General features: G+C 42.7%; 2 protein-coding genes across 4 annotated transcripts; one reads left to right on the top strand and one right to left on the bottom strand.

The window, feature by feature from the left end:
* Positions 1 to 11494: 11494 nt before the first annotated feature.
* Positions 11495 to 36527, top strand: ppp4r1 (protein phosphatase 4, regulatory subunit 1). Of its 3 annotated transcripts, none has more exons than XM_060922379.1 (20): positions 11495 to 11651; positions 11879 to 11923; positions 14285 to 14369; positions 14635 to 14741; positions 15391 to 15533; positions 15902 to 16048; positions 16134 to 16241; positions 16376 to 16441; positions 17682 to 17840; positions 18151 to 18281; positions 19520 to 20217; positions 29018 to 29160; positions 29305 to 29397; positions 29613 to 29798; positions 31987 to 32148; positions 32344 to 32444; positions 32553 to 32673; positions 32889 to 33017; positions 34984 to 35125; positions 35398 to 36527. In XM_060922379.1, the coding sequence occupies exons 1-20, from the start codon at positions 11645 to 11647 to the stop codon at positions 35559 to 35561; spliced, it is 2937 nt and encodes a 978-aa protein (XP_060778362.1). In that variant the 5' UTR covers positions 11495 to 11644; the 3' UTR covers positions 35562 to 36527. The 3 variants fall into 3 exon arrangements, with proteins under 3 accessions (XP_060778362.1, XP_060778361.1, XP_060778363.1); XM_060922378.1 differs by having other exon boundaries at positions 14234 to 14369; XM_060922380.1 differs by lacking the exons at positions 11495 to 11651; positions 11879 to 11923 and having other exon boundaries at positions 14290 to 14369; positions 14589 to 14741.
* Positions 36528 to 41013: 4486 nt separating this feature from the next.
* twsg1b (twisted gastrulation BMP signaling modulator 1b) lies at positions 41014 to 61828 on the bottom strand. Its single transcript, XM_060922393.1, has 5 exons — positions 61660 to 61828; positions 57758 to 57918; positions 44335 to 44434; positions 43768 to 44031; positions 41014 to 41554 (listed from the first exon to the last, which is right to left on the bottom strand). Exons 2-5 carry the CDS (start codon positions 57881 to 57883, stop codon positions 41373 to 41375), a joined length of 672 nt encoding a protein of 223 aa, XP_060778376.1. The 5' UTR covers positions 57884 to 57918; positions 61660 to 61828; the 3' UTR covers positions 41014 to 41372.
* Between the last annotated feature and the right edge of the window lie 4717 nt (positions 61829 to 66545).

The following is a 66545-nucleotide window of genomic DNA, read 5'->3' as shown; positions in this document are numbered from 1 at the left end:
ACGGGGTCCAAAATTCAAATTGATTCAAACTGGTTCTTGTACCAGTTTTTAAGTGAAGGACAAGTTAAAGAACAGATTTCAGGTAATTTTTTGACATATGTGTATGGTAGTTTTGTGTAAATCTGCTATAAGATGGGAGAAACAAATGAAGTGATTCTCGGAGAGGACTTTTTTTTTTGACAATTCCATAGTGTGGTGGCACGGTGGTGTAGTGGTTAGCGCTGTTGCCTCACAGCAAGAAGGTCCTGGGTTCGAGGGCCTTTCTGTGCGGAGTTTGCATGTTCTCCCCGTGTCCGCGTGGGTTTCCTCCGGGTGCTCCGGTTTCCCCCACAGTCCAAAGACATGCAGGTTAGGTTAACTGGTGACTCTAAATTGAGCGTAGGTGTGAATGTGAGTGTGAATGGTTGTCTGTGTCTATGTGTCAGCCCTGTGATGACCTGGCGACTTGTCCAGGGTGTACCCCGCCTTTTGCCCGTAGTCAGCTGGGATAGGCTCCAGCTTGCCTGCGACCCTGTAGAACAGGATAAGCGGCTACAGATAATGGATGGAGGGATATACATACAGGACACTTTTTCGATGGAATAAAAACGTGTTCTATTCCCTTCTAGCGGGTTTCATTAATTTGGTTTGATAGCATGCAATATTGTTAGCATATTGCTTATCCTACATGTATTACGTCATTCTACCCAGTGGAGAATGAATATGGTTTACAATATTGCATGGTTGTCAAGACAACATGACGTCACACGTCAGAGCTGATGCGAATATCCAGTGAGAAAGTTTTCTGCTACGCATGCACAAAAGCATTTCTCTGTTCGCCGGTGGCGCCCGCAGTAAACTGTTACAGTGAATTGAAAATGCCATAATATACGTATTACACAGAAAACTTCCGCGCTCGCAAGCCACTGTGATAATTTGTAAACAAACATGGCTGCCAGGTTTGCTGCATTAAATATGGAAGATTTTGAGAGAATTTTGAAAGAGAAAGATGCGTTGAACACCCAAAAGGCTACCAAAACTTGATTAGCTATTCTTACACCCTTGTTCTTAACTTTTTGTAAAATCTATAACTGTTCCATCAAATGTGTATGTATGTATAATAATAATAATAATAATAATAATAATAATAATAATATTGGCTGGCGGGTGGCACGGTGGTGTAGTGGTTAGCGCTGTCGCCTCACAGCAAGAAGGTCTGGGTTCGAGCCCCGTGGCCGGCGAGGGCCTTTCTGTGCGGAGTTTGCATGTTCTCCCCGTGTCCACGTGGGTTTCCTCCGGGTGCTCCGGTTTCCCCCACAGTCCAAAGACATGCAGGTTAGGTTAACTGGTGACTCTAAATTGACCGTAGGTGTGAATGTGAGTGTGAATGGTTGTCTGTGTCTATGTGTCAGCCCTGTGATGACCTGGCGACTTGTCCAGGGTGTACCCCGCCTTTCGCCCGTAGTCAGCTGGGATAGGCTCCAGCTTGCCTGCGACCCTGTCGAACAGGATAAAGCGTCTAGAGATAATGAGATGAGATGAGATGAATATTGCCTGGCTTTTTTATGGTATATCAGATATATTCCATTCAGCTAGCATGATATTGAACTCGTCTTCGACTTGTTGAATATCATGCTAGCTGAATGGAATATATCTGATATACCACTCAATGGCAGCCAATATTATTTAATTAAAACAGCATATTATTTTGTAATTACTGTGTAAATATGTAACTATCATTTTATTACGCTAATGCAAACGTCACATGTTAACCTGCCATTACAAGATACATTTGCAAATGAAAAACATAGTGTGTATGTCTGTATGTATTTATTTAATTCTTCATTTCCTCTGCCATATCATTTCAATATGCATGCCTCCTTATTCCCAGCTGTTGGTTGACATCAGACTTTACTTGGCTTGCTCCAACACTGTTTCCCTGAATAGTCTATGTTGGTACATTAATGGTGGTATGCACATGATATCAAAATCATAACAAGTGTTGCCAGGCAAAGTAAACCTCGCCCAATAGCACTTATGATGAATATGAAGGAAGATATCGCGAAAAAAAATAGGTACCCTATGGCTACATGTGGCTACTGCTTATCAATAAAATTGTTTTCTGATACCATGTCCATACAGTAAATATAGCATATATATTTACTCTATGAGGCAGTAGTCACAAAAATGAAGCATAATCCAAAAATGAACAATTTAAAAATCACAGAAGTAAAATATACCAAGTGTCTGTACTTTATATGATTCTACTCTTACCTCCTACAGTTTTCGAAACTGAAACCTCTGAACCGAGGCTGGCATACACACACTGTCGTCATGACCCAAACTCTTATTTCCCGGAAATGGCCCGGCGCTAGAGCTCAGTGGAATGCACTTTCCCTCTGTAATAAGCATAAACATGTCTGAAAGCGATTTCTTTAGTCCATTTATTTTGAATGGTGAACCGAATTGTATACACTCACCGGCCATTTTAATCGGAATATGTGCAGTGTGCGATTGTTACACTCCTACAGCATGATGATGTGGTGGCTAGCGCCTCTATATGAGGCAGTAGCCACAACAAAAAGAATTTTGACCTTTTTGGTGACCTTGACCGGATGACCCTCAAAACGTTGGAGGTTCTATTTGGGCATCAAAGATGGCGGCACGGTGGTGTAGTGGTTAGCATGGTCGCCTCACAGCAAGAAGGTTCTGGGTTCGAACCCAGCGGCTGACGAGGGCCTTTCTGTTTGGAGTTTGCATGTTCTCCCCGTGTCTGCGTGGGTTTCCTCCGGGTGCTCCGGTTTCCCCCACAGTCCAAAGACATGCGGTTAGGTTAATATGGGACGGCCTTGGGTTGAGGTGCCCTTGAGCGAGGCACCTAACTCCCGACTGCTCCCCAGGCACTGTTAGCAGGGCTGCCCACTGCTCTAGGTATGTGTGTGTGCATGTGTGTTCACTGCTTCAGATGGTTTAAATGCAGAGAGGAAATTTCACAAGTGTGTGATGAATAAAGTTGTGCTTTCTTTCTTTCTATCCTGAAAGTTTCATGAAGATTGATCCAGCCGTTTTCCTGTAATATCGTTAACCAAAAAAACAAAGAAACCTGACTGAAAACAATACCTCGCCCCGCTTACTCTGTAGCGGGCAAGGTAATTATATGAATTGAAAATTCATAGTGGGTTTCATAAACTAAACTACACTTGTCATGTACCGTTTACTAATAACTTTTCACACATTCACACCTTAGTATTTTTCACCTTACTTTATGGATTTTCAGATTACCAATTCACATGCAGAGCTTTTGATGCTGAACTTTTGTTTCAACCTGGCCCTCACACCTCTCTGGAGCAGTCCACCTGCATTTCTCCACTTGAAATATTGATGATACATAGATGTTTTAGGAAGCATCTTTGATCTCTAGGATAGTTATGTACATTACAGATTAACCACTGATTCCTAAATTTATCCTAAATTTATCCTAAAAATCATAAGTATGAAAAAATGTGTGATTTTGCAATTGTAGCATAAACATTTCAAGACAGGGCGGCACGGTGGTGTAGTGGTTAGCACTGTCATCTCACAGCAAGAAGGTCCTGGGTTTGAGCCCAGTGGCCGGCGAGGGCCTTTGTGTGTGGAGTCTGCATGTTCTCCCTGTGCCTGCGTGGGTTTCCTCTGGGTGCTCCGGTTTCCCCCACAGTCCAAAGACATGCAGGTTAGGTTAACTGGTGACTCTAAATTGACCGTAGGTGTGAATGTGAGTGTGAATGGTTGTCTGTGTCTATGTGTCAGCCCTGTGATGACCTGGCGACTTGTCCAGGGTGTACCCTGCCTCTCACCTGTAGTCAGCTGGGATAGGCTCCAGCTTGCCTGCGACCCTGTAGGACAGGATAAAGCGGCTAGAGATAATGGATGGATGGACATTGCAAGACATAAATTAGGAGTTGTACTCACAAAAAGCTGGTTACAGTCAATAACAGATTTATTATTACAGATTTGAAATTCATACAAATACTCATCATTTACCGATGATAACTTTGGTAAAATAATTTCAAAGTCCATATCTGATTATAAAGTAATTTTAAAATCTGCAAAAATAATGCAGAAATAATTTTAAATACAAAATGGAAACAGAAGTTTTTCTATAATTTAGTTGATGATATAAAAGTTTGGAAATAAAAACTGCAGACATAAAAACCCACAATATCTTCTGTTATATTGGCTTTGGGTAGCAAATTGATGATCTTGGTTTCATCTTGCACTTGCTGCGACATTAAAACGAAAAAAGAAATTTAAAACTTCAAAGCAGCTGGTGGCAAAGTTGGAGGTGGCGGAGTTGAGGATGTTAAGGTTTGCGATGGGAGTGACTAGGTTGGACAGGATAAGGAACGAGCACATCAGAGAGACAGCACATGTGGAGAGCTTGGGAATTAAGCTAAGAGAGATGAGACTGAGATGGTATGGGCACATCCTGGGAAGAGATGCAGAGCATGTTGGAAGGAGAATGTTGAGGATGGAGCTGCCAGGCACACGAAAACGAAGAAGGCCAAAGAGGAGATACATGGATGTGGTGAGAGAGGACATGAAAGTGGCAGGTGTGGTAGAGAAGGATGAGGGAGCCAGGGAGCAATGGAGACGAAAGATCCGCTGTCGCGACCCCTAATCAGGAGCAGCCAAAAGAAGAAGAAGAAGGAAAAAGCAGCTGGTGGATAACAGAACCAGAGAGTTTCCCTGTGTATGTATATTTCACTGAGTACTCAGCATGGGTAGTCCATGTGGCGTTAAATCTTTCTTGTTTACTTTTTAAGTAATTAATAATATTTAAATTATTATACTTAATAATACACAAATAATATCTCATATAACAATTATTTTCCACTTCTGTAGAATCACCATGCCCAAAAGGTGAGATGAGAATTGTTACTGAAAATAACTGTTTTAGACCATTCTCAACTCTTGTCTTGATTGCAATGCTTGAATGTGAAAAAGGCACCCCCTCATAAAGAAACAAACAAACAGATAAATAAATAAAGGACAAATTAATTAATGACTAATATAAAACAGTATAATCATGCATTATCACAACATTCTTGCAAGTGTGATATTCCTGCGTATAAAACTTTTTCATTTGTTAATCTACATCCATTCCTGCATTTCAGACCTGTAAAACATTCCAAAAAAGTTGGGATGGGATAAGTTAAAGCTAGTAATGAGGTAAAACGATTAAATAATGATGTGATTTGAAACAGGCGATTGTAATTTTGGCTTGGTACAAAAGCAGTATCTATATCTAGAAGAAGAAACCTTTATTTGTCACATGCACACTTTCAAGCACAGTGAAATTCATCCTCTGCATTTAACCCATCTGAAGCAGTGAACACACGCACACAGAGCAGCGGGCGGCCACACTAGAGCGCCCGGGGAGCAGTCAGGGGTCAGGTACCTTGCTCAAGGGCACGTCAGCCCAAGGCTGCACCACGTTAACCTAACTGCATGTCTTTGGACTGTGGGGGAAACCGGAGCACCCAGAGGAAACCCACACAGACACGGGGAGAGCATGCAAACTCCACACAGAAAGGCCCTCGCCGGCCGCTGGGCTCGAACCCAGACCCTTCTTGCTGTAAGGCGACCGTGCTAACCACTACACCACCGTGTTCCCTATGTAGGAAAGGCCTAGTAATTGAGGAGTAAAGATAGGCAGAGGATCTCCAATTTGTCTATAAATGCATGAGAAAATGACTGAAATGTTTAAAAAGAAAGAGAGATGTGAAGGGATTTGGATATCTCACCCTATATGGTGTATAAAATATAACAATTGAAGGAATCTGGAGGAATCAGAATCAGAATCATGCCTAAGATGATTTTCTGTCATGATAGACAATAAAGTTTTTCTGATTCTGATTCTGATATGGAGTTACATCCACATGCCAGTTAAAAATTTACTTTGCAAAAGAGAAGCCTTATATTAACTGTGTCCAGAAGCAACGTTGACTTCTCTGGGCTCAGAGGCATCTCTGATAGGCCATCACACAGTGGAAACTTGTATTGTGATCAGACAAATCAGTATTCCAGGTTTTGTTTTGTTGTAAGAAATGGATGCCATGTACTCCAGACGAAAGACAAAAAGGACTATCCGGACTGTTACCAGCAACAACTCCAAAAGATTCAAGATTCAAGAGAACGTTGTTATCAATATGTCCATATACAAAGGTATAGTGTGTTGAAATACCGTTTCTCTCAGGCTCCGCATGGTGCATTTGTAGAGGAATAGAAGATTAAAAAATAAGGTATATAGATAACTCTATCTATAGCAATCTCAATAACATTTAGCTACATCATAAGTGACAAGACAAAGACAGGTGCAAAGTGGCATTGTGCGTTTGTGTGCAAATGTTCATTTTAGTGCAAAAATAAGAGTTCAAGTGTTCAAGTTTTACCAGGATATTACATAAGACAAGACCGGTGTAAAGTGAGCATTGTGCATGTGTGTGCAAATGGGTAGTGTAGTGCAAATGGATGAGAAATGATGAGAAGTTGTTGGTTCAGTTTGAACTGTCAATTCTTGGGGGATAATAGTGAGTTGAGGACTCTGACTGACTGGCAGTGACAGTTCAGATGCTTCCATACCTTCTGCCAGACAGCAGGAGGAAGAATAGTGCATGTGATGGGTGGGACCTGTCCTGCACTATGCTGTTTGCACAACGGACAATGTGCTTCTTATAGAGTTGGGAGATGGGTGGGCGAGGGACCCCAATGATCCTTTCTGCTGTCCTCACTATCAACTGCAGGGACTTTTGTTCAGCGACGTTGCGATTCCTGAAACAGACAGTGATGTAACAGCAGAGAACACTCTCAGTGGTCCCTCGGTAGCAGGATGCGAGGATGGGAGGAGGGAGGCTGGCCTTCTTCAGCTTTCACAGAAGTGTAGATGCTGTTTTGCTTTCTTGGTGATGGCGGTGGTGTTCAGGGTCCAGGACAGGTTGTCTTCCATGTGCACTCCCAGGAACTTCACATTGCTGACTGTTTCAACAGTAGAGCTGTTGATGTGCAGTAGGGAGTGAGCAGCAGGATTCTTTCCAGGGTCTGTCATGAAAGCCAGGGTCTGTCGTCGTATGGGGGTTGTGCCCATGCCCTTGGCAAAGGGAACTTACACTTCTGTGATGGCAACATTAATGCAGAAGAATATATTGAGATTTTGGAGCAACATATGCTGCCTTCAAGACGACACCTTTTCCAGGGATATTTCAACAAAACAATGCAAAACCACATTCTACACACATTACAAATTTACAAATGCATGGCTGTGGAAGAAGGTGTGTGTGTGTGTGTGTGTGTGTGTGGCGGCAGCTACAATTATGGACAGTCCATAATTATCGACATCTCAGATTTACCAATAAAAAACAATTTTACAAAGGTGAGTTTCAGTTACAACAGTTATTATTGGTTAATTAATCAACCAGGAGACCCGCCTCACTCTTTGATCTTGTCGTCTGATGACACAGCTTGTTACCTGAGATGGAATTTTTTTAGCACGATTAGCAATTTGAGGAAAACCCAGACATTATCATCGTAGGTAAACATGGTGGAAAGATCATGGACATGTTTTTACTTATCAAATTCACCGATATTTCATGATATTCTTGTCAAAACCTACTTTGTTTCTTACTCTTTCATTTGACCGTCACCATTTTGTATCTAAACGCATGTTTGAGAATTCACATGAGGTGTCGATAATAGTGATCACTTTCACCCAGTGTCCACCATTATCGACACCCTGTGGAGTAAATGTCACTTAATAACTGTTCTGTATCGATCTTTGTGTAACATTGTTGAAGTAAATGAAGTACTTTCAAAGTGCTGTGATTTTATAATATTTTCTTTCTGATTCATAACAGAATGGAATGTTTATAGAGTATTTGGAATCCTATTGCAATGAATAGAATTCAACCAGAATTAAATTCCCAGCATATAAAAAATTACATGCTTGAAATATTCAGATTTTTCTATTCCATTCAGAAAACTGCAAAAAAAAATTTTGTTGTAAATATCTACCACATATTACAATATCAGTAGACATTTTATATTTTGGTTTGAGGAATGACATGTGATCTTTGACCTGGATTGTCATGCGGTTACAATGTCAGTTGCCTGATGACATTTTTTGGTAAACTAGAAATTAATACAAACAATTATGAATGATTAACAAAATGTGATCTATGAAAATACTTAGAAAGTGGGTAGAAAGTGGAACAAAAAGATTTTCTGACACCGGTTAAACATTATCAGTTTATTTGTTTACAAACATTAGAATTGCTTCCTCATTTACGTAAGAACCAACATCGATATATTTATATAAAATATATTTTGCACTAAATATAAGTCTATGTAAAACAAATTTTAAATAAAAACTATGTTTTGTTCACTTAGTACCACATACTGTTTTTTTAAAGTAAATAATCATCTGGATGTCAATAATTGTCGATAATTGTAGAACAGTGTCAATAATTGTGGAATGGTGTCACGTAATCTGATACTCCTCTAAATAATCAGGAGTCAACTAATTTTTTTCCAATGGAAGTTTGAGTAATTATTCATGCAAAATTTATGTATTGAAAGTCTTCTCTACTTTTGCAATGGCCAAAAGATCGTTAAGATGTCGATAATTGTACCCGCCACGCACTCTCTCGTTTTATATATATATAATATTAGGGTGGCACAGTGGTGTAGTTGTTAGCACTGTTGCCTCACAGCAAGGTCTTGAGTTCAAGCCCAGTGGCTGATGGGGGCCTTTCTGTGTGGACTTTGCATGTTCTCCCTGTGTCCGCATGGGTTTCCTCCAGGTGCTCCGGTTTCCCCCACAGTCCAAAGACATGCAGGTTAGGTTAACTGGTGGCTCTAAATTGATTGTAGGTGTGAATGTGAGTGTGAATGGTTGTTTGTCTCTATGTGTCAGCCCTGTGATGACTTGGTGACTTGTCCCTGCCTCTCACCCATAGTCAGCTGGGATAGGCTCCAGCTTGCCTGCGACCCTGCACAGGATAAGCGGTTACGGATAGATGGATATTATTATTATTATTCAGGTTAGGTTAATTGGTGGCCCTAAATTGACCGTAGGTGTGAATGTGAGTATGAATGGTTGTTTGTTTCTATGTGTCAGCCCTGCGATGATCTGGTGACTTGTCCAGGGTGTACCCCGCCTCTCGCCCATAGTCGGCTGGAATAGGCTCTAGCTTGCCTGCGACCCTGTATATGGATGTGTGTGTGTATATATATCTCATCTCATCATCTCTAGCCGCTTTATCCTGTTCTACAGGGTCGCAGGCAAGCTGGAGCCTATCCCAGCTGACTGCGGGCAAAAGGCAGGGTACACCCTGGATGAGTCGCCAGGTCATCACAGGGCTGACACATAGACACAGACAACCATTCACACCTACGGTCAATTTAGAGTCACCAGTTAACCTAACCTGCATGTCTTTGGACTGTGCGGGAAACCGGAGCACCCAGAGGAAACCCACGCGGACACGGGGAGAACATGCAAACTCCACACAGAAAGGCCCTTGTCGGCCACGGGGCTCGAACCCGGACCTTCTTGCTGTGGGGCGACATATATATCTCATATATACTCATATATATATGAGTTAGGTCCATAAATATTTGGACAGAGACAACGTTTTTCTAATTTTGGTTCTGTACATTACCACAATGAATTTTGAACAAAACAATTCAGATGCAGTTGAAGTTCAGACTTTCAGCTTTAATTCAGTGGGTTGAACAAAATGATTGCATAAAAATGTGAGGAACTAAAGCATTTTTTAAACACAATCCCTTCATTTCAGGGGCTCAAAAGTAATTGGACAAATTAAATAATTGTAAATAAAATGTTCATTTCTAATACTTGGTTGAAAACCCTTTGTTGGCAATGACTGCCTGAAGTCTTGAACTCATGGACATCACCAGACGCTGTGTTTCCTCCTTTTTAATGCTCTGCCAGGCCTTTACTTCAGTGGTTTTCAGTTGCTGTTTGTTTGTGGGCCTTTCTGTCTGAAGTTTAGTCTTTAACAAGTGAAATGCATGCTCAATTGGGTTGAGATCAGGTGAATGATTTGGCCATTCAAGAATATTCCACTTCTTTGCTTTAATAAACTCCTGGGTTGCTTTGCCTTTATGTTCTGGGTCATTGTCCATCTGTATTATGAAACGCCGACCAATCAGTCTGGCTGCATTTGGCTGGATTTGAGCACACAGTATGTCTCTGAATACCTCAGAATTCATCCGGGTGCTTCTGTCCTGTGTCACATCATCAATAAACACTAGTGACCCAGTGCCACTGGCAGCCATGCATGCCCAAGCCATCACACTGCCTCCGCCGTGTTTTACAGATGATGTGGTATGCTTTGGATCATGAGCTGTACCATGCCTTTGCCATACTTTTTTCTTTCCATCATTCTGGTAGAGGTTGATCTTGGTTTCATCTGTCCAAAGAATGTTCTTGCAGAACTGTGCTGGCTTTTTTTAGATGTTTTTTAGCAAAGTCCAATCTAGCCTTTTTATTCTTGAGGCTTATGAGTGGCTTGCACCGTGCAGTGAACCCTGTGTATTTACTTTCATGCAGTCTTCTCTTTATGGTAGATTTGGATATTGATATGCCTACTTCCTGGAGAGTGTTGTTCACTTGGTTGGCTGTTGTGAAGGGGTTTCTCTTCACCATGGAAATTATTCTGCAATCATCCACCACTGTTGTCGTCTGTGGGCGTCCAGGTCTTTTTGCATTGATGAGTTCACCAGTGCTTTCTTTCTTTCTCAGGATGTACCAAACTGTAGATTTTGCCACTCCTAATATTGTAGCAATTTCTTGGATGGTTATTTTTCTGTTTTCGCAGCTTAAGGATGGCTTGTTTCACCTGCATGGAGAGCTCCTTTGACCGCATGTTTTCTTCACAGCAAAATCTTCTAAATGCAAGCACCACACCTCAAATCAACTCCAGGCCTTTTTGAGAATGACATAACGAAGGAATTGCCCACACCTGCCCATGAAATAGCCTTTGAGTCAATTGTCCAATTACTTTTGGTCCCTTTAAAAACAGGGTGGCACATGTTAAGGAGCTGAAACTCCTAAACCCTTCATCCAATTTTAATGTGGATACCCTCAAATGAAAGCTGAAAGTCTGGATTTGATGTCCATGTCCATTATATAACTATAACTCGAATATGTTTCAGTAAACAGGTAAAAAACCAAAATTTGTGTCAGTGTCCAAATATATATGGACCTAACTGTATATATAGACAGATACAGAGATTCATTTATTTATAGAATAATCAACGAAATCAAATGAAAAAATACATACACAATTATGAGGTTTATATTTAATAATTAACTTTTTTGACAGATGTAGTCCACATTCTGCCGAAAGTGCAATTTTGCCATCACCAGCGTTCGCCCGTGTGTGCGCATGCGCGGTGCACCTCACGAGGGGGCACCCAGATCCACGCATGCGCAGTGCACCTCGGCGACGAGGCGAAGTTACGGGTAGTGACAGGGCTCAGTGTGATCTCAGTGCCGAGCTCTGTTCCGTTCTCCTGCATAGTTTAGCTTTAGCTTAGCTTTCCCCCTCCAGTTGTTGTCGCCTCATCGGCACAGACCACTTTTAAATGTAGGACCAGGGACAAGATGGCGGGTATGTTAGCAGTCCACTTGAGTTACAGCACGAAACTAAAAGAGTTGTGCTTTAAACCCAGTTTTTGGTCGTTGCTTTTGATTACCTTAATGTTAGCTAGCTAACTGTCTTAATATATCTGAGAGAAAACACATCATGCTAGCCTGGCTAATCTGAGCTAGCTAGCGAAGTTTAGGTGTAGCTCGGTGATGGTCACGACTGAACTCGTTTTCATGTGTTTGTCACAGATATTTCACTGCTTCAGGAAGAGTCTCAAGAGGAGATAGACGGATGTAAGTATTGTGGTGTGTATTTAAATGTGAAATGCTGCTCTTTTTCATCTTCGGCGCGCACACACACTTGTCATTCTGCAGTATCCGGGCTAAACGTTCCCCAAAGCAGTCTGGCTGTGCGGGTTAGCGAGGAGACTCACCGGGTAAACTTTGCTCCTCACAGAGGCCTACGGTAACGTTTAGTACTCAGCGGCAGTGGATTTTAACCCAGTGTTTTCAGTTTATTTGAACGAAATAGCTTAATAATGTAAAGATTAGCATAAATGTTTTGTCACAAACAAGCAAGGAATTCCAGCTTCGGCAAAACGGAAATAGATGACTGGCTTCTCCGACTTCCAGCAGTTGAGTAGGACGTTTAGTATCCTATCATGTCCAAGCATTTGGGCTTGTACAGTCATGTCCAGGGTTCGCCTCTTACCCCCAGATGCTTCTATATGTTGTACTAGTTGTATTCAAGCTGGTTCCACCGGTTCCAGTACTGGAGACCCGGAGTGATTTTGGATATCTGATGATTTTTCCTTCCTCCAGCACACCTGCTGAGTTCAGTCAACTGTCTTTGAGCAGGTAAATTCTAAAACCTGTTCAGAAATCAGGTGATCCAGAACTACCTAGGAACTGACCCTGACTACTGTAAAACTCAGCTAGCTGTCAGTGAGCGATATGAAGATCTGACAACCTATCTGACAGAAACATCGGAGAGGAATCTGTGGTTGGTAGAAGAGAGCAACTGGACTTTCTTGAAGACGTTTCGCCTCTCATCTGAAAGGCTTACTCAGTTCTGTCTGACTAAATGTTTCTACGCACTTTGGGATGAGATCCCTTCGACTGGTGCGGGAGTATGAGAGGACTTCCAGAAAACTGGCAGACATCTGAGCCCATGTTTACATTAGACCGTATCAGCGGATCATCAGATTAACGTTTTTAAAACGATTAGTGTGCACACAGCAACGCCAGTACACGATTTGCGTGCACACAGCAACACTAATACACGGATACGCTCGGCTCCGCAGGCATCCTGCGCTCCAAATCACTCCGCCCTGAACAGCGAGTGCCCTCTGGAGGGTGCGCACTCTGGCCCTGCGCAGCTCACAGAGCGCGCGAGTGAAGTGCACGAGCCACGATTCGGGACTGAGCCGCTGTGTGTGTGATCTCAGCGCACATCACTTACCACTTGCAAGTGGAAGGATGGCAAGCCTAAAGACAATCATAACTACACAATGGGCAGTATTTGCATCAGTATTTGCAGTATTTTCATACTTTTATACTCCTTTAATGAAAGGTGATACAAGGCAGAAGTCCGCGCCGTTTTTCAGCAGTCGCGTCACATGACCAACGCCAGCGAATCAGGAAGGTGGATGTCACAGTGACGTTGTCCAATGACGACGTCAGCTAGAGCTCAGCACAGCGTATCCGCGTATCTCAATGTTTACACAGCACCGGACCAGACACGATCTGGATTGAATACGTGGACCCTGGCGGATTCCCGTTTCCCTCCCGGCGTTTCCAGGCGGTTTAATGTAAACGGACAGTGCATCCGCGAAGAAAACGAGACAGATACGGTCTAATGTAAACTTGGCCTTAGCCAGAGAGGATCGTTCATTTTTGTCAACCTGGAACTACCATCACTGAATGGGGGGGGTCTAAGACATCTTTTATCAGCCACCTACAATGCACCCATCAGCATTCGGATTCTATGATGATCCATGAGAGGATAAATACTTGATACTCCCTATTAGTCAGACAGAACTGAGGAAGCCTTTCAGATGAGAGGTGAAACGTCTTCAAGCAAGTCCAGTTGCTCTCTTCTACCAACCACAGATTACTATGTACCTGGATGACTGAGTATCTTCACAGATAGGAGAGGAATGTGCTGCACAACCTACCTGCTTTATCAGATCTTTCTAACTCATAAATGCTGCGCTGTGTCCTGACGAGGTACCTAGTTTGTGTGTGGTAGGACAGGTTAAAATTTACTTCCATAAAACCAACCCTGCCGCTCCTTTCTTGATAGAAATAAGTGCTCGGAAAAGGCCTCAGCGACGAGTGGGCTGTTTGTAAACTTGTACATGGAGCTCTGTCTCGTGTCTGCATGGCTAACTTCATTGACTGTTGTTTTGCCTATTATATGCACAGTCTGACTCTACTGTACTATCATATTTGCATAATATATATTTAAAAAAAATCAAGCGGCGTGTCTCGTCTTTCAGTGTGTTCTGGTCACTCTTCTTTAATGGGTAATGGTCTTCATCACTACCGGAATGTGTGCTGGGTGGTGGGTTCTGGTCTTAATATTCCCAATGTCTCTAATAGTTGGTGTGGATGACTACAGCTCAGAGTCTGACGTCATTATTATACCTTCAGCCTTGGATTTTGTATCGCAAGATGAGATGCTGACACCCCTGGGGAGGCTGGATAAATACGTCACAAGCGAAAACATATTTAACAGGTACTAAAATGTAGATTGTATTCGATTTATAATAGTATTGGCTCTCATTAGTATGCCCATTCACGAGGTTTGTTTCAAACTAACAATTGGAGGTGTATTCAGTAGTTTTTCTGTTGAGAGGAGAAAGAGCAGGGTGTCTCTCTTAATATTTGAATGTCTAGCATACCGAAGGATGTTTTGTAATTGTCTTTGCATTAATTTTGGCATTTTGTTTTCCAGAGATGCTTGCCATAGCGCACACCTCTCATTAGTATTTTATTCACAGACAGATGGTGGCTCGCAGTTTGCTGGATACACTCAAAGCAGTTAGTGAGGATGAGAGGGATTGTATTGCAGTCCTTGAGAGAGTCAGCAGACTTGCAGAGGACTCGGGTAAATTTCGTGGTTTTTTTTTTTTTCTCTCTCTTTCCCCGTTTGCTTTTCAGCATTTGAAATGAACACTCTCTCTCATTGTTTTGTGTTAAAACTATGTGTACCTTTCTAGAAAGGTGATGTTATATTTAGAGTAGAACGCTGTCTCAGGTTCAGCGTGTTACAAAGAAATCCTTTCCCTTTAGCACCCATTAATGTTTGATGGGACTGGTGTGACTTATTAAAGTGTTTGTTCCAGGCTGCTACCTTACAAGGCAAAATCTAAAGGCTTTGCACACCTAACTAGCTCGCTAACGGCTATGTCCTAGAGACTTGTAGGTGTTTTTGCTGTACAGTGCAGGGAAAGGTGATCAAGCTACTCAGATTTTGAAGGTTCCTGGTTTAAGAAAAAAAAAAAATGGCCGGCTGTGTTATGCATGTCTTGCTTAAGTTTTTGTGAATGTCCTTATTCAACACAACCAAAGCTGAAGAATGAGAAATACAACGAAAAATTTGTTCTGCTGCAAAGTTACCATTTGCCAAATGAGAAGATGCCATTGTGTCTCTGAAACATGACACGCTTTATCATTGTGGTCATTTGGTTAGTGGTCTTGTTTAATCCAGATTGTGTTAATATAACAGGCTGTGTGTGTGTGTGTTGTTTTTAAAGAGCCTACAGTTCGAGCCGAGCTTATGGAGCAAATTCCTCATATTGCCATTTTCTGCCAAGAAAACCGACCTTCCATTCCCTTCGCATTTTCAAAGTATTTGCTGCCCATTGTAGTGAGATATTTAGCTGATCAGAACAACCTGGTAAGTGTGTATGTGTTTAAACCTGCATCTTTTGTTTATATTCTGTTATATGCACTTACCGGTACGTAGGGTTAAAGTAGGGTGTTTCAGAAATCCTTTAACCAGAGATTGAAAGAAGCATTTCATTCTTTACGTTTCAGAATGCTGGATTAGACCACTGCATCAGTAAATAAATGTTTAGCTCTTTCTCATGTTGACTTTATTTATTTTTTTTATTAATTATACCCATGCTTGCTCATATTAAGGACTCCCACATCTGGGGGTCAGGAGGTGTAGTGTATTGCTAGTATATCACCATACATAGTGTAAGTGTGACGACCATTTTTCACCTCAGTATTGTGTTTCCTTTTGCTTCCACCGTCTAACAGGTTAGGAAGACAAGCCAGGCAGCCCTTCTGATGCTTCTGGAGCAGGAGCTGATAGAGCGGGCAGACATTGAGAATCTTGTCTGTCCTGTTCTTGTCGATCTCACCGCCCCAGACAGCAATGATGATGTCAAGACTGAAGCTATGGCAGTGAGTTTTTCAATGGATAACTTGACATTCTGACCCTATGACTTGTTTTCAGCATTTTTGTTTTAACCCTAATGTTTAAAAACAGATTATTTGCAAAATGGCACCCATGGTGGGGAAGGATATTACAGAGCGCCTCTTCCTTCCACGCTTCTGTGAGATGTGCTGTGACTGCAGGATGTTCCATGTACGCAAGGTAGGCATCTCGGATTGGCCCTTTCACAAATCTAATTGCAGTGAAGAACAGTTTTGATTTGCTGTTCAAGACTGTCGTGGATATAGAAGTGGGTGTATTGTGACTTCATGCTGTAATTTTTCTTCACTTGATAGGTGTGTGCAGCAAATTTTGGTGAGATCTGCACTGTTGTTGGCGGAGAAACAACAGAAGAATTGCTGGTATGGACGCCTTATTTGCACTTGAGGTTTTAAAATGATTGCATGGGTTTACACAGAGCTATCTCTCTGGTGTTAGAAGGGTGCAGCAGTGAGAGATGAAAAGTCTACAACAATACCTGTTCCATTCAGAGTTTAGTTTTGCACGTTCTGTTCCTGTATGGATTTCCCAAAAAGCATGTTGGAAAGTGGATTGGTTACTCTTAAGTTGCCCCTAGGTGTCTGTGAGCCTGTGTCTAGTATCCTGTGTCCCATTCAGGGTGTGTTTCTGCCTTGTGCTCGGAAGTAAGCTCCAGATCCACTGCCACCCTGACGAGCTGTTTCGCACAGCTGCACTTCTCTTGTAAAGGGTGGATTTTACGGCTTGTGCTACAATATTCTCGCACTGTACAGCTCTGTTCATGTTGGTCAGCAAAGATTAGACTTGCGCTTGTTTTAACTATCATTGTTGGCTTAATTATGAGGAAATTTATATGTCCCAATTTGTACTCACCTGTACAGGCCAAACCGGTATGCACATTCCATGTCTGTATTACCGGTCTGGGTGTCTAATATAGCTGTAGTCTTTTATTTATCTAGTCCATTTTTAATTGAACCCATTAGGATATAATTACAAACTTGTAGTTTTGCGATTATTATTATTATGATGATGATGATTTATTATTATTATTATTAGTTTTGCTATTTGGGACCAAAAGGTTGCCAATTTGTTTCCCTGGACAAGCAGGAATGGCTGAAGTGACCTTGAGCAAGGCACGTAACCCCCAACTGCTCCCCAGACTGCCCACTGGTGTGGGTATGCCAGGGTCTTGTTGTATCTCGCTCTGGAGAAGAGTGTCTGCTAAATGCCTGTTTGTTTATTATTTTACATTACATTACAGGCATTTAGCAGACACTCTTATCCAGAGTGACATACAACACACCCTGAGCAGCTTGGAGAGCAGTTGTGAATTAGGTGTCTTTTTCAAGGGCACTTCAGCCATTCTTGCTGGTCCAGGGAATCGAACCGGCGACCTTTTGATCCCAAAGCTGCTTCTCTAACCTTTAGGCTATGGCTTCCTATTTTTTTATTATAATAATAATAACAGCAGCATCAGCAACCTATAATATAAACACGTGATTTTAGATTTGAATTAAAATGTTTATAATTATAGTGGGCAGGGAACAGGGAAAGATTTTCCTTTCCAAGTGTGGCCTTATTTATTTATTTATTTTTTTCCTGCTGCATTGTCTTCCTTTGCAGCTGCCACGGTTTTTCCAGCTCTGCTCAGATAATGTGTGGGGAGTGCGGAAGGCCTGCGCAGAGTGCTTCATGACCGTATCCTCGGCAACCTCTCAGGAAGTGCGCAGGACCAAACTCTCATCTCTTTTCATCAACCTCATAAGTGACCCGTCCCGCTGGGTGCGCGACTTCCCTCTTTCCTGGGCAACTGCTCTGAGGATGTTTGTTTTGTGTAGATAAATGAGATTATTTTTTTTTTAATTTCTCTCGCCTGGAATCTGGGCCGTGATCATTGTCTGCAGATGTGAAGTGCAGGGTTATGCATTCATAGTGAACCATATTTCATTATAACTGTATTCTTGTATTTTCTTTGTATATGAACACTTGACATCTGAGATGTATCTAAAAAATATTTGAAATAATTTTGAAGCCTTTAGGTGTTTGCTGCATGCGGTGAGTAGCTAATTGCTTCCTGCTGTGTGTCCAACAGGTGCGTCAGGCAGCATTCCAGTCTCTGGGCCAGTTTATCTCTACATTTGCCAGTCCAAGCACTAATGTGGGCCAGTACTTCAAAGAGGGCACAGAAGAGGCTGACTGGAGAGGCCAACAATCGCACAACCAGTAGGAATGATGCTTCTAACACCAATGCTTATTCCCCCCAATGACTTACTGCTTCTATTTACACTGAGTTATTTGGCAGACACTCCTATACAGAGTACCTTTCAAGAAGTGGAAACAGCTTATGGTGCAACAGTCCAGAGTACTTGCTAATCTGTATTGATTCATAACCTGAAACACTGTAATACTAGTTTGTGCTGTAGTAGCCTTGCCTGTAACTGGAGCTAAGTGCAAAAAAAAAAAACAGAATGGAGGAAAGGTGTAAAGACCTACACTATATGGCTAAACGTTTGTAATAGCCTCCACTCTTCTAGGAAGGCATTCCACTAGATTTTTGGAGTGCGACTGTGGGGATTTGTGTGCATTCAGCCAGAAGAGCAATATTAAAGCCAGCCACTGATGTTGCAACAAGGAGGCATGAGATTGTTCAGTCAGGTCGAAGTCAGGGCTCTATGCAGGCCACTCGAGTTCTCCACTTCTTTAGCTTACTAGTTATTTCTAGGCAGCATTATATCCTTCGTATGTATTAGTTTTTTGTGTGTGATATATAAAGTGTTATTGATTGATTCCACTCCAACTTTGGCAAATCATGTCTTCATGGAGGCGGCACGGTGGTGTAGTGGTTAGCGCTGTCGCCTCACAGCAAGAAGGTCCTGGGTTCGAGCCCCGGGGCCGGCGAGGGCCTTTCTGTGTGGAGTTTGCATGTTCTCCCCGTGTCCGCGTGGGTTTCCTCCGGGTGCTCCGGTTTCCCCCACAGTCCAAAGACATGCAGGTTAGGTTAACTGGTGACTCTAAATTGACCGTAGGTGTGAATGTGAGTGTGAATGGTTGTCTGTGTCTATGTGTCAGCCCTGTGATGACCTGGCGACTTGTCCAGGGTGTACCCCGCCTTTCGCCCGTAGTCAGCTGGGATAGGCTCCAGCTTGCCTGCGACCCTGTAGAAGGATAAAGCGGCTAGAGATAATGAGATGAGATGAGATGTCTTCATGGATCTCATTATGACTTTGTGTATATGGAACGTTTTTGGGCCATTTTGCTCCAATGAAGAGAGAGCCTAATGTTACAGTACATATAAAGTTATCCTCTACCGTGTGCTTCCATCTTTGTAGCAATAGTTTGGGGAAGGCCCACTTATAGGAGTGATGGTCATGTGTCCAGACATTTTGCAATGTAGTATGTTTCTTCAGACAACATGTAGAAAATCTTGTTTGTATTTTTCTGTACTTTTCTCCACCATCCAGGGCTAGTGATAAATCCACAAGCGATAACATACCTGCTACAAAAGACAGTGCTCAGAGCCTTTCACATGAAGAAAAAGCTGCCTCTTCGCAGCCTGACTGCATTTCCCAGAATCCACCATGCTCTCAAGAGCATTGTGAAGGCCACCTATGCCAGTCAGAACGGGAAGGTGTGGATGTAGCTGTGGAGGGCGGAGGGGAGCAGGTAGCCGAAGCTTTACCTCTGGATGAGTCCTGTTGCCATGTTGACCCCGATAGGCCCAGTCCAAAGTGCCTTTCTGAGCTGGGTGATCTAGACCCAGATCGATTGGCCAAGGAACTTCAGTGCTCACCAACCACAAGCCCTGCAGCACAGGCTAGCCCCTCAAACACTGCAGAAGGCCATGTGACTGAGAATCCTACTCACTCGAACCCAGACGCGATCACCAGTTCAGAGGTTCCCTCCAGTACACTACCCAGCCATGTGGCAGAGAAAGTGGAGATACCAGAGCAGGAACTGTATAACTCATTCCATTATTGGCGGACACCCATCCCACAGATAGACCTCGACCTGGAGCTGTTGGAGGAGAAGTGCAACAGTAATGATGAAGTTTCTGCTGCCAGCTCCTCTACCCAGGTCTCCACACCTGCTCTCGATAGGAAGCAGCTGGAGGAGCTCATTGAGAACCTGGAACCCCATATTGATGACCCTGATGTCAAAGGTAAGGAGGGCGTTGTTTTTTTTTTTTTTGTTAATTACTGTGAAAGCACTGGGTGACGACAAACACATTACAGAGCAAGGCTTCATAAACATGAATTTTTTTTTTTTTGCTTCATAATATTCTTCCTTCTACACTTCAAAGGATCCTTTACACATGTTCATGCTGTACTTTTTTTTAGATTTCTGCAAAGGCCATCATACGAAAACAGCAGAATGGGTTAAGGGGCTACACATTTGGCTCATGCTATGCAATGAGCTGCAAAGCTCCTGTTCTGAAGTAGTGTTTTGTAACTGAAATGCAGGCTGTAACGACATCCCACTATGCAGGGTTTTTTCTAGAAAAATTTCGTATGAGGGCGCTCACCATGGCGAGGGAGCGAAGCGGGGGGGGAGATGGTGCCGGTCCCCCCCCCCCCCCCCCCCCCCCCCCCCGCCGTGCAAAGCCTTTGAAAAATGCTCCAATGGGACATTCTGAGGCTATCTGAGAGGGAAATTGTAACAAATTGTCTGTCAACATTGAAAAAGAAAGAAGTAATCTTCTTCTGTCCCAGACAGTCTTTGGCTTTCTTCCGCTTCGTGCCGCGGGATGACATCTTTAAATGCCCAAGTGTCAACAAAAACAACTCGCGAACTACTTCTGTCAAAAGCTCTTGCGCCGGTGGGTGAAAGGTCATTCAGTCTCGAGAAATCTCGCTCTACAAGTCAGCTGACATTGTATGTAACCCATGTCAAATCTCGCGAGAGCAGCCGCGACAAGTAAACAACTAAACAACATGGCGCCTCAGTCTGAAAAACGCCAATTCGGATTGTTTTTGTACCGTCTGGCGGTGTATCTACTATGACTGGAATATTTTTGGAGCAATTATAACGTATTTGATGATCAGACGCATTGTCACGTAGTGTTGCTGGGATTTTTCACGGAGTCGGTAAGGGGGCGCACGCCGAGAGTAAGAGGGCGCAGCACCCCTGTTCCCCCGTTTAGACGAAAGCCTGCACTATGGATGTGGTGGTGTGTGGGGTGGCTTTTTTTTTTTTTTTGTATTTCCAGCATTTATCATTAACTCTTGATTTAGTATGTGGTTAATGTTCCAGTTTGGAACAGAGATGTCTGGTAAACTCCCAACAAACATCTTTTTAAATAACATTTTTGGTGGCTGATGGTTGTCTGTACGATAATCAAACAAAAGTGTTGGCTGAGAAAATGTGTGTTCACCTTTTATTTTTAATAAACTGATTGAAAATGGCTCAAAATGTACTTTAGAAAAGTACTGTAATGTAACTTGTAGAATGTCCAAAAAGTTTTTTTTTTTTTAATTTTACGTTCTAGATTTATTATATATATTTAGATGTTCACAAGTCCAAAAGAAAATATGACTTGCCTGTTAGTAGTTTTGAAGTTTTTTTGCTGGTGGCTTTTGGGATAGATCGAGTTGATTTATGATGGACACTTCCTGGGCCAAAAAAAAAAAAGGTTGCACACACTAATATTTTGTTGGACCGCCTTTGGCTTTGATTATGGTGCACATTTGCAGTAGCATTGTTTTCAACAACTTTATTTCCATCCAGAGTTGCATTAATTTTTCACCAAGATGCTCTATTGACGACAGGAGAGTTGAACCATTCTGCAAGTTCTTCTCTAGCACATCCCAAAGATTTTCAATGGGGCTAAGGTCAGGATGTGTGAAAGTTATTCCTCATGCTCCCTGAACCCCCCCCCCCCCCCCCCCCCCCCCCACACACACACACACACACAGTTTGAGCTCAAGTGAATCCTGGTATATACCCATCCCATCAGGGAAGGAAAAAAAAATCCATTGATGAGATAATCTGGTCATCGGTACACTCAGGTAGTCAGCTGACTTCATTTTATTTTCCTATAGCATTGCTGAGTCTCGACCTGTCCAACTGAAGCCATGTGAGATCATAACGCTGCCTCCAGAGGCTTGTCCAGTGGCCACTACGCATGACAGTTGCATCTCTTAATGCACTTCCCTTGATGTGCCAATCATTCTGGACTCCTCAGACCACATGACCTTTTTCCATTGCTCCACAGCAAACTGAAGCCTTTTCTTTCAATTAGCTGCACTAACAAGTGGTTTTCTTATGGTCACACAGCTGTTTAGTCCCAGTTCTGTGAGCTCTTGTCGCACTGTGTGTGTGGGAATGCTCTTGCTTTCACTAGCCAGGAGTTCTACTGTACATCATTTTATGATTGATTGATTTGATTTCACCGAGCATTTAAGTCTTCTCCAATTAGTCAAGGTTGTTTTGTTTTGTTTTTTTCCCCTCCCCTGACCACATTTCTTCTGCAAAGTTGTGATGGTTCACCACCATCCTTCCAGGTTTTAATAATATGTTGGATAGTTCTTAACCCAATCCCAGTCGTTTCAGCAATTTTCTTATGCCGCTTTTCCACTACCAACGCGGCTGAGTTGGGTTGAGTCGAGCTGAGCGGGGCTGTTGCAGTTGCATTTCTACTACAACCGCGCTGAACCGTGCTGGCTGGAAGTGGGTGGACACACTGGGTGGAGTTAGCGAAAGTGGGTGGACGTCACGTGATGTCGTTAGGCGGCGCAAACAGTGACATCAGCGACCTTTTAAGCGGTAGTCTCACGACCCGGATAGTAAACAATAAACATGGAGGACATGGAGTCGTTCGTGTTGCTGGTCTTGGTGCTGTGGCTTGTTGTCACCGACAACGCCAACAGGTACTGGCAAGAGTGTATAGATGAGGCGAGGCACATAAGGCTTCAGAAATTCTCGTAATTCTTCTTCCGGGTTTACGGTGTTTACAGATCCCAGCGTGCTCGCGGGGTGTGTGTGGGCGTGTGAGGACACTCCTCCTCACCAATCAGTGCACAGGGGAGTGTCTCCTCACGCCCCTAGCCCCACTCGGCTCGGTTTGGCTCGCTTCAGCCCTACTCCAAAACCGTGCGAGTTTTGGGTGCTGAGTAGGGCTGAAGCGAGCTGAGTCGTGCTGCTCTGAGGTAGTCGAAACGCGAGCCGTGTCGGGCTGAAGTGAGCTGAAGCGAGCTGAAAAAGGGTAGTGGAAAAGGGCCATTAGTTTTCTTTGCTTGATGCAGGCCAATAATTTGACCCCTCTGAAAGACAGTAACATCTTTTCCATGACCACGGGATGCATCTTCCAACATGGTTAAGAAATGAAGCTACTCACTGCATCAGTTAGAGTTTAAAAAAAAATTGTTGCCAGCTGAAACACAGTCACTGCGGTAATCATCCAGTCAAAGGTTCTTAAGTATTTGCTTATTTAAACTCAATTGTCAAATTTTTTTTGGGCAGGCAATGTATGACCATATTAGATTTGATTGTATTACAGAATAACTGCAGAATTTCATTCATTAGATCCCTGGTCTTTTTATGTTTGTTTGGTTTGTTACACAGACACAATTTCAGAAAGGACTTTGAGTTTTCAATTGAGGAAAAGCCCAGCTTACTTGGCTTTGTGTCTTTATTTGCTTTGACATATTCAAGGGTTTAGAGTTGCTTTTAAGGTTATTTGTAAGCAAAGCCCTCCTGGTTTGCTTAATAAATGTTTACCATGTACAGTGCTCAGCGTAAATGAGTGCACCCCCTTTGAAAAGTAACATTTTAAACAATATCTCAATGAACACAATTTCCAAAATGTTGACAAGACAAAGTTTAGTATAACATCTGTTTAACTTATAACGTGAAAGTAAGGTTAATAATATAACTTGGATTACACATTTTTTCAGTTTTACTCAAATTAAGGTGGTGCAAAAATGAGTACACCCCACAACAAAAACTACTACATCTCGTACTTTGTAATGGCCTCCATGATTTTTAATGACAGCACCAAGTTTTTTAGGCATGGAATGAACAAGTTGGTGACATTTTTGCAACATCAGTCTTTTTCCATTCTTCAACAATGATCTCTTTCAGTGGCTGGATGGAGAGTGATGCTCAACTTGTCTCTTCAGAATTCCCCATAGGTGTTCGATTGGGTTCAGATCAGGAGACATACTTGGCCACTGAATCACTTTCACCCTGTTCTTCTTCAGAAATCCAACAGTGGCCAATACGTCTGTGAATTCATGTGTGTTTAGTCATGTTGGAAAAGTGCACGATGACCAAGGGCACGGAGTGATGGTAGCATCTTCTCTTTCAGTATAGAGCAATACGTCTGTGAATTCATGATGCCATCAATGAAATGCAGCTCCCCGACACCAGCAGCACTCATGCAGCCCCACATAAGGACACTGCCACCATCATGTTTCACTGTAGGCACCATGCATTTTTCTTTATATTCCTCACCTTTGCGACAGCATACCGTTTTGAAGCCGTCAGTTCCAAAAACATTTATCTTGGTCTCATCACTCCAGAGTATAGAGTCTTCATCTTTGTCAGCATGGGGCCTGGCAAGCTGTAGGCGGGCTTTTTTGTGCCTGGGCTTTAGGAAATCTTCTTTTGTGGACGGCATCCATGCATGCCATTCCTCTGCAGTGTACGCCGTATTGTATCACGGGAAATAATCACCCCAGTTTGGCTTTCTACTTCTTTAGGTAACTGCAGTGAACTCGCATGCCGATTTTCTTCAACCCTTCTCATCAGAAGACGCTCTTGTCGAGGTGTTAACTTCCGTGGACGACCTGGACATCTCTGTGAGATGGTCGCAGTTCCATCTTTCTTAAATTTTTGTACCACTTTTGCTACAGTATTCTGACTGATAAGTAAAGCTTTGCTGATCTTCTTGTAGCCTTCACCTTTGTGGTATAAAGAAATTATTTTCTTTGGGGAATTCTGAAGAGACAAGTTGAGCATCACTCTCCATCCAGTCACTAAAAGAGGTCATTGTTGAAGAATGGAAAAAGACTGATGTTGCAAAATGTCGCCAACTTGTTCATTCCATGCCTAGAAGACTTGGTGCTGTCATTAAAAATCATGGAGGCCATACAAAGTACTAGATGTAGTAGTTTTTGTTGTGGGGTGTACTCATTTGTGCACCACCCTAATTTGAGTAAAACTGAAAAAAAATGTGTAATCTAAGTTATATTATTAACCTTACTTTCACGTTATAAGTTAAACAGATGTTATGTTAAACTTTGTCTTGTCAACATTTTGGAAATTGTTTGTGTTCATTGAGATACTGTTTAAAATGTTACTTTTCAAAGGGGGTGGACTTATTTACGCTGAGCACTGTAACCTATTGTACATGATCAATATATTCATTCCCCATTACTGTATTTGAGGTAAATTTTTGAAGGTTCCTCAAGCACTAGTAACAGAGGTGGTCAGACTTGTATTCTTGTGTGAAAGGAAATGAGCTCAGGGAAATTGAGCAAACATTGAATAGAAAAGGGTGTGTCAGTGTTAACAGAATGACAAAACACCAGCGGTTTAACTTTGAAGAATGTCATTTCAGTTTTTGCATCATAAACTCCATTGTTATTTGTTTGTTTGTGATGTATGCCTTAGCTTCATTAGAAATGCCATACCATCACATTACTTCATAAATACCTGAAGAATAGAGGACTACCAGCTTAAACCCTGCTTTAAAAAAAGAAAAAAAAGGTCATGTTTGTTTGGGCCGTATGCATGCTGCTGTTGCTTATAGGGGTTTGTATATCATTGGCTCAGTTGCAAAATTGAGTATATTCTACTCCTCTGCTTTCTCCTGTGTAACAGCAGCACACCGTTGGCACATGGCTTGATACCAGGGTTTGGTTATTGTTTAATTTGCCACTGATACCATTAATTTGTCATTACAAACATTCATAGTCTGTCCTATCACGTATGACGTATATGAGAGAAATCTGTAAAAACTTCTATTACTTTACAGTTGCACACTGCAGGATGTACCATTTGTCCTGAAATAGTGTATCTAGCATGTACTTTCCACCAGGGTATAATGGCTTTTGTTCACCATGTTAACAAATTAGCAACTGAAAGTTGAGGTAAATTATGAAAACAAAATAATCGAGAGTGACGCTCTCGTTTTGGCTTGTATTATAAATCCAGCGCACACCCCTTTCCTTTATAGCAGTGCACGTTTGCCCCTCCCTAAAAGCCCGAATTCTCATCTTTTAGTGTAATCCAAACCAAGTACAGGATAACGAGAAGAGTTCCTCACCTTCAGTGGTACTTTTGCTTCACTTTAACTCCAAACTAATGAGTAATAAACCTGTTCACGGTTGCTGCTGTGACCATGCGTACTCTGTACAGGACAGAACGGTAAATCCTCAGGCGAGTCGTTTATCTGTGTGGGTTGTTAAAGCATTGATTTTAAACTAGCGATGCTAAGCTATGTTACACAGAGCTAGCATGCTAAGTCTTCGATTCAGTTTTAGATTTCGCATCTAATTATCGTTAAACTACATTGTTAAAACATCAGACATTAATATTAAACAGGTTTATGAAGTGTCCACGTGGATGAGTAATAATAATGGATTAGGTTTTATTTTTTATTTTTTAAATTCAATAAATGTTTCCAAAGTCAATGAGCATCTCATTATCTGTAGCCGCTTTATCCTGTTCTACAGGGTCGCAGGCAAGCTGGAGCCTATCCCAGCTGATTACGGGCGAAAGGCGGGGTACACCCTGGACAAGTCGCCAGGTCATCACAGGGCTGACACATAGACACAGACAACCATTCACACTCACATTCACACCTACGGTCAATTTAGAGTCACCAGTTAACCTAACCTGCATGTCTTTGGACTGTGGGGGAAACCGGAGCACCCGGAGGAAACCCACGCGGACACGGGGAGAACATGCAAACTCCACACAGGAAGGCCCTCGCCGGCCCCGGGGCTCGAACCCAGACCTTCTTGCTGTGAGGCGACAGCACTAACCACTACGCCATCATGCCGCCCAGTCAATGAGTAGTCATGTTAAATAATTGTGTACAAAAGGGATCTTTTCCATGTTGTCAGACACCCATTCACGTCATGATCACCTAAATATTCAGGCATTACTTTGGAAACCAATGTCTTTACAAATTCTGCATGACTTCTTTTGTAAGCATCAGAAGGCATCCCCTGTGCGATAATTGACTACAGGCACTGAATAAGGTGCTGCATCAGAGAACCGGAAGAAGAGAAAGGTAAAACAGTGACTGTTTCAACAGTCATATTTTCCAGTTTCTTTAGTTATCGAGTTAAACACAACACGGTGTACCTCTGTTGGGATCCTTTCCATGTTGTCACACTTATAACATTATGAGCCTGTCAGCTTCAAAAACAAGCTGTTTACTTTGGTTCTTTAGCGGTTTACTTTGCCTGATAGGGTTACACTGTATAGCAGTTGCTAGTTAGTGTTCTATTTCCAAAAATATATATTATGTATGTGTCTAGTAAATATTTTGACCCAAAAACATGGGAAAATAGGTCCCAGGATTTAAAAAAAAAAAGTCCCAGTGATTTCCTCCTCCTCCCCCCTGCCCTTTTTTTTTTTTTTTTTAATTTAGAGTGAAATTTTTTTTTTTTTGGCTCTCTCAATATGCCCTGACCCTGATTGTAATAAGTTTTGGTGTCTGCTGTAAATGCTTTTTATATCCCATATACTCCAATCCAAGCTCTGTGAAATTCAGACTTGATTGGATTGGTCATAGTTATGTTATAACCACTTCTTTAAAAAAAAAAAGTTTCAAACTTATTTTGGTAAGAGAATCGTGTAAAAACTGTGAAATTTGGAAATATATAGTCGGCTTATTATGGCATCACATTGTACTGCACTGTGCAGATGTTTGTCAGAAGGTGAAAATGTAGGTTTGTACAATGCATACCTGTGTGTGTGTGTGTGTGTGTGTGTGTGTGTGTGTGTGTGTGTGTCCTAACAAGCAGGTGTGTTAATCATGGGTTTCTGTGCGCGTTCATAGCAAGCTCATGTTCAGGCCTGTGTTTTCATTGTCAGTTGACAAGTATGCCTAACGCCTTCATTCACTCATTGTACCATATAAATTTACTTTGTTCTAAGCGCTCATCAAATGCAGTTAGAACAGCATTCCATAAGTATAGCATTTGCATGAATCAGAACATTTTTGTGATTATCCCCCACCCAAACGAAGTATATAGAAACAGGTTCCGTCCGGTAATGTTTTCATTTCCGGGTCATACCTTTTTATAACTACTGAAGATATCTTCGTGAAACTTTTGTATACATATCAAGCAACATGTGAACTGGTGCCTTTTGCTATTTTTGGATTTTTGAAAAAAGGATTTTTCAAATTTTTACATTTAAAAAAAGAAAGATTTTGACCTTAGTTTCTAAGAGCAGTGTTCGTTTCCAGAGCATATATCCAAAACTATTCATGATACAGATTTGAAACTTGGTATACATGTTAACAAGGTGATGTAGATGTGCCTTTTCATACTAAGAAATCTGAGAAATTTTACTTTTTCATGTTTCCATGGAAACAATTTCATATTTAGTCTCTCAGGTTAGTCTTAGGGGTAGGTTTTGTTTCCGGAGCAGAACTTGAAAACTGAGTGGTGCGGTCTTGAAAGTTGGTAGATGTGTTGATTAAGTAATGTATATGTGCCTTTTGATACTAAGAAATGTGAGAAATTTTAATTTTTAGCCCACCTGGACCAAAGGTCCCGTGGGTTTATGCCATGGGCTGCTGAGGTCAGTGTAAAGAGGTAGGGTTGGTTTCCTGCAGCAGAACTTGAAAAATGTGACAAATAATCTCTTGAAACTTGGTATATAGTTGATGTATAGGGCGGGGGATATAGACTGTCGTCTTGTTTAAATATATTTTGACACCATATTTGAGCAGTGCAATGAAGCACTCCTAACCTTGTCATTTAATTTGTGTGTAACAGCACAAGTGGATGTGTTGACTGCTGCTCTGAGAGCCACGTCGTTGGACATTCATGTTGAGGAGGCATACCTGGAACCTCGGCAGGCCCATGATAACCCTTTCAGCTCTTGTAACGTCCCTCTCATTGACTCTTCTGATGTAGAGGTATGCAGATATTTATAGTCCAAAATCATTTTTTGATTTTTCATATCTTGATCAAAACGGTTTAAATGGTCGTCTGTGATTTATAAGATACTGCTGATTTGCCATAAGTCCTACATCTCAAAATGTAAGGCGTTTGTGTTTCAGAGCCGAGAATCCACCCTACCGGTGAGTCATGGTGATGATTCGGAGTTAAGTGATAGCAGCAGTCCAGAAGAGGAGAAAAAATCCAAGCAGCAGGTAAAACACATTTTGCCCCTGTATTTTGTGGCTTGCTGTTTTGACAAGCTTATAATTTCAGAATGTTTATAATTGTTTCAATGATTTTGTCCCAACTTGTTACCTAGCACTCTTGTTGTGTGTTCTCAAGCTGTGCTGCTCATTATTGCGAGGAGGGAAAAAAAAAAAAGTCACTTGCCCATTATACATGCTGTTTTGTCTGTGGTATGCTGTAGGATGTAGTCCCTCAGGCGCTGCTGGATCAATACCTGTCTATGACGGACCCGTCCCGGGCCCAGACGGTGGATATGGAGATTGCTAAGCATTGTGCGTACAGCCTACCTGGTGTGGCGCTCACACTGGGCCGCCAGAATTGGCATTGCCTCAGAGACACCTTCGAGACCCTCGCCTCTGATATGCAGGTGCCGTAAGACTACAGCTCAGAATGTGATACTTCAACACCCATACTGTCTGTCTGTAGCATGCTGGTGCTTCTGCAAGCATTTTGCGTTTGCTTTCCCTTTCTTCGCTGAGCTTGTGGTTAGTTATGATTTGTTCCTGGATAGTGATGTTTACTCCCCGTCAGTCTGATTACATGGATGTTTGAGAAGGAAGCAAAAAATAAAGATGACTATCAAGCAGAAGAGATTTAGCAAACTACATGTGGTGGGGCTTCCTTTATCATTAACTTTAAAATGCTGTGCAGTCAGTGGCAGTCTGCTGCTAGGCATGCATAGTCTTGTTCATTGTACCACTTACTGGCCTACTTTAGAGTAGTGTTTTTCAACTCTGACATTGGACTACCAACATATTTGGGCACTTCCCTTCACTCGCTTTAATCTAGTTCAGTCTTTTTAATAAGTTTGGGGTCACGCGGAGCTGTGAGACGTGAAAACCCCGTTATGTGCAGGATTGATAAACATTTCTGTAGAGTGAGAGTTTAAGGAGATACTGCTTCGTGCTCTTCACTGAACCTCTTTATTTTTCTGAGACTAAAGAATGCCATCTTTGTCATTTCAAGACGTGATGCAACTCTTGCAAGATGAAGTTATTTATTAATTTTGATACGGCTTTTAAACATCTCAGAATTACTGCTGTCTTAAAGTTGCATGATGTAATTATATGTAAGTAATAAGTGTCTCATCCTTTCTTCCTCCACCTTGTTTTATTTTATTCTCAACCCCCCCAATCTCTTCGCCTCTGTTCACTTGCACCCATTTGCTTCCTATTTTTCTTTTCTTTCTTTTGCTTCCCCTCCCCCTTCTCTCTTGTCACCTGTTTCTTTAGGGGTGTTCACACGGCACATATTTGCATCGATGCTGCACCGTATTTTGTTGCGATATATCTTGCACCGGTGTAAATTTTGTGGAGCGTTCACACGTCACAAACCTGCTTACTAGAGAGAAGCGTGTTAGCACCGGTGCAGCCCCACTTGCGTTCACATGGCAGTTTTTGCGACCGTGCTATACGATAGTAATAATGCGGAAATGAAATATGCGCATGCGTGAAAATGTACTTCCTTTACCCGGTTGTCATGGCATCACCAAGCGCCGGGAAAACAACGTGGATGAAGACACCAGTGTTGCCAGATACTGCTGATGTTTTCCAGCCCAGAATATGTTCAAATCCACCAAAATGCACTTAAAACCGCCCAATCTGGCAACACTGGAAGACACGCAGTTCTGTTGTTGTTGATATTCGCCATTTTGGAAGCGCAAAATACCAGGATGCAAATTATGCAATGCCCGTATGTAATCAACTCTCCTCACGCGTAGCGAGTCTACCCCTGTAGCGTTCAGACGTCCCATTTTATATCGGTGCTGCCCCGCAAACTTAGTCTGGCTAACGCGACTTCAAAGCTCTGCGAGCATTTGGTCTGGCAAAGATATTAAGCCCAACCGTTTCCCAAAGGCGTGGTTGACCCGCCTCCCTGAAATGCCTCAGTTTGCTACTGGTCGAAGCCAGAAAAGGCTGTGACGAAGCTTAAACCAATCACATCACTCTTTCCTCTGACGTATGTGACGCGACGGAAACTGCTTGAGTAACAAGAAGAAGATAAATACGTCCAGGGCTGCTCTTTGCTCCGTTTTCAATGAGAACTTCCCGTTGAATGCTTTCAATACAGCATCTACCGCTGTGTCAAAGGCTTGCCGCTGCTCCATGTTCGTAATGTTTCTAGTGAATGAAGCGCTTCCGGCATAGATTCTGTAAACAATCTATGGCTTCCGGTCGCAGTTCTACGACGTCACTGCCTTGAACACGCCTCTACTCAGGGCCGTTGGAGATGCTCAACGTTGATTGGCTCCCGATTTTTCGGGAGCTTGGAAGAGCTGGAAATAGCTTGCCTTGCCAGACTAGGCTCGCAACAGGCCCTCGTGTTGCGTCACACTTAGGATGGGCGGGCCCAGGCTACCGCAAACTAGCATTTACTCCGGAGTAAATTTCTTAAACCACCTCCCAAGCAGGGTTAGATTTGCACCGGTTTAAGCAGCTTTCAGGGGCTACACCGGTATAACTTTGTACCGTGTGAACGCTCTACCGGGGAGCCCCGGTGCTACACCGGAGTAAAAGTTGCCGTGTGAACACCCCTTTTGTCTTGTCTCCTCACAGTGGAAGGTACGGCGGACACTGGCTTTCTCCATCCACGAATTAGCCCTGATTTTGGGTGATCAGCTGACTGCTGAAGACCTGTTGCCCATCTTCAATGGCTTTCTTAAGGACCTGGATGAGGTGCGCATAGGAGTCCTTCGACACCTCTATGACTTCCTCAAGGTTAGTCACGTTTTGTGATGTGTTTCCTGGGAGAGTTTGCAGTATTAGATTCTGTGTACTTCTAGAGTTTTCTTATGTTTAGGGTTTTTTTATTTTTTTTTTCTTCCCCCCATCATCTTTCACTTCTGTATATTTGCAGTTAAAGCACATGCAACAGATTTTACTTGCCATGCTTCTGTTCTTTTCCTCTTTTAGTTGCTGCATCAGGATACAAGGAGGAAGTATCTCTACCAGTTGCAGGAGTTCCTTGTCACAGACAATAGTCGCAACTGGAGATTCAGATCAGAACTTGCAGAGTATGACCACCTAATGTGCTGTTCATTAGCACCTGTTACCTGTTCTTTTTAACTGTCTTGGCCATTTTGTTATAGAAATTGTGCGTTTGTGTGGGTTTTGTCGAACAGGCAGTTGGTCCTGCTGTTGGAGCTTTATAGTGGGCAGGACGTGTATGACTATCTGAGGCCGCTGGCATTCTGCCTCTGCATAGACAGAGTCTCCTCTGTGCGGTGGACTTCCTACAGACTGGTATGCATAGCCATACACACGAGCTGTTCCCTTTGAGAGGTCACGTGCCTTTTTTTTTTTTTTTTTAAACCTCCCTGTTGTGTAGGTGCTGTGGCCTTCTCTGTTGATTTGCTGTTCTGATTGTCCTTTCTTTACAGATGGTGTGTGGTTGTTGATTTGTTAATTAAGAGCACTTTTAAGTATGAAGTTGTATTTCTGTTTCTTTCTCTGTTTAGGTCAGTGAGATTATCAGGAAACTTTCCACATGTCCAGCGCTGTTGGTGGATTTCCTCGGCGAGTTAGTGGATAAATTCTGCCACTCTCCGAAATGGTCTGGACGCCAAGCGTTTGCTTTTGTTTGTCAGGTACTGTAAGGGCAAACATTCCCGTTGCCCTACACCACTCTTAAACGTTCTGTGTTGAAGCCCCTGAATACTTAATCTAGCCAGTGCTTTAAAGTGCTTTCTACCTCATTGCATTGAACGCATTCACTTCACTGAGTGATGCTATATTGCGCAGTGCAAAGCAGTGCATACACAAAAAAAACCCCAAAACACTACAAAGCAAGGGTGTTTTGTGAATAAGCTGCATTTGTGAGTGGGTTTTTTTCCTGTTTTAATTGTATATTGAATACTTTTAAAGTGCTGATGACACGTTTTTGACATCTTTGGAGATGTTTTATAACATAAAAAGTAATTCCCGATGATCCATATATTAATTCACGAAGGCGCCTATTTTACAAGTTATGATAAAAAACGCAGCTATTTGGGCAAATTTGACGGGGCTGCAGCACCCAGGAGACGAAGGAGGAGGAGGAGCTATATGACGTCAGCGAAAGAACCTTCCTCCTAACTTACCAGTTTGTTGTTGATGCGACAGGTGTTCAGTTTATCATTATTAGTATTTTTATTATACATTATTATATATATATAGTTATTATGCCTTCGCGTTGTGTTGCCGGCTTTTGCTCCAAAACCCACAAGGATGGGGTAAGTTTATTCAAGTTTCCCAGAGATCCCGAGCTGCATGCGAAGTGGGTGAAGCAAGTCAGGCGCACTCGTGACAAGTGGGAGCCCTCACCAACATCCGTCCTGTGCTCTGAACACTTCGATTTGGATTGTTTTGACACCCTTCCCAGCTTAAAAGAATCTCTTGGGTGTTCAGTTCAGCACAAACGTGTGTTGCTACCATCAGCAGTGCCTACACAGTGTTGCCAGATTGGGAGGTTTCCCGCCCAGTTGGGCGGTTTCAAGTGCATTTTTTGGTGGGTTTTGAACATATTTTGGGCTGGAAAACATCAGCAGTATCTGTTGCCAGATACTGCTGAAGTTTTCCAGCCCAAAATGTGTTCAAAACCCACCAAAATGCACTTGAAACCGCCTAACTGGGCGGGAAACCTCCCAATCTGGCAACACTGCCAGTATTCCGGAGGGGGTCTACTAGTAGCTATGCCGGATCCAAAGACAGTCCTCCTGTCAGAACATGTGTTGTGAAACGACATAAGATAAAGGTACGTAGAGCTATAGATTCTACATGATAATCATAAATGTAATCATAAAGTCGGCGTGATATCAGTCATGTATTTGCTTGTGAAAGCTTGCGGCTTTCATGTAACTGCCGCCTAGCAACGAGAGGCAAAGGGTAAAGAGGGTAGGCTATCATAGATTCTATTCGGAAGAGATCAACACAATTCTAGACTCCCAGAAGAGGAAGAGCTAGCACTAGAGAGTTCACCGGCGTTTTCATGCGCCATTTCCATTGAGTAGAACCAGAGTAGAACAGCCAGTGAACCGCAGCGTGTTCTTCCGCTGACGTCACGACATGGCCGTGAGCCACGGACCCAGTTTTCTTGCACTGTGCAATTAAAAGTTGGATATTCGCGTAACAACAGCTTCTTTTCACGTAATTATAACAGAAATCTAACATGTTTGCCATGTTGTATAGTTTATTTAAGAAATTGCATAGAGTCATGTTCGTGTCATCAGCCCTTTAAGGTGCACGTTGTTGAATGTTCATACTATAAACCAACTGCTTAAAGATGGTTAAAGCTGGAGCATTGTTGCCATATGGTCAGTACCCCTCTCTACTGTGGCCAGTGTTGTAAAGGGGAGTGTAGCATTTCCTGGCTGCCACCTGCTCAGTGCTCAGCATATTGGAGCTGCTGTTTAGGACCTTAATGGAGGATATTCTTGCAAATGGTGCATCTACCCAAATGTATTCATTCTCTCATGGTTTATCTCTCCCTTTCGTGTGTGTGCGCGCGTGTGCGTTCATTCATTCTCTTTCCTTTTAATGTAATTCCTCCCCCTCTCCTCCTTACACTGTCTCTAGCTGGCTATAGAGGAGGACTGTGTGTCATTGGATCAGTTCTCCGAGCACCTGCTGGCTCCTCTGCTGCAGCTGGCATCTGACCCTGTGCCCAACGTTCGTGTGCTGCTGGCCAAAACCCTGCGCCAGAGCCTGATGGAGCGGGGTCAGTGCCAGCCTATTGACTTGTTTCTTAGGGGACCATGCGAAAGTAGAAGAGATATTTAATGTTTATATCTTCAGTTGAGTATATTAATGGTGGTTGTACTGGGCACAAATAAGTTTTTGTTGGTCTAAATCAAAACAGAGGTCCAGGAGTAGATGTAATCTTTAGAAATTCCCTTCAGTTGTAGTTCTCTTAAATGTCTCTGGTATTTAGACAGTTTGTGATGAAGGGTATGCTCAGGGAAGCTTTAACGTTTGTGTTGCCTCCTATAGAATATTTCCTCCACTCAGCCAACTCGCACCAGGAGGCCCTGGAGCAGACGCTGGTAGCTCTGCAGATGGACATGGACAAGGATGTCAAATACTTTGCCAGCATACACCCAGGAAGCACACGCATTAACGAGGACGCCATGAGCACCACTTCCTCTACCTACTGAACGCGCGCGCACACAACACCCCTAGCTTGGATAATGGTATAGGGGCTTGGAATGGCCTCTGCCATGGCACAAGAACTGAGAAATATTTGCTTGGGGAGTCGCTTCAACCAACTCTTTCCTTTCGAGCAACTCACTACAACAAAGAGTTTTTGTGATTTAATTATTTTTTGCCACAGAAGCCTTACAAGTGTCTTCCTTAAAACTAGAGAATACTTGAATATCTGGAATCAAAGCATCAACAAACTACAGTAAAAAATGACAGCATATCTCAAATCCAGGGAATGGGTGACTGCTATTCCTACACTCATCCTCATCTCCTCCTCTCTCTTATTGATGGACCTGCGGGGTTTTTTTTCCTCCCCCCCTTCCTTTGACATTGCAGGAACTCTCAGCTTCACCCAGCCACATTAGAAGGGAAGACTGTAGCACCGAGTGTTTCCCTTATTTTATCTCATTTTCCATTTTGATACTGTACTGTGTGAGTGACTCATGCTGCAGATATGTTCAGCGTGGTGAGAGTATATCCGCCTCAGCCTTTCCGCACACCGTAGTCTGGAAGCCGTTGTTTGAAGCCGGACACATTTTTTTTTTTCTTCTCAAGGGCTTAAGCTGATATTGTTTTAAAGTTTAGAACAGCACATTGTTGTGCCTGAGGCCATGGGCTTCCCCTGGGACGCAGGGATCCATGTCCTATTGTAAAAGGAACTATTGTATTTTTAAACCAAAATCACAAGTGGTCCATTTTGCAGAGTATGTAGAAATTCAATATTGAATCAGTGTGGTTGTTGCACATCACTCTGGGGTATTTTAACATGAAAATAAGTGCTTCACTATGATCCATGCATCACATGTACTGTACATATCCTTCTGTTTGTTTGTTTTTTTTCCATTTTGATCAGTGATCATGAATAGATTTGTTATATGTTCTCTTAACCTGTCCAAAATAAAGGCTCAGATGCAGTTGCATTTAGTCTGCTTTCTTTGTTTCACCTTTGTTTGTTTGTTAGTTTTCTGCAGCAAGAGTAATTTGTTAGAGAACCACCCAAAGTCCAATAATGCTGAAACTGGATAAATAATATTGCCAAGTTGATCTCTAAGGTACAAGAAAAACACAAGATAAATGTCTGTGTAGACTGTAGAGGGCAGTAATGGTGCCAGTCAAAATAACTTTGTGTTATACTTCAGTTGTGTTTGTATTTTATTTAGAGATCAGTTCTAATATGAATATTTATGCTTAAAAGGATATGTATCTTCTGTATTATTTATTTTCAGAGCCATTAAAGAGGTTCCATTCTCTAACGGTTAGCACTCTGGACTTTGAACTTACTTGTTCCTTCCATAAATTACTGATAAAGTCTGCTGTATCTGTCTTTAAAAGGGCCAGCTCACCATTCCCAGAATCCTTTGTGCCAAGTAGTGAGTGTGCTGTTTTTGATGTATAGCTCTTTTTTTTTTTAACCTGCAAAAATCCACAATTAGAGGCCATTAAATCGTAAAATGAAATTTAAAAAAAAAAATTAAACCATTTTCGTTTTATTCCATTGTAACTGATCTGAACCAGCCTTGGCGGTTATAGAAAGCACGTTACATTGCAGGCATCTAGCAGATGCAGTTAGGTGCCTTGCTCAGGGGCACTTTAGCCATTCCTACTGGTCCAGGGAATCAAATGCAACCTTTCAGTCCCAAAGCCGTTTCTCTAACTACTAGGCCATGGCTAATATAAGATGAGGCTTAGAGCTTCCATGTAGATGAATAAGTTCATGATGGGTTACCTGCTGCACGAAGCGCTAGCAGGTAACAATGACCTGCTTTCAACACAAAAACAACAAATGGGATCCTGGATTGGTGAGCCGGCCCCTTTAACTGATCTTCACCTTTCTAAGGTGTGCATCACTGCATTGACCTGTGTTTTATTTCCCCTGTTAGTAGTCTAAACAATATTAAAACATTATTGGGAAAACATTGTCTCTTCTGTAAGAGTACTTGACTATGGAGTTCCTTAATGCACCCCTTCACAGCCAACACATGGAAACGCAATCGATGTCCATTCCATCAAAACCTTTAATGTAAAACAATATTGCTGACTTAATGGTGATTTGCAGGTAAAAAGTGATCGTCCCGACTCATAAGCTCTTTTTAAGCTGGCTGGCTAACAGTGTCAGGACGATGCCATATGAAGCTCCTACCTGGTTCTCGTGCCAGAACTGAGTGGTCATGTGACTGCACTAGTTGTGTCAATCTCTTCTCAGGAGAGAAAGACTCCTTTGTACTGATTTAAATGTGCTGCAGCAGGAGGAGCCTGCAGCAACCCCCATCACCCTCGATACAGACCCGACCATCTGCTATCTGACCCAGAATCCATGATCAATCATACAAAGCTGATGTGAAAGTGCACAACTCCCTCCCGTCATCCATTCAGGGGAAGCTGAGCTGAATGATTAGTGCACCTGCGTACTGAATGCATCCCTACATGGAAGAATGAAACATTGGCATGGCCGCACATGCACATAATTACATTAAAATACTGTTTTTAAATAACATGTAGCTGTTAAGCTGTTTTTGATGCAAATACAATAACGACAGCTTAGGTTTTAACGCCCCGATTCTGCGGTAAGCTTTACGACTGCACTTATAATAAAAAGCAGACTTCAGAAACAAACAATTGTGTTGAGCATCTTTCAAAGTGAATGCTGCTTTAAACCAGTTCCTCTTCACCATATGACTCCAGAGGCAGAACCAAATGTTTGCCTTTTAATCAGAATCACTGCAAAATAACAAGCATGCAGGGTTTTTTTTGTGTGTGTGTGAATAGCAACACCGAGTCACTATGTATAAAAGCACCTTGAAGGATATAAACAATTAAAATGAAATCCTAAAGCTGTAGTCTTTCCCCAGATACACGTCTTATAGACTGGTACCAAAATCCAGAATTGTGACACCCAAAGGCATCTAGAGGTCATTGAACTTTGGGTCTGTAAACGTCTCAGCTGAACCCAGTTTCTCAGGAATGAAATTTACTAAAATGATTAATGAAGTTAGCAAATGGCCTTGTTTGTTAAATGCTTGGGTGCTGAATTCATTTTTCATTTGTAAAACGACATATGACCTCTCATAACCTCAAGGTCATTAAACTTGGCCTATGGAGCACTTGCATGCGACGTCACAGCCGATCCAGATTGTGACAGACGCCATCTTGTCGGTCAAACGCCATATTCCGCCTTCTACTTCTGGTTCTACTTTTACTTCTACCTTTTCTTCTGGAAAACCCTACTATATACAATTCTACTACAACAGCTGCGGCTACAAGCTCTCCCTACCTGTGCACGTTTTTTGTGTGTTTTGTGTGTATTTTTGTGTGTTGTTCGTCTGTACCGGACTTCAATATCCACTACAACCGTATGGACTTACTGGACGTTGGTTTCCAGCAGAAAATGCCGGTTTGTAGCGATTTCCATCGCATGCACAACATTCCGGACGAAAAAAAAAAACATTCTGGACAAGATAGCGAGACCAGCGGGGTCTCCGTGGATTGTTATCGGAAGCAAAGCGAAGGAGGCAGCGCCGGGAGCTGAAGCAAAAGCGAGGCTGCAGAGCCGGCCTGTTGACTAAGCTCAGAAAACAGCTACTCAAATCTCCACTGCCAAGCCTCTACCTCTCCAACGCCAGATCCATGGTAAACAAGACGGACAAACTGGAATTACCTTATTCTATTCTATAATCGGCTGGTCAGTGCTATACTCAATACTTAAGTGACTTACCCATCCAATGAGGATTCTTGTTTACAAGATGCCACATCTGAGTCGCTGACAAATCCTGAATTTCTGTAAAGAAAACTGTCCAGAGATTTATAAGCACGCAGTGCTTCACCACTGAACAGCGAGGGAAAGTTAATGAGGTAATTATACACGTCCGGGTATTCCGCTGGCAGTTCAAAATCCGGTCGTGAAAACTCCGTCCGGTAAGCCATAAGGGTCACAAATCTTTAGATCGTTTATTTTAGACATATATCTAGTTATCTGTTCATTAGAAAAATGAGCCGTGTAGTCCGTCGGTTGAAATGGACCCATTCTGCACACGAGTGCAGCAGTATTCAGCGGTGTTTTTGACCGACAAGATGGCGGTTGTGTACTTTCCGGTCACGTGACTGCAAGATCTCTATAGGCCTATGCATTTAACGGCATTTTTAAACTAACTTTACTCCCCCAAAAAGAATATGAACAGACAAAAAACAAATAGAAAGGAACAAATACAACATTAAATGCCAGTCCATGTACATGTGACTTACTTTTCACAATGAGAATGCCTCGGCGATCACCTTACATAACATTGGATTACATTTAGCGGTTATTGTTTATACAAAGCTACTGAAAAAAGGACAGATTCAGCAGCATACAAAATGTGGGGGCATACAGGGTATACAGGTTAATCAGGGTTAGTATACATGAGAGTTTTTTTCTTTGTTTGTTTTTTGTTTTGTTTCGTTTTAAACGGGGTAAAGCCTTTACAGAAAACAAACAACAAAGAAAAAAACTCTCATATATCCTAACCCTGATTAACCTGTATACCCTGTATGCCCCCACATTTTGTATGCTGCTGAATCTGTCCTTTTTTCAGTAGCTTTGTATAAACAATAAATAACCGCTAAATGTAATGCAATGTTATGTAAGGTGATCGCCTAGGCATTCTCATTGTGAAAAGTAAGTCACATGTACATGGACTGGCATTTAATGTTGTATTTGTTCCTTTCTATTTGTTTTTTGTCTGTTCATATTCTTTTTGGGGGAGTAAAGTCAGTTTAAAAATGCCGTTAAATGCATAGGCCTATAGGCCAAGTTTAATGACCTCTGATAACCTCAAGGTCATATGTCATTTTACAAATGAAAAATGAATTCAGCACCCAAACATTTAACAAACAAGGCCATTTGCTAACTTCATTAATCATTTTAGTACATTTCATTCCTTAGAAAGCTGAGAAACTGGGTTCAGCTGAGACATTTACAGGCCCAAAGTTCAATGACCTCTAGAAGTCAACAGAGGTCAGATAGAGCTCGGCATATTGCAGATTTGAATTCGGCACACCCAAATTGACAAAATAAGACTGTTTGCCGACTTTGTCTCAAAAATGCCTTTAACTCCTTAAATAAGCACTTTTTTGAATTTTGGTACCAGTCTATTACACATACAACCTCTGGGCCAGTATTCACAGGACTTAACCAGAGTGCTGATCTAAGGCCAGGTCTTCTGTTTGCTTCGTCATATCCGTGTAGTAAAAGCAGAAGCTGTGTGTATATGGCTCCAGTCCCTTCAGCTGAGGCGGAGAGGAATAACAAAATCTCTCAACCAACCTTCCCTATAAACATCACTGCATCGACAAGTTTCAATATGGTACAATATCACAGGGACTTTTCTGATTTGCCACCCCCACATAATACCTTGATACCAGTCAACAAAATATTTGACAACTAGGTTTAATTACTAAACATGAATAAAAAGTTGGTAACAGTTAATACACTATAAAAGCATTAAATTTGGCAGAGAATGCCATCTGAATACCATTTGAAGAGCGACAGCCTATGCACTGATTTACATTCATAACAAAAAAAAACACAAAATCCGGTTTTTTTCTTTCTAGAAACCTATTAAAAAAGTCTAAAAAGATGAATACACAGAGCAAAATCACAAGGGCTTGTAGTTTACATGATTGTTGCCCCTTTCCCCAACCCAGGTCAGAGTCTCCTGAGCCTATGGTCCTGTTGTTATGCCCTCTTGTGGCAGGAGTATGAGCATCCGCAACACTCAAAGACTGGTGGTTCAGAAGAGACAGTTCATGCACTTCACTGCTCTGCTACCGTAGTCGATACATTCTGGTCCGATGCACTCGCAGCACGCGTTGTGAAACCAGCGGTACTTCGAGCCTCCCATTGACTCGCAGTACTGCTTACACTGACGAATCGAAACGCAGTCGTCAAAGTACACGACTGTGCACATGTTTTCTAGAGGGATGGAGAGTAAGATTATGAGAAGGAGGAACGCTTACATGGTGAGCAGCTCATGTGCCCATTCTACACTTTTTAATAAAATGTAGTTGCATTCATTCAGTTTCAGGAAAAATTTGCATAAAATGAGAAAATCACACTAGCGCACGTTTATCTGCACTGCCTGTTCAATCGTTAGATGGGAGTTATTTTTCGAAACCCTTGTCATAAGCTGTAATTTAATTTCCTCCTGAACATCAACACTGCCTCTCTGCTGGTAGTCGGACAGCAAAGCAGGGGTTGCAAGTTCACTGCAAAGAGATTTGCTTCACAATAAATTAAAATCAGTAAAGCAGCATGTTCCCAGAGCTACCGGAGCATATAAACATGAGGCACTGATTTAAGACGACATCTCACGCAATCTTATTTAAAGGAACAATTGAGATATTTTAAAGGACATCCGCTACCTGTGAGACAAACTGCAACCCCCCCCCCCAACACTACATGTGCTTCATGAGCTGTGAATTTTAAGGATTTTTAATGCATGTGTTTTCAGTGAGGGCCAATTTTCAGGCCAGAAAAAAATGTAAAAACAGAGATGGAAATGAAGAAACTGGTAGTACTGCAGTGCAATCAACTTAGGATTATTACAGATTTAGAAATACTCATGCATTATAAATTACACCTTGAATATAAAAAAAAACAACCAAACAAACAATTGGTACAACAAACTTCTCATCTCATCTCATTATCTGTAGCCGCTTTATCCTTCTACAGGGTCACGGGCAAGCTGGAGCCTATCCCAGCTGACTACGGGCGAAAGGCGGGGTACACCCTGGACAAGTCGCCAGGTCATCACAGGGCTGACACATAGACACAGACAACCATTCACACTCACATTCACACCTACGCTCAATTTAGAGTCACCAGTTAACCTAACCTGTTAACCTTCCACACGGACACGGGGAGAACATGCAAACTCCGCACAGAAAAGCCCTCGCCGGCCACGGGGCTCGAACCCGGACCTTCTTGCTGTGAGACGACAGCGCTAACCACTACACCACCATGCAGAGGCGGACCAATTCGCCTCAAATGGCTTGATTTCAACTGAATTTTTCTGGTATTGCGCAAGGTAAAAAAATTGCACAAAATGCAAAAAAAGTGACAGATATTTGACCAAAGTTTAATATAAAATAGGAGAATTGCATTGATCTTGCTCCTGAATTCACCTGTGATATGCACTATGGGGCAGCACAGTGGTGTAGTGGTTAGCACGGTCGCCTCACAGCAAGAAGGTTCTGGGTTCGAACCCAGCAGCCAGCGGGGGCCTTTCTGTGTGGAGTTTGCATGTTCTCGCCGTGTCTGCATGGGTTTCCCCCACAATCCAAAGGCGTGCGGTTAGGTTAATATGGGACGGCCTTGGGCTGAGGTGCCCTTGAGCGAGGCACCTAACTCCCAACTGCTCCCCCAGCGCTGTTAGCATGGCTGTTCACTGCTCTGGGTATGTGTGTGCGCGCGCACATTGCTCACGCGTGTGCATGTGTGTGTTCACTGCTTCAGATGGGTTAAATGCAGAGAGGAAATTTCACAAGTGTGTGATGAATAAAGTTGTGCTTTCTTTCTGTCTTTATTTAAAGGTCTGGCGACAGCGCTAACCACTACACCACCGTGCTGCCCCACAAACTTGTTATTCTGGATAAAATAATTTTTTTTTTTTACTGAGACAAGTGTATTTGGGGGGCGGCACGGTGGTGTAGTGGTTAGCGCTGTCGCCTCACAGCAAGAAGGTCCTGGGTTCGAGCCCCGGGGCCGGCGAGGGCCTTTCTGTGTGGAGTTTGCATGTTCTCCCCGTGTCCGCGTGGGTTTCCTCCGGGTGCTCTGGTTTCCCCCACAGTCCAAAGACATGCAGGTTAGGTTAACTGGTGACTCTAAATTGACCGTAGGTGTGAATGTGAGTGTGAATGGTTGTCTGTGTCTATGTGTCAGCCCTGTGATGACCTGGCGACTTGTCCAGGGTGTACCCCGCCTTTCGCCCGTAGTCAGCTGGGATAGGCTCCAGCTTGCCTGCGACCCTGTAGAAGGATAAAGCGGCTAGAGATAATGAGATGAGATGAGAGAAGTGTATTTGGTCAGTGTTGTAATACGTCACTATCAGTTTATGCAGAATAGTCTGTGTGTGGGGGTTACTGGATAACCGATTTATCACATTTAATGGTAGTACCATGCCTTACCTTGAGTGTTCTCATAACTAGAATGAATGCTGTTGCCAGGCAATGAAACATTCTGATGCTGATCTTCCATGTTCTCCAAGAAGGAGACCAGGCTTTCATGGTAAGACAGTTCCTCTGCTACCGGAAAGGAGACCACCATCATGTTGATGGGGGCTTCCCCCTCGGTGAGTGCTCTGAACAGGGAGGGAATGGGCCTGTACAGATCCTCCACCGTGCTCTTCGAGGTGGCTGGTGTGTCACTGTAGTTCCTTGGGTTGCACATGCCTGAAAGGAAGTTCGATAAAATAAACACAGCTGTTATCAAAACACAGACTCTTAAACAGGAAAACAGAAGACTACGAACAGCATTCAGGAAATATTCGAGCTGTAAATATCAGGTCAGGTTACAGCACTCATTTCATATCTACAGGAAGGACACGGTATATTGTGCATCTATCAAGTTCACTAAAACACAGAGAGAACGGGGTACTGGACAAGTTAAAGAAGTCCAAGGAATCCAAGTCTTCGATTTGTTGTAAACTTCATTTCCACAGTTACATGGACTATAACTGAAATGCTTAAACTCACCCACACAGTCACAGCACTCCTCCCACAGTGTGCCCAGACACAGCATACACTCCTTACAGCATGAACAGTTTCCATCTGATGGCCTGCACTGGCACAGTTCCTGAAAAACAAACACAGCTGCTAGTAAACATTATAAAAACATACCACCAAAAAAACCCTATACCACACAGACGAGTGAAATAAAAAAAAAAAGTCAATCAAAAGGCATATCAAACCTCCATTTAATTACAATCTATACGCAGGGATCACGAACAAAAAAAACATTTCACAAGTCTCATTTTAATTTAAATGAAAATACAATACATACACAAATACTTTTTTTTTTTTCAATCCTGAGTACAAATGTAGCCATTTTTCCTTGTGAAATGCACGTCTCCCAGTATAATCTTGGTTATTTTTACTAGCGAAACAAATGCCTCTGATGGAGTATATGCCCATGTTGTGGTTTTCTGTAGCGCACTGCGAAACCTCAGGCTGCCAAAACAGCAGGAGAGGCTGAGAGCGGAGATCACATTCCAGATGTGCTAAAAGCAGCCCAACCTTTACAGCCTTATGATCCAGGTCCTGCATTGCCTGTGATATTCTTCATACAGAGACGATACAGCTATTCCACATCTAAAACAATTTTGCCTGCACAGATTCTTCACCTGCACAGACGTTAATAGATTTCAAAAGCGAAGAAAGGAAACGGCTCCCTTCTTGAAGATCTGTGCTTGGAGCAAGCCGCCAAGATGTCGTTTGACACCTTAAGTTTTTACTCTCGAACAATTAATGGAAATATACCATACCAAGTAACTATGGAAGTAAAATGGTTTTTTTTTTGTAAGACACATTGGAGGCTTATCTTTTCCCCTAGCCTACAGTGAAGACTATTTAGTCTGATCAACCACAACACTAAAACCACAAACAAGTAAACTGAATATTCATTTCCCCATGAGCATCATGTACACGTTGCAGCAGCAAGACATGAGTAAGAAAGAATAGAATGTGTGAAAGGGTAAATAAATATAACATGAATAGAAAAAGAATGGCATCACCATGATGTGCAGTAAACATAGTACCGGTCAAAAGTTGACACACCTAACTATTTTTTCCCCCTTTATTAAATAATCATGTCTTAAAGTACTGATGGATGTCATTTCTCTCTACTTAGTTGAGCGGTTCTTGACATAATATGGATTACAGGCGGCACAGTGGTGTAGTGGTTAGCACTGTCGCCTCACAGCAAGAAGATTCTGGGTTCGAGCCCAGCGGCCGACAAGGGCCTTCCTGTGCGGAGTTTGTATGTTCTCCGAGGGTTTCCTCCGGGTGCTCCGGTTTCCCCCACAGTCCAAAAGAAAATGCAGATCAAGTACAATGGGGCCACTGTAATTGGCGCAAGCTGTAGTGGTTTCCCAGCCATAAACGTACAGTGGCGCTTGAAAGTTTGTGAACCCTTTAGAATTTTCTATATTTCTGCATAAATATGACCTAAAATATCATCAGATTTTCACACAAGTCCTAAAAGTAGATAAAGAGAACCCAGTTAAACAAATGAGACAAAAATATTATACTTGGTCATTTATTTATTGAGAAAAATGATCCAATATTACATATCTGTGAGTGGCAAAAGTATGTGATCCTCTAGGATTAGCAGTTAATTTGAAGGTGAAATTAGAGTCAGGTGTTTTCAATCAACGGAATGACAATCAGGTGTGAGTGGGCACCCTGTTTTATTTAAAGAACAGGGATCTATCAAAGTCTGATCTTCACAACACATGTTTGTGGAAGTGTATCATGGCACGAACAAAAGAGATTTCTGAGGATCTCAGAAAAAGCGTTGTTGATGCTCATCAGGCTGGAAAAGGTTACAAAACCATCTCTAAAGAGTTTGGACTCCACCAATCCACAATCAGACAGATTGTGTACAAATGGAGGAAATTCAAGACCATTGTTGCCCTCCCCAGGAGTGGTCGACCAACAAAGATCACTCCAAGAGCAAGGCGTGCAATAGTTGGTGAGGTCACAAAGGACCACAGGGTAACTTCTAAGCAACTGAAGGCCTCTCTCACATTGGCTAATGTTAATGTTCATGAGTCCACCATCAGGAGAACACTGAACAACAATGGTGTGCATGGCAGGGTTGCAAGGACAAAGCCACTGCTCTCCAAAAAGAACATTGCTGCTCATCTGGTTTGCTAAAGATCACATGGACAAGCCAGAAGGCTATTGGAAAAATGTTCTGTGGATGGATGAGACCAAACTAGAACATTTTGGTTTAAATGAGAAGCATTATGTTTGGAGAAAGGAAAACACTGCATTCCAGCATAAGAACCTTATCCCATCTGTGAAACATGGTGGTGAGAGTATCATGGTTTGGGCCTGTTTTGCTGCATCTGGGCCAGGACGGCTTGCCATCATTGATGGAGCAATGAATTCTGAATTATACCAGCGAATTCTAAAGGAAAATGTCAGGACATCTGTCCATGAACTGAATCTCAAGAGAAGGTGGGTCATGCAGCAAGAACAACAATGGTGTGCATGGCAGGGTTGCAAGGAGTCACCAGTTAACCTAACCTGCATGCCTTTGGACTGTGGGGGAATGGATTTTTTTTTTTTTTGCCAAACTTAATTTTTTGTTAGTGCTATTGACTGTATTTTTACTATTTCATTAACCCTAAGCACACAAGTCGTTCTACCAAAAATGGTTAAAGAAGAATAAAGTTAATGTTTTGGAATGGCCAAGTCAAAGTCCTGACCTTAATCCAATGGAAGTGTTGTGGAAGGTCCTGAAGCGAGCAGTTCATGTGAGGAAACCCACCAACATCCCAGAGTTGAAGCTGTTCTGTATGGAGGAACGGGCTAAAATTCCTTCAAGCCGGTGTGCAGGACTGATCAACAGTTACCGCAAACGTTTAGTTGCAGTTATTGCTGCACAAGGGGGTCACACCAGATACTGAAAGCAAAGGTTCACATACTTTTGTCACTCACAGATATGTAATATTGGATCATTTTCCTCAATAAATAAATGACCAAGTATAATATTTTTGTCTCATTTGTTTAACTGGGTTCTCTGCATCTACTTTTAGGCCTTGTGTGAAAATCTGATAATGTTTTAGCTCATATTTATGCAGAAATATAGAAAATTCTAAAGGGTTCACAAACTTTCAAGCACCACTGTATGTACATACAATATATATCTCGCTATGGCAAAGCTAATACAATTTAACTGTAGAATGGGGCTATTGACTGTATTTTTACTATTTCATCTCAAACGCATTAAGGCGGTAAGAAATTGCACTAATTACCTTTTGACGAGGCACCTATTAATTGAAAAGCAGTCCAGGTGACTACCTCATGAAGCTGGTTAAGATCAAGGCTTTGAACCGGTTCAAGGAACGAAAACGAAAACCAGGAACTTTTTCTATTTCACATGGAACAGAAACGAAACCAGAAACTTTATTATTTTTTATGTTCCGGAACAGAAACACTTTTTAAAAATAATGGTAACCGGTTAATACCGGTTTTTATTTCGTTCCTCAAAGTTTCCGTAGCCTACAAATAAAAAATGTCATTCTTCTCCTGCGCAAGTTTCTATGACCCACTGGGGTTCACTTCCTGCGTGACGTTCGCTGACTGAATGGAGAGAGTGGACTACTATCACGTCTCCACATCTTAAATAAGAGGTAAATATTGCAGTCTATCGTTATTCAAAAACGTCAATTTCAAACACGATATCAATATATTTGTCCACGTTAATGAGAGGCTCGCGAACATTAAATGACGTTAACCTCTGTTAGCCTATCAATGCATAGGGCCTGACTAGCCTTTGGTAACACACTAAATGAATTATCTTTCATTTTTGGCACTTTTTCTGTTTGTGTAGATGGGAAGACATACTGAGAATCCAAATCGCCAACATTTGAAATAATAATTGTTTTGAATTATTTCTTGTCTTATTTAATGAAGGTTGTAATAGAATTAGCCTACATTTGGCTTAAGCTGGATGAGACAGAGACATAATTTTATAGCTATTTGTTAAACAACTGACAGGGAACGTAATTAACCGTTCCGGGAACGAAATTTCTTTGTTCTACCCGGTTCGGGAATGTCTATTTAATGGTGGAACCCCAAACCGGAAACGTTAAAATTCCATTTCTGTTCAGAACGAACCAATAGGAAAAAAATTCTGGTTCAAAGCCCTGGTTAAGATAATGCCAATAGTGTGTAAAAGTCATCAAGGTAAACGCTGACTACTTTGAAGAAATGAAGAAGTGTGTTCCAAAAGCCACACACACCCCACCACCACAAATATGGAATTATGTTCCATATGTTATTTCATAGTTTTGATGTCTTCAGTATTATTCTACAATGTAGAAAATGGTCAAAATACAGAAAAACCTATGAATGAGTAAGTGTGCGTGTAAACTTTTAACTGCTACTGTATGTACCAGAAAACGTGCAGAATTATAGACATGCTGGTGCAGGATATCCGAAGATTGCACATATCCAAGGAATGACAGCAGTATGAAATATGTTGCAAGACAGTAATATCAGGAAGAATATAAACAAGAGTGCTCCAAGAGCACAATATCCCCTGCTGGGAACTATGCCATAACTCTGGTAAAACGCGACTGAATTGAACAAAATTGCAACATGCGTATTACCAACATATACCAAAGAATCCTGCCAAGTTTTGTGAAATTCCTCCAAAAATCGTGAGAGAAGTTGATTTCACAAGGCGAGTACCCTTCCTGGGACGGACGGATATCGCCACGACATGATCCCCCTTTGGGCCTTTCAGCTAGCGGGGGATAACAAAAAGCACTTGAGCATTATACACCAGGTTATGGGGCTAATAGTGTAATTACTGTATTAGAATTGCTATGATATCAATTTCTGGAAGGCTGACATTGTTGCTCCAAAACAAGTCAGATGATATTATGCACTTTCTTTAGATTATAATACACCTCAGTTTGGAAATCAAAGGAATAGAAAATGCAAAGTAAATACATGCAGGGGTTGGTAGCTTGTAATATTGAGAGCTAGTAAGAAAAGTTTCAGGCATGTTTGACCATTTATAAGAGAGTTGAGCGTTTTGTATCGCTGCTGTAATGCCACCAGAAGGCTGCCGTGTTGCCTGTTGGAAGGGCGATGCGTGGCGTCATTTGGGCGCAAGACTGAGTGTATACTTCAGTACTGAAGGGGCAAAGCGAAAGGTCTACTAAAGTGACAATGCCGGGGTTTTTTCACTACACATCTGAAATAGTGTATTAATGAGCTGCAGCCCTGACTTATGGACAAACCTGAACTCTCTACCTGTAAAACAAGGCTGAAACGATGCGTAATACTACTTGTTAGCATGCTCTCGACTCCTTCATGAAAAACTTCATCAAGACGTCCCCAGGCTAGCCTACCGTAATTACTGTAGTAGGCAGGCCAACCCTTGCGGCAACGCAGAAGGAGGATAAACAAACACTGCATGACTATACAGGATTCATGTGAACATTACAGCAGGATGCACTTGTACAGAAAAAGGCGGAAATATTGCCAGAAACACCCGAGCTGCTGGTATGGTGTGGATTTATTTGGTAAAATTCATACATGGAAAAAAGATACAGTATAAAAGCACCGAGGACAAAGTATAAAATACACTTATTTCCAATGTGGTCCTCTTGATGACAGCAGGAAACAATAATAAATTGACAAAGTTGTATAAACAATGATGAAAGTCATGAACAAAAATATATACCATCACAGAGTACAACTAGATTACAGAAATGGCACCAAAATTATTAAAAATGACTTATACACACACACACACACACACACACACACACACACACACACAATAAAACTGGGTTTGGAATTTACTCCATAAAAACGGTTTCATCCGTTTCTTAAAATGATCACGTGTTTGACGAGATTGCAGTGATCGAGGTCGGCTATTCCACAAACAAATTCCTGTATACCTAAAAGAACTCCGAATGGGTTCCGTAAAGTGTGACGTCACTTACAATACACGGCCGTGTTCGACAAAACGGACCATAGCGCCAGCGACATTTCTTCACTGATTTCCTCGAGTATTTCGGACAATGACACGAATAACGATGATCATGATGAGCAAGCATTACCATATCAATTAGTTACACACAAGTGAACAATATTTATAGAGTTGTTTTAGTTAGTCATTACCGAGGCTTTTCTGACAACACTGAATCAAAGCAAGACACCCAACAAACATCAAGCTGCTTAGCTGCATCAGGAATTATTACGTTTATGCCCAAAGGAACTCAAAATAATGTATCACGCTTAATAAAAACTTAGGGAAGCCATAAAAAAAAAAAAAAAAAGTGTTGTCGTACCCTTTGAACTTCTCTTCTGCGGACTATCGATCGTGTTGCCTCGTTTGTCTTGTCTGCTTTTTGGCCGAAGATTGTGGGAACCGTATTTGGATTCAGCGCTGGCTTGTACAGTATTCCTAATGCCGGTGCATCAGAGTTGTTTGAGCGAAACAATTTTCTTCAAAATGTTCCGAGCACATGAGCTGCGTAAAGCAGTGTTCGTTTACCCTCTGTCTACGTTGCCACAGGGGTTAGACTGTCTACTACGGTAATTATGGTAGGCTAGCCTGGTGACGTCTTGAAGTTTTTCATGAATGAGTTGAGAGCATGCCAAGCGTGCTAATGCTGCCAGGAACGTGTAAAAACTCGTGCACTTGCCTCTTTAACATATTTAGGCAAGTCCGATTGTATGCAGATCTGTTTGTAGGTTGTCTAGCAAGGTTACAGTTAGGCCTGTCACGATGATCAATTTTGTTGGACGATATATTGCCTCGGAAATTATTGCGATAAAACGATATTATTGTTGACGTCTTTTCAAGACAATTTTATGCAACTAGTAAAATAATCATGATCATGCAAATACACCCTTTCTAAGAACAGTAAACTTTTTAATTAAGTCAACTTATTCAATTCAACAGTGGAACATAAATATATAAATAAATAACCTAAAGAAATAAAACGAACAAAACCACTCGCAACAAAAACAATAAATAAAATACAATCTATGGCTCTTAAAAATTGCACTTAAGTAAATATTAACTTGGCACAGGGTAATAAAAAGACGGTCTTTTCTTCACAGGCAACATTCTGCCAATCCAGTTTCTCAAAGATTAGTACCCAGATAAACAAAAAGTGCAAAGTAACAACGTATTGCCAGCTGTCATTTGGATAAAAGTAACAATTAGAACGAAATAACATGTAGGCAAGGGCGTAGGTTTGGTATTAACATTGGTGGGGACATAAACCCAATGCCAACCCCCAGTGGTGCCAACTTCAGGTCAACATTAGAGGGTCACAATATTTTGCTCCGTTGTGTTCCACCAAAAGAGATTCATCATCTCTCCAAACTCCAGACTTTTTAAATTTGAAGTTCAGAACTGTAGTAATTCATTATTATTATTATTATTATTATTATTATTATTAATAAATTCATTTAATTAATTGCAAATCTTGCATGTGATGATTAACTCATTCGACCAATTTGCAAATGTGTTTTACAAGCGAATAACGCATTGACTGTCGGGAGGGTGTATGTTCCTTTCCCTCATAAATGGAAGTAAAACATCCGGAGCCTTAAACACTGCGTTCCATGAGGCTGTCAGGGGGAGTCGGCTCTCTTCTGTGGGATCTTTAACTAGTTTTAGAATGCTAGTTTAAGCTGATATGTGATTGATCTAACGGTAAAACAGGACGAGGGCTCGAGAACTTTGACACATTGAAAGATTACAATTTTACTTGGCAACAGAATGCATCTGAATTCTGATTGGTTGTTATATTATTGCCCTTTTGTTGTCTTCTTGAGCCCAGAGCGGAGAGGGGAGGGAGTGACCGGGTTCTACAGAGAAAAGTTTTTAGCCTACAGCTTTCAAATGAAGCCCCTCGAAAACCAATCAGTTCAGCGGATGCGTGTACTCGGTATGTGACGTTTTCAAGAGCGGCGGGAGTAACCAAACATTTCTGATCAAGAAGGCGGAGGCTGTTATGCTCATTACGTGAAAATGTTTTATTTGATTAAAAGGTGTCTGGGCCACGAACAATGTCCACATCACCATCAGGTTGTTGTTTAGATGCGTCATGTTACATGAACTCGGTCAGGGCTCTGCAGGTCTTAACTGAAGCGCTTCAGATTCAGGGTTAGCGGGCTGCTAAAGTTTGCAGGCGCTTCACAAGCAAGACTCGGAGCAATATTAGCCAACATTAGCACAATTTGATACGATTTAATAATGTCTTTGTGACCTTAATGAACACCAGTTGTTGTATCAAGTCGGATTGTTATTTACGTGCCACACAAACTTAGAAAACAGTCATATTCACATGTCATTTTTACACACTGAACACGAACTGTTGTTAACTGATTAATTTTACGAGCTAATCATGTTACATTGCTCAAGGACAGTTTGCTAGCTAGCAGCCAGTCACTGCACTGCAACCGCACTTGCTAATTGACATGGTCGCCAAACCTGCTTGCTGTTTTCGCGACCACAGCCCCCCAGAGCGAATATTCATGAGCGAATTGTGCGTGGTGTTTCGCCTAGTGGAAATCTACAGTAACCATTTGTGTACCGCGCACGGAGCGTGATTTTTTTTTTCTTCAATCAGAAATATTGGTAGGGACATATCAGCTGTCGTTTGATATTGGTAGGGACACGTCCATACCCAATTCTACACCTATGGTCTGTACAACAGAGCAACGTGTCGTTGTCTTTTCCCCATTCAGTGGATACCCTGTTGAATAACTGTTGCATGCTGGGAGGCCGCGTGAGACGACAGAAAACAGCGCGATGTTTTATTCAGTCAGCAGGTCAAGCTAATACTCTGGCAACTTCCCTATGTAGATGTACAGCGCGTAAATGCCAAAATTGTGGTTAAAAAAAAAAATTACCGAGTTCATTTTCATTTACTGTACAATAAGTCGGTGTATCGAATATCGCGACAGGCCTAGTTACAGTCCGCAGAATGAGGCTGTCACGGCAGCACTACTTATACCAGGGATATAAATATGAAAAGTTGCCTCCCTCCATTCAGTCACATAGGAGTAGTTCAGCTGTTCACTATTCCCTCGCTGTTTATCAGCAACATCAGTATCATCTTTCCCCCTCCACTTTTTTTTGTTAGAGAAATGGAATTTTTTTTTCCATAGAAACTTTTAATGAAATAGTCTCCAGCCAGGGGCAGCTTCAAGTCTTACGCAGAGCTTCCGTGTCTTGCGCCCAAATGATGTCAGAGCATTGCCGGAAACGATCGGGGGGGGATTTTGTCTGATTGGTTAAAATATTTTCAACGGTGGCCTCCATGAAATCATCCATTCTGCATAGAAACTGACTTTTGGAGATGGCTGTCTTAATTGTGCGAGCTCCTTATTTTCAATTATTCGCATGAATCTGTAGTTTATATCGTAATCTATCTTCATAACTGTATTTTAAAAATGGGTTGATTTTCTTTTAACTCTTTCTAAAAGGTTTGTGAATTTTTGTTTCAATATGTTGTGAACAGTCGACTATATTGCTCCAAATTAACTTGTGACTTAATGTGGACACTTTCACAATCTTTGTTTTGTGGTTACTCAGTCAAAATAAGAGCAGGTGTAACCCTTGAGGGTTTTTTGTTTTGCTTATCATAGTATTCTCTTCCTTTTCTCTGTAATGTGGGCACGCACAATACATATTTGCTCACATTTATATTCTTGTCTTATGACTATGCTTTCCCATTGCATACGTCTGTCTGCCTCTTTAAAAATTGCAATTCAGTTTCTATCCAGAAGGGTTGATGTTGCCTCTCTCTGCTCAGAATCTACTTGCTGTTTTTTTGTTTTTTTTTTAAATAGGAGCTTCTGTTTTGGGCGGCACGGTGGTGTAGTGGTTAGCGCTGTTGCCTCACAGCAAGAAGGTCCTGGGTTTGAGCCCCGTGGTCGGCGAGGGCCTTTCTGTGCGGAGTTTGCATGTTCTCCCCGTGTCCGCGTGGGTTTCCTCCGGGTGCTCCGGTTTCCCCCACAGTCCAAAGACATGCAGGTTAGGTTAACTGGTGACTCTAAATTGGCCGTAGGTGTGATTATGAGTGTGAATGGTTGTCTGTGTCTATGTGTCAGCTCTGTGATGACCTGGTGACTTGTCCAGGGTGTACCCCGCCTTTCACCCGTAGTCAGCTGGGATAGGCTCCAGCTTGCCTGCAACCCTGTAGAACAGGATGAAGCGGCTACAGATAATGGATGGTAGCAGTGGCAAGGAAAAACTCCAAGATTACATGAAGAAAATGGGAGAGGGGGAAAAAAACAAAAACAAAAGGGAACCCATCCTCATCTGGGCGACACCAGATAGCGCGAATATAAATAATGTGATTCTGTAATAAAAGTCAGAAAGTGTGTCCGAGCTCACTACTGCTCTTGTGGCTAAATGGGCCCATCTCCAGAACCACACTCTAAAATCTAGTGGAAAGCCTCCCCAGAAGAATGGGAGTTTATTATTACAGCAAAGGAAGGGGCACATGGGTGTGATCGTCAGGTGTCACGTGTCCACAAACATTTGTCCATACAGTCTTCTTTTGGCTGCTCCCGATTAGGGGTCGCCACAGCGGATCTTTCATCTCCGTTGCTCCCCGTCTTCCGCATCCTTCTCTACCACACCTGCCACTTTCATGTCCTCTCTCAACCACATCCATGTATCTCCTCTTTGGCCTTCCTCGTTTTCGTGTGCCTGGCAGCTCCATCCTCAACGTTCTTCTTCCAACATGCTCTGCATCTCTTCTCAGGATGTGCCCCTACCATCTCAGTCTCATCTCTCTCTTTTTTTTTTTTAAGATATTTTTTGGGGCTTTTTGCACCTTTATTGGACAGGACAGTGTAGAGACAGGAAATGAGCGGGAGAGAGAGAGACAGGGAGGGATCGGGAAATGACCTCGGGCCGGAATCGAACCCGGGTTCCCGGATTTATGGTATGGCGCCTTATCCACCTGAGCCACGACGCCCCCAGTCTCATCTCTCTTAGCTTAATTCCCAAGCTCTCCACATGTGCTCGTTCCTTATCCTGTCCAACCTTGTCACTCCCATCGCAAACCTTAACATCCTCAACTCCACCTCCTGTCTCTTCCTTACGGGTACGGTCTCCAATCCATACATCATAGCTGGTCTCAGATATGGTGCCCAAGAGACAGTAATGAGACCAGCTATGATGACAGCTAGTGAGACCATGGGAAAAAAAAAAACATTTGTCCATACAGTGTACTATCTAATGCCGCTTTTCCACTACAAACGCGGCTGAGCCGTGCCGTGCTGAGTCGAGCTGAGTCGAGCTGAGCGGGGCTGTTGGAGTTGCATTTCAACTACAACCGCGCTGAACCGTGCTGGCTGGAAGTGGGTGGACACATTGGGTGGAGTTAGCGAAAGTGGGTGGACGTCACGTGATGTCGTTAAGCAGCGCAAACAGTGACATCAGTGACAGTGGCGGAACAAGTCAGAGCCGGGCCGGGGGCGGGGCAAATGACCGGGCCCTTTATTAAAGCTTATCATAACATCATTTTAGGCTACAAAATGTCCGCAACTGCGGTGTTTACCAATTTCAACACTACCGGGTGCAACTATGTTATTTAGTACATCAAGTCCTTCAAACGAACATGTAACTCAGAAACAAAAAACATTAGGATACTGTACATGGCTCATAATAAAACATCAATAGCCTATACTGCGCACATTATTTGTAGGGCATACGAATGAGCGCTCAGAGGTTGCAACGGTGACAGGAAGAGTCAGAAATAAAAGGAGGGCGGTGCAAACCTCACTGAATGCACTGTGTTTACCAATTTCAACACTACGGGGTGCAACTATGTTATTTTGTACATTAAGTCCTTCAAACGAACATGTAACTCAGAAACAAAAAAACATTAGGTGACATACTGTACATGGGTCATAATCAGTGATGGGAATAACGGCGTTAGAATAAACGGCGTTACTAACGGCGTTACTTTTTTTAGTAACGAGTAATCTAACTAATTACTTTTTACATCGTTATAACACCGTTCCCGTTACTTACAATAAAATACTATGCGTTACTTTATTAAAGCTGTTCTCATCTGGCACGCTGCTCGTTCAGCCTCTCTTTACTCTGCTTTAGTGTGGGGCGGGGAGACACGAGACAACGGCACAGTAAGCCAATCAGAGTAGATTTGGACAACATATGTAGGTAGGCCACGCCTACTGCACTACTGCGCACGCTTTCAATCGGAAGACCCAGCGATGGCGAGCGGTCAGCCCAGCACTGCGCTTTCACACTGGAAATACAGCCAGGACTTTTCATTACTTGAAATAAAAGGCAAGAGTGTTTACGTGCAATGCACATTATGTCGAGGAACAAAGCGTTTGTCCTCGTCAGTGGCCAGTAATTAGTAACATAATTTTAATAACTGCAAAAATATATTACATTTGATAGATGTCTTATCTCACATTGTCCCACAAAAATATTAATATAGTGTAGATAATGTTACTAACTGGTTCTGTTAAGTGTCCATTTCAGTCATTAAACACATTTAACATTCACTTTTATTATGATTACACTAATTGAATTTGATTTTTTTTTTTTTTGGGGGGGGGGGGGACAAAATGTAACGGAATAATTACTTTCCCTGGTAATTAGTTACTTTTATGACAAAGTAACTCCGTTACTAACTCAGTTACTTTTTGGGAAAAGTAACTAGTAACTATAACTAATTACTTTTTGAAAGTAACGTGCCCAACACTGGTCATAATAAAACATCAATAGCCTACTGTGCGCATTATTTGAAGGGCATACGACGAGCCTTGCGCTCCGCGAACTCGTCCACGATGCTCTGTATGTCACTGATTCAGTGAGCTTTTAAGCGGTAGTCTCACGACCCAAATAGTAAACAATAAACATGGAGGACATGGAGTCGTTAGTGTTGCTGGTCTTGGTGCTGTGGCTTGTTGTCACCGACAACGCGGACAGATACTGGCAAGAGCGTATAGATGAGGCGAGGCGCATAAGGCTTCAGAAATTCTCGTAATTCGTAATTATTCTTCTTCCGGGTTTGCGGTGTTTACAGATCCCAGCGCGCTCGCGGGGCGTGTGTGGGCATGTGAGGACACTCCTCCTCACCAATCAGTGCACAGGGGAGTGTCTGCTCACGCCCCCAACCTCACTCAGCACGGCTTGGCTCGCTTCAGCCCCACTCCAAAACGGTGCGAGTTTTAGGGGCTAAGCAGGGCTGAAACGAGCTGAGTCGTGCTGGTTTTTGGTAGTCGAAACGCGAGCCGTGTCGGGCTGAAGTGAGCTGAAGCGAGCTGAAGTGAGCTGAAAAAGGGTAGTGGAAAAGGGCCATAAATTAACGGAGGTATTTAAGAGTTCTGTTACTAATTAAAAGAAAGGCCTCCTTACCTGGATCAGACACTTGCTGACGTCACTGGCACACAAGGCTTTATTGCAGGCAGTAGAAAGGGAAAGTCCGGATAAAAACACAAGCAGGGCCACAAACAGTGCTGTGTGTGTCCAGGTCGACTGCATCCTCACAGGAACCACAAGAAGAATGTGGTCAGTTTCTTGAAGAAACAAAGACAAAAAAAAAAAAGTCTAAACCATCAGGGTACAGGGTACTTTGGAGTTCAGGGTCCACTTCTGAACTCTTTTTATTCTATGGAGTTGTCTGTTGGGGAAGCAGTATCAGAACAGCAGGGAGGAAAAAACTGAACAAACTGATTAGGAAGGCAAGATCTGTCCTAGGCTGTGCACTGGACTCAGTGGATGTAGTGGGGGAGAGGAGGATGTTAGGCAAGTTGTTATCCTTAATGGCGAACACCTCCCATCCACTGCAGGAGACAGTAGCAGCACTGGGCAGCTCCTTCAGTGGCCGGTTCCTCCACCTGCGGTGTGTTAAGGAGAGATCCAGCAGCTCCTTCCTCCCTGCTGTTGCGAGACTGTACAACCGGCACCTCACCAAGCACAGTACCAGACACTCCTCACAATAACGAACAATACTGTCCAGATCACTTCTACATCCATAGAAGCCCCTCTGAACGTATACTGTGTGCACTGACGATCAGCATGAGTACTTTACAGCAAACTGCTGGTTACACATGGTTAAAATGGCTCCTGTGTAAAATACCGACTTACTTGTGCAATACTACCTGGGTAATAATACCTGTGTAATACAACCCCGATTCCAAAAAAGTTGGGACAAAGTACAAATTGTAAATAAAAACGGAATGCAATAATTTACAAGTCTCAAAAACTGATATTGTATTCACAATAGAACATAGACAACATATCAAATGTCGAAAGTGAGACATTTTGAAATTTCATGCCAAATATTGGCTCATTTGAAATTTCATGACAGCAACACATCTCAAAAAAGTTGGGACAGGGGCATTAAGAGACTGGAAAAGTTAAAGGTACAAAAAAGGAACAGCTGGAGGACCAAATTGCAACTCATTAGGTCAATTGGCAATAGGCCATTAACATGACTGGGTATAAAAAGAGCATCTTGGAGTGGCAGCGGCTCTCAGAAGTAAAGATGGGAAGAGGATCACCAATCCCCCTAATTCTGCACTGACAAATAGTGGAGCAATATCAGAAAGGAGTTCAACAGTGTAAAATTGCTAAGAGTTTGAACATATCATCTACAGTGCATAATATCATCAAAAGATTCATAGAATCTGGAAGAATCTCTGTGCGTAAGGGTCAAGGCCGGAAAACCATAATGGGTGCCCGTGATCTTCGGGCCCTTAGATGGCACTGCATCACATACAGGCATGCTTCTGTATTGGAAATCACAAAATGGGCTCAGGAATATTTCCAGAGAACATTATCTGTGAACACAATTCACCGTGCCATCCGCCGTTGCCAGCTAAAACTCTATAGTTCAAAGAAGAAGCCGTATCTAAACATGATCCAGAAGCGCAGACGTCTTCTCTGGGCCAAGGCTCATTTAAAATGGACTGTGGCAAAGTGGAAAACTGTTCTGTGGTCAGACGAATCAAAATTTGAAGTTCTTTATGGAAATCAGGGACGCCGTGTCATTCGGACTAAAGAGGAGAAGGACGACCCAAGTTGTTATCAGCACTCAGTTCAGAAGCCTGCATCTCTGATGGTATGGGGTTGCATTAGTGTGTGTGGCATGGGCAGCTTACACATCTGGAAAGACACCACCAATGCTGAAAGGTATATCCAGGTTCTAGAGCAACATACGCTCCCATCCAGATGACATCTCTTTCAGGGAAGGCCTTGCATTTTCCAACATGACAATGCCAAACCACATACTGCATCAATTACAGCATCATGGCTGCGTAGAAGAAGGGTCCAGGTACTGAACTGGCCAGCCTGCAGTCCAGATCTTTCACCCATAGAAAACATTTGGCACATCATAAAATGGAAGATAGGACAAAAAAGACCTAAGACAGTTGAGCAACTAGAATCCTACATTAGACAAGAATGGGTTAACATTCCTATCCCTAAACTTGAGCAACTTGTCTCCTCAGTCCCCAGACGTTTACAGACTGTTGTAAAGAGAAAAGGGGATGTCTCACAGTGGTAAACATGGCCTTGTCCCAACTTTTTTGAGATGTGTTGTTGTCATGAAATTTAAAATCACCTAATTTTTCTCTTTAAATGATACATTTTCTCAGTTTAAACATTTGATATGTCATCTATGTGCTATTCTGAATAAAATATGGAATTTTGAAACTTCCACATCATTGCATTCCGTTTTTATTTACAATTTGTACTTTGTCCCAACTTTTTTGGAATCGGGGTTGTACTTACACATGCAATACCACCTTTGTAATACACTTATGTTAACTATACATCTGCAAACCTGTTAATTTATGCAAATTTGTTTAAAAAAATTCTCTAAATTTGTAGTTTATTTCTTTTCTCTCATCTCAACTCATTATCTGTAGCCGCTTTATCCTGTTCTACAGGGTCGCAGGCAAGCTGGAGCCTATCCCAGCTGACTACGGGTGAAAGGCGGGGTACACCCTGGACAAGTCGCCAGGTCATCACAGGGCTGACACATAGACACAGACAACCATTCACACTCACATTCACACCTACGGTCAATTTAGAGTCACCAGTTAACCTAACCTGCATGTCTTTGGACTGTGGGGGAAACCGGAGCACCCGGAGGAAACCCATGCGGACACGGGGAGAACATGCAAACTCTACACAGAAAGGCCCTCGCCGGCCACGGGGCTCGAACCCAGAACCTTCTTGCTGTGAGGCAACCGTGCTAACCACTATATATCTCCTTTTTTGTATACTTAGTACTTTTGCACTACTCCTTCATCGCCTTATCTTTTTCTCTTTATATATTTTGCTGCTGTAACAATGTAAATTTCCCCTTGTGGGAGAATAGACTAGAATAGAATGAAATGAAATAAAATCTTGGCGGCACAGTGGTTAGCACTGTCACCTCACAGCAAGAAGGTCCGGGTTCGAGCCCCGGGGCCGGCGAGGGCCTTTCTGTGTGGAGTTTGCATGTTCTCCCCGTGGGTTTCCTCCGGGTGCTCCGGTTTCCCCCACAGTCCAAAGACATGCAGGTTAGGTTAACTGGTGACTCTAAATTGACCGTAGGTGTGAATGTGAATGGTTGTCTGTGTCTATGTGTCAGCCCTGTGATGACCTGGCGACTTGTCCAGGGTGTACCCCGCCTTTCACCCGTAGTCAGCTGGAGAAAGGAACAGGATAAAGCGGCTAGAGATAATGGATGGATAAGATCTCATCTCCTCTCATATCTCTGCGACATCATCAAAGCTGTGAGCCAGTGAACCAAAGGACAAGGCTTCCTTCCTTTTGGACATCAAGTAGACTCCACTGGGTGTGGAAGCCATTATTACAGAGTTCACTTACAAAGGGAATGAGCAGCCATTTGGGATTCAACCCTAGGTTTGCTCCAGGAAGTTCTCACTTCCAGCATTAACGTTTATTATTGTAAAACAAAACTAGTTTAACAGTTAAATAAATCCATGTATTTTACCGCATGAACTTCCAAACCCAGCATGCAGGCTGATCAGATCTCACTAATTCATTCCTCGTGTCTGAGGAGCACTCCGTCTACTCCACAGACTAAATCAGTTTCCTCCTCATTTCACCAAACCCTGCTTAGGAGTTCTTACTGCTTCCTTTACACAAAGGTCTTGCTTTTCCTCTTGCATAACTTAAAGTAAAACCGACACTCAACACTAACAGCCTGCCATCATTCTGCAGCCAATAAAACCCCTCCGAGTTCGCTACAGTTTAAACAATACACCAAAGAAAACCGCAGCCAAAGAGTGACACAAACTTACCGTGTCAGGATAAAACTTGTGTACAACTGCGTTATAGTGCAAACCGTTATATATCCTCTTATTTCCTTTAACTTTTCCCTCCAGTATAACTAAGGCATGTTCTGTAGAGATGGCGTGCTTTTCCTCTCACACAAAGCCAGACAGCAGCAGACAGGGGCCTTAAAGAGACAGACACCTCTCTACATCTCCAACACAGGTGAGCTCAGACTGAGGCCCAGCCCTGCTGCTCAGACACGCATGCCCCTTTTCCACTAAAGCAGTTCCAGGGCTGGTTCGGGCCCAGTGCTTAGTTTGGAACCGGGTTTTCTGTTTCCACTGACAAAGAACTGGCTCTGGGGCCAGAAAAAACGGTTCCAGGCTAGCACCGACTCTCTGCTGGGCCAGAGGAAAGAACCGCTTACATCAGATGCCCCTTTTCCACTAAAGCAGTTCCAGGGCTGGTTCGGGGCCAGTGCTTAGTTTGGAACCGGGTTTTCTGTTTCCACTGACAAAGAACTGGCTCTGGGGCCAGAAAAACCGGTTCCAGGCTAGCACCAACTCTCTGCTGGGCCAGAGGAAGGAACCGCTTACGTCAGATGCCCCTTTTCTACTAAAGCAGTTCCAGGGCTGGTTCGGGGCCAGTGCTTAGTTTGTAACCGGGTTTTCTGTTTCCACTGACAAAGAACTGGCTCTGGGGCCAGAAAAACCGATTCCAGGCTAGCACCAACTCTCTGCTACCCCTTTTCCACCAAATCAGTTCCAGGGCTGGTTCGGGGCCAGTACTGGTGCTGGTTCACAACTCGTTCAACTTGCAAGCCAGCTGAGAGCCAGTTTGCTTTTCCATCGCTCGCGGTGCTAAGCGGAGCCACGTCATTACGTCGCTGTATACGTCAGTTACGTCGCTGTATACATCATTACGTCGCTGTATACGTCAGTTACGTCGCTGTATACGGAAGTTACGGCACTACGTTTACATAAACCTTGGCGCGAATATCAAAGCAAAAACAACACGGAAGAAGCAGCAGCGGCAACAATAATAATAATAAATGACTTCGCGTTTGTACAGCTGCTGCTTCTTGTCGCTTAAAAATGGCGATCTTTCACGGTCTTGTTATTGTTGTTGGTTTTAACAACTCCACCCCCCCGCTGACGTAAGCGGTTCTTTCCTCTGGCCCAGCAGAGAGTTGGTGCTAGCCTGGAACTGGTTTTTCTGGCCCCAGAGCCAGTTCTTTGTCAGTGAAAACAGAAAACCCGGTTCCAAACTAAGCACTGGCCCTGAACCAGCCCTGGAACTGCTTTGGTGGAAAAGGGGCATGCTGGGCCAGAGGAAAGAACCGCTTACGTCAGCGGGGGGCGGAGTTGTTAAGACCAACAACAATAGCAAGACCGCGAAAGGTCGCCATTTTTAAGCGACGAGAAGCAGCAGCTGTACAAACGCTTAGTTATCCATTATTATTGTTGTTGTTGTTGTTGCTGCTGCTTCTTCCGCGTTGTTTTTGCTTCGATATTCGCGCCAAGGTTTATGCAAACGTAGCGACGTAACTGACGTATACAGCAACGTAATGATGTATACAACGACGTAACTGACATATACAGCGACGTAATGACGTGTCTTCTCTTAGCACCGCGAGCGATGGAAAAGCAAGGTGATTCTCAGCTGGCTCACAAGTTGAACGAGTTGTGAACCAGCACCAGCACTGGCTCCGAACCAGCCCTGGAACTGATTTGGTGGAAAAGGGGTAAGCGGGGGGGCGGAGTTGTTAAGACCAACAACAATAAGACCGCGAAAGGTCGCCATTTTTAAGCGACGAAAAGCAGCAGCTGTACAAACGCAAAGTCATCCATTATTATTATTGTTGTTGTTGCTGCTGCTGATTCTTCCATGTTGTTTTTGCTTCGATATTCGCGCCAAGGTTTATGCAAACGTAGCGATGTAACTGACATATACAACAATGTAACTGACGTATACAGCGACATAATGACGTGGCTTCCCTTAGCACCGTGAGCTATGGAAAAGCAAACTGGTTCTCAGCTGGCTTGCAAGTTGAACGAGTTGTGAACCAGCACCAGCACTGGCCTCAAACCAGCCCTGGAACTGATTTGGTGGAAAAGGTGTAACAGAATCAAGGCCTGCACTAGGGTGCCACTCAGTCTAATGGCCAAAAATTTTTGTTCAATGTTTTCCAGGTCCCACCCTCTCATTTTGTTCCTTTTATGAAGCATAGTAATTACTCCAAGTTTCATACAAATATATGCATATTTTTTGGTAGCTCAATGGGCTGAAATGTTTTCATAGAGTAACTATTCAGTAGCTGTTGCATGCGTGTATTAACACTCTTATTCAACAAGTTTGTGATAAAGGTCTACCTAAAAGCCTGGTTCACATGCGCATGTGCATCATCTGCTCCGCAGAATGATTTGCAGCTGCTGTGTGAGCTGGAGAGCTACAAGAAACAACATGAAGCTGTTGCTAAAGCTGCAATAAAATCATTCTCTGGACACTTGTGGTATTTAAGTGACATCCTGGTCGGTTTAGCATTCTTTGACTCTGCAGTGGGGCGGCACGGTGGTGTAGTGGTTAGCGCTGTCGCCTCACAGCAAGAAGGTCCGGGTTCGAGCCCCGTGGCCGGCAAGGGCCTTTCTGTGTGGAGTTTGCATGTTCTCCCCGTGTCCGTGTGGGTTTCCTCCGGGTGCTCCGGTTTCCCCCACAGTCCAAAGACATGCAGGTTAGGTTAACTGGTGACTCTAAATTGAGCGTAGGTGTGAATGTGAGTGTGAATGGTTGTCTGTGTCTATGTGTCAGCCCTGTGGTGGCCTGGCGACTTGTCCAGGGTGTACCCCGCCTTTCGCCCGTAGTCAGCTGGGATAGGCTCCAGCTTGCCTGCGACCCTGTAGAACAGGATAAAGCGGCTAGAGATAATGAGATGAGATGAGACTCTGCAGTGTCAGCTGAGGTGAAGTCAGCCATGGTGAAAGCCCTTGACAAGAAAACAACATATCATCCTCGACGCATTGCCTTCAACCCCACAGTACCTCAGAAGCAGTTGTTTGACTTTGTATCACAACACACCAAGCAGCTTTTCACAGCCTTTAACATACCACAGAAATTCCTCATGAACAGTCCAGATACATGGAGCAGTGGCAATGATTATATTGTTGGCCAACAGAAAGTGAGAAGTCTGAAAGTCGTCAACGATGCAGCTGAGCGAGGGGTGGCCTTGATTCAGGCGTTCAATGGAGTCCTGACCAATCAAGAAGAACAAAAACAGTTCTTGTTGCAAGTCGTGGAGAAACACCGCCATGACTTTCCAAACAGTAACAAATCCACCTTGACTGCACTCACTGCAGCTGCTGTTGACAACTAAATTGCGGACAACTAATTTACATTGTGACATTTTGGTCACTGTTTGTGTTAATCTGTTTGTGTTCAAAAATCATTTGTTGACTTTTGAAGTAATTGCTAGTAACTGTTTGATTTTCATGATTTCTGCAGTATTCTGTTTTTTTATGTTAAATTTAACATTATATGATTATATCAGAATTTTTCGGAAAATTACACATATTGTATAACTTTGGAACTGTTGAGCTACCAGTAAATATTATTATAATACATCCACACTTTGTCACATTTTTTCTTTTCACATTATGAACACATTTAGGGGGTGGGACAACGAAAATTAGAAACTTCATTTTTGAGTGGCACCCTAGCCTGCACTGTTAGTGTAGAGCAAAACTTCTTAAAGTGCATATTCTGGACCAATTTCGTTTTTGTTTTTTTTTTATTATATGAACGTATGTCCCTTTACACACTCATCCAGAAGGGTAATTTTGCAGAAGGCCATCTGTCTACAGCAGAAAAAAATAAAACAACAAAACACGTCTGGAAAAATCCCAAGGGAGTCTGGAGCCAGATTCGTGACGTTACCTGCGGAAGCGCCAGCAGGCTGCGCGAGCTTTGCACGGTTTCAGTGCACAGCCTGTGTAGACCAAGCGCTCCCATTTCTCTCTCATTGTCCGGTCTTTTGGAAAACGATGAGTACTAATCCCATCAAGATTGGTGTTGCTACACCCTCCTACGATACATCTGTTAACCATTTTAATAATTACGCGATAACGTTGAAGAAATTTGCAGAAAACCACCAGGTCGTTTTCTCATAAACAAACCAGCGCTGACGTAGGATTCAGAGGGAGACGTCCCGCACGCGACGTCACGAAAATCAATGTTTGCCGGGAAATCCAAATGGCAAGTTTTTCAGAGGCGGACCATCTCATCTCATTATCTCTAGCCGCTTTATCCTGTTCTGCAAGGTCGCGGGCAAGCTGGAGCCTATCCCAGCTGACTATGGGCGAGAGGCGGGGTACACCCTGGACAAGTCGCCAGATCATCACAGGGCTGACACATAGACACAGACAACCATTCACACTCACATTCACACCTACGGTCAATTTAGAGTCACCAGTTAACCTAACCTGCATGTCTTTGGACTGTGGGGGAAACCGGAGCACCTGGAGGAAACCCACGCGGACACGAGGAGAACATGCAAACTCCTCACAGAAAGGCCCTCGCCGGCCACGGGGCTCGAACCCGGACCTTCTTGCTGTGAGATGACAGCGCTAACCACTACACCACCGTGCAGAGGCAGACCAATTCGCCTCAAATGGTTTGATTTCAACTGAATTTTTCTGGTATTGCGCAAGGTAAAAAAAATTGCACAAAATGCAAAAAGTGACAGATATTTGACCAAAGTTTAATATAAAATAGGAGAATTACATTGATCTTGCTCCTGAATTTACCCGTGATATGCACTATGGGGCAGCACAGTGGTGTAGTGGTTAGCACGGTCGCCTCACAGCAAGAAGGTTCTGGATTCGAACCCAGCAGCCAGCGGGGCCCTTTCTGTATGGAG

Source organism: Neoarius graeffei, chromosome 5 (assembly GCF_027579695.1).
Source record: "Neoarius graeffei isolate fNeoGra1 chromosome 5, fNeoGra1.pri, whole genome shotgun sequence".
Taxonomy (NCBI): domain Eukaryota; kingdom Metazoa; phylum Chordata; class Actinopteri; order Siluriformes; family Ariidae; genus Neoarius; species Neoarius graeffei.
The sequence above is the reverse complement of the archived record's forward strand: the minus strand, read 5'-3'. Positions and strand labels throughout refer to the sequence as shown.

What these genes read in the sequence shown, in the direction of transcription:
- ppp4r1 (XM_060922378.1), top strand. An exon ending in AGCGAAAACATATTTAACAG is followed by an intron (nt 14,370 to 14,634) that starts GTACTAAAATGT and finishes TTTTATTCACAG; the next exon opens with ACAGATGGTGGCTCGCAGTT. An exon ending in GGTGGACTTCCTACAGACTG is followed by an intron (nt 32,674 to 32,888) that starts GTATGCATAGCC and finishes TTCTCTGTTTAG; the next exon opens with GTCAGTGAGATTATCAGGAA.
- twsg1b (XM_060922393.1), bottom strand. Translation starts at nt 57,883, where the DNA reads ATGCAGTCGACCTGGACACACACAGCACTGTTTGTGGCCCTGCTTGTG. An exon ending in TCAGCAAGTGTCTGATCCAG is followed by an intron (nt 44,435 to 57,757) that starts GTAAGGAGGCCT and finishes TTTGTTTTTCAG; the next exon opens with GAACTGTGCCAGTGCAGGCC. An exon ending in GGAGTGCTGTGACTGTGTGG is followed by an intron (nt 44,032 to 44,334) that starts GTGAGTTTAAGC and finishes ACTTCCTTTCAG; the next exon opens with GCATGTGCAACCCAAGGAAC.